We start from the raw sequence: 72,089 nt of genomic DNA, 5'->3' as shown, positions 1-72,089 counted from the left end.
TCTTAATATACACGAGAAGATGAAAGTACAAAATAGAAATTATTACCGTACATGTCCAGCATGCAGGATTAATATTTAATGCAGATTTTTTGTTTCAATATATATTCGAATATAACCAAGCAGGCAATAAATCAATGAGATGTTGCATAAAATGTCCCCCCCTCCCCGTGACGGGTTAGTAGACAGAAGTTAAATTTGCATAAAGTGGAGTCTTGCTTTTGGAGATTTTTTTTTCTCAGATTTCGGGCCCACTTGTCGAATGTGAGTCTTGTGTGTTGCAAGGCTGCGAGGTCAGGCCTGCTTGTTGTTTCATAACAGTGTCATCATTTTGGAGAACAATATTACAAGACAACTGCCTCGACGCCATCCCACACTACTTACAGATTATTTAAAAGCTGTAGCCTCAAAGGAAAAAAAAAGAGAGAAAGTTCATCATCAGCCGATCCTCCTCTTCTTTGAAGAAGAAAAAAAGTCTCTTCACTACAAGCAACTAATCTACAAAGATGCTGCGACTGATCAGACACTCTACATTGCTCTTTGTATCTCAGTTGACACGTGGATGGAGAGATGGTTATATATGAGAATACTATTTGATGGATTATTCTTCTAATATGAATATAATTGTTACCGTTATTAGTATAATCATAAACAGTTATGGGAGGTGTGGATTATTATCGCTTGTTCATCAGCCAGTTCAGTCATTTTGTGGAGAAAGGAAAGGTGGGAGTGGAGGGGGAAAAGTTTGTTGTGAGGGGGGTTTCACAAGAAAAAAAGGCTACGACAACTCACATGAAAAACTCTGGTGATGAAGGGTTGTCACTGGTCGAGCCAGCCTCGCGAAACCCGCTATTGGCCCCTGACCCCGTCAGTTTCTCGCACTTGAGTTTGTAGGCGTCCCTCTCCCTCGCCAGCCGGCTGATCTCCGCCTTCAGCTGCTCCACCTGGTTGATCAGCTGCGTCTTCTCGTTCTCCAGCACGTGCTTCTGCTGCACCCGCTTGAACCTGCAGGACTGAGCGTAGCCCCGGTTCTTCAGGGTCCTCCTCTTCTGCTTGAGGCGGATGACCTCGTCCTTGGTGAAGCCCCGTAGGTGTCTGTTGAGCTCCCTCACCGACATGGACACCAGCTGGTCGTCGGAGAAGCGGTCCTCCACGTTGAGTCCGCCCCCGGAGCCGTGGTGCCCCGCCGATTGGCTGAGGTGGCCGTGCGGATGGTGGTGATGATGGTGGCGGTGGTGATGGAGCGGCTGGTGGGACTCTGGGGAGACCGGGGACGGGCTGTCGGGGTCCTGGCTGTGGTGATGGTGGTGCTGGCTGTGTGGGTGGTTGTGTCCGCCCGGGTGCCCGGACAGTTCCTCGGTGTGGTGCGGGATGCCCCCCGCGTATGGGTGATGGTGCTGCTGGCCGTGGCCGTGGTGGCTGTGGTGGTGATGCGGGCCCCTGTAGCCCTCGAAAGCGCCTTGCTGCTGCAGCTGCTGTTGGACGTGGGGAGGTGGAGGGTGGCCGTGAGCTGTGGCTCCAATCAGGGCCTCCACCGCGTCCTCTGGGGTCAGGCTTAGCGTCTGCGGGTCTATCTGCTGGTGGTACCCGCTGTTCGGCATCCAGTACAGCTCCTCTAGGTGGTTTTTCTGCTCTGTGGGGCTGAAGCTGGGCGAGGAGGGCACCGAGCTGCAGGGTGTGCTGATGGGGGTGGAGGACACAGAGCCTTGGGGTTGGAGACGGTTGCACTGGCGCACCCCGTTGCGCTCCAGCCCGGCCAGGCCTTCCTTCTTCACGTCAAACTTCATCAGGTCAAAATCATTGACATATTCCAGAGCCAGAGGGCTGCTGGGTAGCTCCGGGCCCATGCTCAGCTCTGTGCTCATGTTGGTGTCGCGACTCTTTTGCAGATATGCAAAGGTGCTGGCGAGCGTCGCAAAAACTGACTTCTTAATCAGCGTCTCTTCTCTCCTTTCTTGTTTCATGCAATAGTTCTTTTGGCTCCTCCACCGCTGCGCACTGACTTGCTGTAGCATGAAACACCGTGTGATTGGTGGAAGAAAAAAAGAAAGGAAAATGAAAAAAAAAAAAAAAAAGTAGTGGAGGAAAACTTTCAGACTAATGCTCGGCGGTTTGCGTCATATAGCCTACTTCTGCTGGGATAATCTGGCAGAGAGACCAGGGCAGGAGGTAGAAAGCAGTGCGACTCAGTGCAGAAGTAAAAACCTCAGTCCCTTCAGTAGAAATGTATTCACACACAAAAAAAGAAGAAAAAAATCAGCATAAATAATAACAATAAAGGAAATACCACGTTTGTTCGCTGAGACGGGCACCAGTCCTCGTTGCAACTTCTTGGTTGTAAGTCCCTTTTTCTTTTCTCCAGGAAAATAATAGGAGCAAATAAGCAGAGTAAATAGGGCGTCTGATTTTTCGCTGAGAAGCAGCTTTTCCAGCTCTGCACCGCAGAGATTTAAAGGCTCGCCTCTCTCACTCTCTCCCACTCAGTGGTATCCAGCAGACTGCGCTTGGAGCTTGCCAGCGCTTTATGCTTATAGCGGACCGTGACGTCGAGCTGAAAGGCTGGATCCGTAGCGCTCAGCTCTCCAATGGGAGCGCCGAAACAGAGGAAGAGAAGTAGGAGGAGAACAGGGGAGAGGAGGGCGCACAATGGTCTTGACAGCTATACAGACAGTCAGCTGACCGACTTCCCTAAAAGCGGGTGGAAAGTGGAGGAGAGGGAGAGAGAAAGAGAGAGGGGGGGGGGAATGCCTTCACCTCATGGACGGCTCCGGTGTAACGCACCCGCTCCTTGTCTTCTCTTATGACTGTTTCATTTCTCAATGAGAGTGATGTGAGTGATTTATTGGCTACAGTGGCCAATGGAAATCTTCCAGTAGCACTTTTATGGCACCACACTCCCTTTTAGAAAACTTTAGAATTTAACAAAAACGTTCAATATAGCTCATATTAAAAACCCAGTTTACATAAAAGATGTAATATTAAAAATTTGTTTCTAAATGCACTTTGATTTGTATACCTTATACCACAGACAAACTGTGTAACCCTCCAGAAGAAGACAATGCACATTATCCCCTTCCCTTTCCCGTCATTCACTGATTAAATAACAATTGATTAAATTGGCTTATTTGACTTATATTAAATGACTTCTGACACCTACCAGACCCTGGTGTGTTTTCACAAGCTTGCATAAAATTGGACAAAGTAACCATTCACAGGTATCTGCTGTATCTGCCAGCAGATAAAGGTCGAGGTGATTTTTTAACAATGTTGAAAAGTTGAATCTTGACCTCTTTGGCGCAAACAAGGACACAGCTCTTCACTGTGTTATTGCGCCGTTAATGCTGCAGACATTAAAAACACACTTTGGCTTACAGTCCGGTTTTGAGGTTTAGGCTGTTGTATAGCCCCACAATGGAGAATCATAATACAATCCAATACAATTATCGATATCACTAATATGTCTGTGATGCTCACATGCTGACCTCGCTGCACTGAACTTCAAAGATTGTTTAAGTAATTTTGCTGTGACATGGCCACAGCTCTCTCCTGTGTGTCTTTGTATAAACCCTGTGTTATAATCATTATGGGTTAAGTGTATTTTTCCTGGTGGAAATAAAAGTTGACTTTGTTCAGAGCCTGTTATTACTCCCAGATTCCCACATCAGGCTCCTCTTGGCTCGGACAGTGTGTTTTACACCGGGCAGCAACAGGGGGATATGGCAGAAAACAGGCTCAAGGCTGCCCCTGTGTGGCCAACCCGTGAACCGACCGGAGCTGCTGAGACGCTGCTTGTAAATATTTCCTTTTTTCTTTTTGTGATGGATTTTTTTTTTAATCTCTCCGCGCTAATTTCTCCTTTTGCAGGTCACATCCTGCAATTATGTCCGACAACAATTAACCTCTGTCATGTGAGTCTCATAAACACGCGGTGGCACATGTTTAATCATCCCACTGACTCTCTCTCTAACAGGTAGTTTGACCAAAATAGGATCAGATTCTCCAGGATGTGCAGTTGATTTTCATCTGTGTTTTAATTGCTTTAATTGCCTGACAAAAAAAAAAAGGAAAGAAAAAGTAGTGTGAGCAAATGTCTCGCTTCCCTGCAAAAAGAAACCGCTTGTAAATGAGTCAATTTGAAGGATCGATTGGATTATCATTTCGTTTCCACCTCATATCCACGGTTGAGTACAGACCAGAGCGTATTGATCAGGCTGCATGTAAGTGCAGGCTGCCAAAGATGAGATCCGATAATGAAGGGCTCATTTGTTTGGTTTAAATTCTTAATCAGCTTGAGTTGTGCAGCAGTGATGAACTTTGAATCCAACATGTCATAAATCACCATCGGTTAGATTTTTAAAAAATAAAATAAAATGCATTTCAGGTTATAGTTTGGGCAATTTAAGAATATTATTCGACCTATCTAAAAGTCTGACCTAAAACACTGCTATTAAGGTAAAATAAATAAATAAATAAAAAATGAAAGTATGAAATTACACATTTTAAAGAGAATATTATATTTCCATGAAGTATTTAGCAGAAAGAGGCAGAGACTATTAAGACACGGCATTACTTATGATTATCAAATACCTAAATATTAGCGTTTATTATTATTAAAATAATTATTCTATTTAGTCTATTATTATTATTATTTTAAGATAGCCTATTTTGCGCCCAAATGATTATTTGTATATAATAATATACAATTGGCTATTTTGATTCAAGGTTAATTAAAGTGCACTTTAAAGCGACTCTGAATTGTATTTATTCTTTGTGTCATTTTTTAGCCTTTATCAACATCTACAGCCTATTTACACACCCTACTTTCCCTTCAGCCTCAGACCGCCTGGATATCACTGATTCTCAAATACAAGACACATTTTTATCTAGTGCACCATCAAAAAACGTGCAGGTTGCGTTCAAGTTACTGCCATCCTCTTTTTTTTATTTTATTCCCTGAACCTGGGAAGCAGGCGAGCTTCTCACTCCTCAGCTCCAACTTCAAAAAGCCCCGAGCGACTCGTGCCGTGCCGAGCCGAGCTGCTCTAAAACCTTCTTCCCAGCGAGGCCGACCCGAGGCAGCCCCATTAGGTCGTAATGCTCTCTAATATAGCCCGAGTCCACCGTCTAATAGATCCAGGCAGGCCTGCCGGCGGCTCTCCCCCTTCGGTAATAACGGGCTGTAATGGAGAGACGAGATGTAAAAAAGCGTCCATGTCAGCAGCATATCGGTGGTTAATGATCTATTAAGTGATCCGTGTGCTTATGGACAGCGAAAAAAAGTGTTGATGCTTGCTTATTCGCCCCTAATGAGAGTCCCATCCTACGGATTTTAGGAATGAATAACAGAAATAAAATCACCTTTAAAATGTAACATTTAACAGTTGACGCATGGAGGCTGCAGTGGCTGCAGAGCTTCCCACAGCTCGCATCTCACACCTGCAACAGGCCCGCTGGTTTCTCACAGGAGGCCCATGGTGCGTCTGTAGGAAGAGACATGATTCCCCCCCTCTCAAATGTGGATTTCTATTCTGCTCCAGGACCTATCCATGCATGTACACCTGCTGTCCGGAGGCCGGGTTTGCATTGCCAAGACCGCTTGGATCTGGGTGACCTGAAACTTCGTCTGTATGGGAGAATGCAGTGACTACAAGGAATACTTTTTCCCTCCCTTTTACAGTCAGAATCAGACTCTGTGTCTCACTCTGAGGTAAACAGTTGGTTTTTTATTTGGTCGCCTTTTGGCCGTTTGGCGTGCGTAATGATTAACTGTAATGGTCCCCCCGACCATTCCTGGAAGTGTTGCAGAACAAAACGGAAAGTGGCCGACATGGAAGGCCCCTGACAGGGAGAGTGAGGGATGGGGATGGAGAGACGGTGCTTTCGGAAGTGTTGCTTTGATGAGCTTTGACGCAGGAGGGAGAAAGGAGACGCGCAGAGCTTGTGTAGCTTCGGCTTCAGCGCCCAAAAGTTGTACCCGTAACCGCTTCCATTACACAGGGACTACTGATTTTAAAATGTATTATGAGTTTTGACTTGGTTAACTAATAAATGCAAATGTAAGCTTAAACTTTAAGCGCTTTCATACAGCTGCCATCAGATTTATGTTGTATTTATGTTGCTTTACAGAGTGAAACTGGCGGAATCTGTCGAAAAACGTTACATTGTCAATTTGCCGTAGATTGATGGACAATTATGTACTAAAAATGTTATTGGCACAACTTATTAAGAATGCATTTATACATTTCCCCACCCTGAATCACTGTGTAAACAAGTGTTTCCATTAATGAACTCACTCTACGCTTTGGCTTAATATAATAATAATGAGTCTGAGGTACATTTGTGTCTAAGATGTTGAGCTGGATTACACATAAAGTGCGCACCACTAAATCTAACATCTTCCGTTTACAACGTGAACTTACTCAGGCATTCTTGTTTACTCCAGACTGATCGATTATCTCTGTGAAAACATGTATTATTAAGATGTGTCGTCTGTGTAAACAGGCAGAGGCCATCCTCTGGAGAAAGCTAACATCCCCATCAGGGATAATTGACCGAGAAGGGTTTTTTTTTTTTTTCTCAGGAACAAGAACAAGAGGTGAGATAAGTGCAAAATCTGGCAATCTCATTAATATGAAAAAGTATCGATTTAACAATGAACATGAATTGTTTTTTAAATTATGCCTGGTGTTTTTCCTCGTATACAGGCCTGCCTTTGACAGTCACTATTCTTCAGCAGTGTTATCACAGCAGTTACACTCCCACCATTTAACCGGCAAGGAGGTAGTTGTGTTTGCAGGGAAAATTAGAGCTTATTTCTTGTGACAGGGCGCCTCTGGTGGCGCATTTACTCATTGCTAATAGTTTGATGTGTATCATCAGTGACATGCAGTCTTTTTCTTTTGGCACTTACCCCATGCAGACAGCTCCAACTTCAGAACTTCAGTCATTTAGTCTTTTTTTGAAATGACAGAGAGGCAGAGAGGATATAAAAATATGATGGGGAGGCCAAGGCATAATTGTAGGCCTTTTCTGAGATTAGATGTCTCTGATTGACATGTTGTAAATATAACAACAAGTAAATGTCAGTACGCACTGTACTGGCTTAATCCCAGAAGAAGAAGAACAATAAATCTGCCTTTTGCTGTGGTCATTTCATTAATGTAAATTGCAATGCTATGTACAATAGTTTGGCTTCCTTCCAGTTGGCTCTTTGCTGAGGCTTATGCATAACATTGGTTCTTATCATAAACTGGGGCTGTGTAACCACAGAATGTAGGCGACACCACAAGAACCAAATATCAGAGTGCAGGCATAACATAATTAAAGCCCATATTCTCTGGTCATAACCGCAATTTACATCTGTATTTTCTGAGCCAATAACAGTCTACTGTAATTCCAAAGAAACATACAAGTAACTAAATGATTATGATGCATTGAATACATAATTATGACAATTTCTACTCACAGGGAGCACCTGTTTCCTGTAAAAAAAAAAAAAAAGAATTGGCATACAGTTCATGTATAAAATTGTCTTTTTCTTTAATGTATCATTTTGCTTTGCACATAATCAGTCAGCTCTGTGAACCTCTGTCTGGCATTAACATGTCAGTGTGTCAGTGAGGAGCATCCTTTGTTGTTCATGGCCTTCTATAATTATCTGCACATGGAGCTGTCAGACCATATCTCTGGCTTTTATTAAATTTTCAGTTCAAATAATATTCTGGAAAATAAGCGTCATATACCAGTGTATATGCAGCACCGCTGTGTTATTAAGTTGAGAGTAAAGAAAGGGTTTTAATAGGCCTCAAATGGCTCGGTGTAATATCTTAGAAGACTTTTTTATTTTCCTGTCAAGTGTGTAATGTATAAATGTTTATGATAAGAGTGTTCGAGACATGTTCCCGAACTCTTTAACAGCGAGCAACGACTGACCCCAGGTCAGTTTTATGCCAGTGTATGAGTGCGTGGGCGTGATTGATCTGAAGGTGGGTGGGTGCTGCAGCGAGCGTTTCTTAGGGATAAGAGCCGAACCGGCAGTTTTTTCTTCAGACATTGTCTCTACCTCAGACTCCTCTCCTGTCCTCTTTTATTGTTCACTCCTTACCCCTCCTTTCATCTATTCTCGTTTTTTTTCTCCTTGTGTTTTCCTCCACACAGGAAGATCAGGATGCTCCTAACCAACACTGTCCCTGCATGTCGTAATCTCTGGACCTGCGGTCATTCACCGTGGATCAGAAGACGGTTGCTTTTATGAAACATCTCTACTCTCCACTCTTCCGTATCCCCTTTTATTCTTCTTCTCTCCTCCTCTGTCCACCCTCCCTTGCTGGGTGACCTCCTTGCCTCTTGGCTCTCTCACCCCTCTCCTCTGGCCCTGGCCCTAGCCGGCCCTGCCCACCCTGGGTCATTTATCATGGGCCAGGAGAGGAGCCCCTGGGCCTGCAGGCCCCTGTCAGCCCCTGCAATCGCCTCTTTGTGGCTCCTAGCAAACAAGTGTCGGATCAGCAAAAGTCTATTAAAGCCTGGTGGGCCTTTCTCAGCCAATTGGGTTCGGGTCACTGAGCTGCTCTCCGTGCTGCTCCGAGAGCTCTTTGTGTCGCCGCCGTTCGCTGACACAGATCCCCACAAGATTAATGATTTTTAGCAGCCATTTGGGTCTCATTCGCAGGGTCCTTCTCTCTTTCTCTCTCTTTGCCCCTTTTCCTCTTTTTTACACTTGTTCTGTTCTCTTTTTTTTCTTTAACCTATTTCTTCTAATACTCTGCCTCCTGATTTCTCGCTTTTCGCTCTCTGGTGTACTTCTCTCCTCCTCCCTTGCACTGTTCCCCTAATCAATGTTGACCATTCTGTCTTCACTTTGTTAGGTCATTATCCATACAACTGTGATTGCCACTAATAACAGTCCTTTTATATATAATAATTGACTCTGTATTACAGATTTTATGATACAAAGGATATTGCAGTTGCTAAATGGCTTTTTTCAGTTGTTTGTTTCAGATTGATTCGCTCTGCCTGATAAATCCAGAGGATGTTGAAAATCCAACTTGAGCATCAACATTACAATTCTGGCAGGCTTCCCCGCAGTGTGCCTCAAGAGGCTCAGAGTAATTTGAAATCTTCGAGCCACTTCCACGACTTCCATGTTGCCATGTTCTCAGTGTTGTTTCCAGTAATTACTGCAGGTTAAGTGCACGTCCCGGAGCCCAGTGGAGGCAGCTCTATCCCTCACCTGGGACATGACTCAGCACAGTTCAGGTCATCCGGCCATTTCCCTGACCACTGGACCACACCCCGACCTACTCTAAACCCACAGAACAAGCACTATTTACGCAGGACTCATGTTCACTTACATCACCTAATGTAATGGTTGTTTTATTTACTGGCTGGGTTTTTTTTTTTTCAGAAAGACAGCCTGACACTGACTCATTTATCCATTTGAAGTCTACACACACACATTAAAGGATGTGTTCACTTTTTTCCAAGTCTGTCTCAAGGCAATACTCGCAGGCCTATATGTACAAGAGTTATTGGTTGCTGTAATTGTTTCTCCTGTCCACACTGGCCATGAAAATATCACTTCCTAATACAGTTTAAGTGATGGGGGACAACAATGCATTCCAAAGTTCAGCCTTATATGAGGCTTCGGCAGTCTGAGTTAAACAAAACAATCTCTTTGTTTTACTTTGTCTCTGTTGCAGCTCTGCAAGGAAACACTGTGTGTTTTGGAAAATACCCAGTTGATTTGACTAATCAAGGCCTCATTATAGCTTCAGCTAAACTTTTCAATATATTTTTTCACAAATAGAAGGCTGATGACACTTAAGCTCTAGACTATTAGAGACTGGTCTGGACCTTAAAAATTCTTCAACCTTTAATTTGTATTAAAACCCAAATATGTAGCTTATATATATTCATACTCTTATCTCTCATTCATGTTACTGTTACATGCTTACAGGACCTCACTATGGTGAAGTGTGTGGGGCAGCAGTGAAAGAAACTGTGTGTGTGTGTGTGTGTGTGTGTGTGTGTGTGTGTGTGTGTGCGCGTGTGTGTGCATGTACTGGATGTGTGCATACGTGAAAATATAATATACTTCTATGTGTGTGTGTTAGTGAAGCTGTCAGTGAGGCTGCTGGTCGGTCAATTCTCCCTGTGTGTTTACAGCGTGTCTGTTTTAGGACTGAATGGATGAACCCAGCCTGCCGCCGTGTCCATCCACCTGCCCTGTTTCCTGTCTGATTAATCTTCTCTCTCTGTGTGTGTGTGTGTGTGTGTGTGTGTGTGTGTGTGTGTGTGTGTGTGTGTGTTTGTGTTTGTGTTTGTTTGTATGTGCGCCTGTGTGTAAATGGTTATAGATGGGGCGACACCACCACACTGGCAGTCTGAATCATTACTCACAAAGATAGGGAGAGACCCAGGGCCGAGGAACCCCTAACATCCTCCTCCTTCCTGCACAGGCACACACACACACCCACCCACACACCTATGCACACACACACACACACCCACATATCCCCAGGTTATTCATTTCTAAGCAGAGTGCCTGGCATTTCACCACATCCACCCCCCTTTATTAAGAGACTGAAGCTCCGGGTTCCCTCTTGGAAAGGGGGAGTGAGGGATGGTTTTCGATTGGGTCTTATACTCTTTGTTTGCACCCTTCCTCTTTGCCTCTTCCCTCGTCATTTCTCTTAATCTTTCATTTCCATCTCTTTCTCCCTCTCTCTCTGTCTTGTTCTCTCTCTTTCTCTTTCTTTCTAGGGGAAGTATCCGCCCCCCGCTGACAGCTGCTTGTTTCGCAAGACCAAAAGGTAAAACACCTCTGCTAACTAACAGTCAGTACACATGCTTTAAATCTCTCAACAGTGACAATCGGCAGCTACTAGCATCTAGAATTGTTGTAAAAGTTTGCAACACTGATGTACATTACAGAATTCACACTTATGATGGATATTTAGGGAGTTACTGGAAAAGTCAATGAACCCTGAGTAGACTCTCATACTTCAGTGTGGCTGTACTGGTGGAGATGCCCTCTAATAAGCATAATTAATAATAGGCATAGCAGGCAGGTTCATCATTCTCCCACATCAAAATCAATGCTACCATGCTCACCTTATTCAGTGTGATGAGTTTAGGGAAGGTGAAACATTCAGAGAAACCCTTGCGAAGTAGCTAAGTTCATGAATGTAGAATTTAAGTTTCTGGCACAGTTTCCTTGGCATATTTATAATAATCATTTGGGATTTATAGCAAATCTTTTCCTGTTGCACCCTTATTTGGCTTCTCATTTTATCTCTTTCCAGGCTGAGGAAGAACCCTTGCTTTGTGGAATATATGAGAGCAATTATAACCCCATCATGAAGAGACTGTGGACCTAAACAGAGCGGTAAAATGGCAATATTGTTGAATATCCTCATTGGAAACTCATAGAGAGCACCGCAGCACAGAGATAAAAAATGTGTGTCGTGTGTGTTCACACATTTGATTTCAGAAAAGGTGTGTTCGTGGTCCTCAGTGCTCCAACACGTCTGCTGTTTATAGCGTATATGCATGAGTATACGTGTCTGTAGCAGTATGTATGCATGTGTTGGAAGGGGGTATATATGTACAGGAAGAGAGCCTGTAAATAAATCTGTTTGGGGATTGGGGCTGTGGGGATGAAATATGGTCCCAGGGATGTGGAGCAATGTGAAAAACTCGGCAACGCCAGGGAATAACAAATCTCCTGATGTCGCCTCGCCGCAAAATAAATACACTCCCCCGTACAAGTCATCCATCTGGACTATGAGTCGCAACAAAGACGCCCCCAATACATCCCCAACGCACCCCAACACACACACACACACACACGTCCACACATACACCCAACACCCATCCCACACAGCAGCCATATTTATTTACACATTTATTTATTTGTTTGTTTGTTGAATTAAATGAAAACTGCTAGCGGCGGATTGCAAAGTGTATTTATTGTTTTTTTTGTGAATGAAACATGATTTCCCACCCCCCACCTCTGCTTAAAATGCTGTATGTGTCTTTATGGGTGGATTGAAGGGGGGTGGGGTGGGGGGGTGGGGGTGGGGGGGTTGCAAGGTTTGTGGATTGAGCGTTTTAACTAATGATCGATCACGGGGGATTAAATAATTTAATTTTAGCCTTGACAATTTAAAAGTCTCCCCACACGTAGTGGACTGAATGAGGAAAGAGGGAAAGATGAAAGATTCCGCCTGCAGCAATGTATCAGAAGGATTCAGCATCTAATACATTACACAGAGAAAGCGTGTGTGTGTGTGTGTGTGTGTGTGCGCGTGTGCGTGCGTGTGTGCGTGTGTGTGTGCGTGTGTGCGTGTGTTAGCGTAGACCTGTTTTTAGCTTATGTGCAAGCACACAGACACTCTACTGTCTTTATCTGACATATAGGCTATAGTAAGTGCATTCAACAAACCATGTAGGCCCACCAGATTCCTCTTCACTTTCCTTATCTGGGCCCCGTCTTCCCAGACACTTCCATTACTACAAGCACTAAAAGCTCACACGTGTATCTGTATTTAAAAGAAAAAACCACACAACAACAGAATAAAGGAGTTCACTTTTTACAATAAAGGGATGAGATGTTTGCCATTCTGTGGTTTTCTTTAGAATTCAGTTTTTCTTTTTCCAATTAAGGTCTATTCTCTTGGCTTAATTAGGTCATGGTGAGCTGTGAGTCATGTCTGTGTGTGTGTGTGTGAGTGTGTGTGTGTGTGTGTGAGAGGGTCATTCTGTCCCTCCCAGGGATAAATATTAGCCCTCGTTGTTTGCAAATAGGTGATGTATGGTGGCCATATCTCTCGGTGCTGAATGTTTTTTAGAAATTTCCTCTCTTTTATCAATTGACTAACAAACCCATGTATCACTGCCAGTCTCTCCCACTCCCCACATAAATTAAATAACCATCTCTCTCTCCGTCTCTCTCTCTCTCTCTCCCTCTTCTATTTCTCAAGTTTCTTGCTCCCCGATTCCCTTTTCATTACTCCTTTTAGCTTTATTCGTTTTATTGCGTTTTGTACATTTTATATTGGTCGCCTCGTTCCTCAAACGCACATCAGACCCACAGCAGTCAGCGTTGATGCTGTGGGAGTAATAATAATGCAGTTGTTACATACATCTCAATCACAAATTTCCCTGTAATGTGATGGAGACAATAAAGGCGCTTTCACTCATTTACCACTTTGCCTCCAGCACATTATTTGATGTACTCATCATCAGGCGACATGCGACGTACTTACAGAGGGATCATCATAACTGAAAATATGTTTACTCGTTCCTGTTTATCACTGTGATGCTCTCTAAATCTGCTGCCTTTCAGATGGACGCTGGGTAAAAAGCTACAGGCTGGAGCTGGGCGGGTTCCTCTCTGTCACAAGATGATGACAGGAGGCCGATTATGCCAGAGTGCCATATTGTAAACTACTCATCATTAGCGGGCCCATCCTGGCTAACGACCGCACTGGAGATAAACAGGGGCGATGTGGAGAGCCATCTTAATCAAGAGGGCCGTTTAAGAGTGGGGCTCTGTCATTACGCACAGCTGTATCACACCAGGATATGGGAGATGTTAAGCTGTAAAGCTTCGCTGTGAAGCCGGCTCAGGCCCCAGCCTCGAGCTCCACAGGGGTTCGGTGTTGTTCTGATCGGCCCTTTAAATCCATAATGATCAAGAATAGAAAGATAAGTGCCTGAAACATCCAGCCAAGTTAAATTATGACCCACCATTGAAGGTCTCTAGTCACAGCCTCCAAGGGACACTCACAAACTTCAGTCAATAGCATGAGGGGGGGTTGAGATGAGTTGAATTTGTAGTTTATGTGAATCCCACTCCCTTGCTCCTTCTGTCTCCTCCGTTCTGTTTATACACAACACTCCCTTTTCTACTCACCTCCCTTTCCAGAAATCATCAGTGGAAAACAAATGGAGCTCTAATCATGAGAATGATACTCCTCTGTAACACAAACTAACACATGCATATACACACATACAACACAAATAAATAACAACTTAGAGGAGGATTTGCTTGTCTTTCTAGGTCAATGAACTTACCGTTTAGACAAATATATAGAGAAAGTAATATCTCCATGGTGTAGGAAGGAAGATTTTATTCTTTTTTTTTTTTTCTCTAACTCCCACTCGTTACGGAATATATTCACAGTTTTATAAACCTCAATAAAACTTTCATTAGAAACCATTTTACAAGTCAAATTTTAAAACCTATTTGGGACATATAAAGCTGCATTTAAGGCTCGCTATGATTACCTCCTTTCATTCTCTTTTCCTCAAATTGCTTGTTTTGTAGACCAACAGTCTTCAATCCACAATGAAGTTCAACAGTAGAAAGGAGAAAAATATCACATTTGAGAAGCTGGAACCAGCGAATGTTGGGCGTTCTTTTCTTGACAAATAATACATTTTCAGTTAATCAGTAAATGTATCGCACTACTTCCTTTCTCATTCTCAGTTTAAACTTAACATTTATAGATTCTCACAGATTCAGAGCATTCCCTACATCCTGTTTTTCCTTCATCTCAATCCTTCCTCTCCTGTGCATCCGGCATCTCTCATATCATGTCTCCCAGTAACCCACTCTCTTGTCCCTCAGATGGACAGGCCTGAGTTGTCTGGACAGGCCGTAGCTCTCCCCACAAATGCTTGAACAATTGGAGGTAAATACGTTGGAGACAGCCCATTTGTTTTGTGCTGGCGGTGATGCATGCTTTTGCAGCAAGCAGCACATTTTTACAACGCAGCCCAAAGCAGCTGTGAGTAATGGACTGCTCTGGCCTGTCCACTCATTCTGCTATTTTTATTATTGTCTCCCTTATAGTTTTCATTTTTCATATCGGGGGGAGAGAGAGAGAGAGAGAGAGAGAGAGGGAGAGGGAGAGCGGGTGTGCACAGCATTCCCTTCAAGTATGTTCTTTCCCTAAAAGAGGCGGGAAGCGAGGGGCCCCTCCCTTCCACTCACTTCATCATCTTCCATCACCCATCCCTCGCTTTTTTTTAGTCAGACTGACAGACTTTGTTGGATGCCAGGAAGAGAGAAATAAGGGATTATCAACAGACAGCACAATAATTCAGGTTGGACAGCTTCATAATAATTTTTCATCGATCCATCACTGTGTTTCTCTGGCATTGTTGTCTTGGTTGGTTCAGCCTCTGGGGATCTTGGGGTATTCTTAGATGGGAGACCTGGGAGCCTGTGACGAAAGAAGTAAAGAAAATAAAGCTAACTTGAACTGGAAAAAGCACAAAACGAAGCTGCTGAACAAAACATAAGAATGTGTACTTATACAGTAGAAGCTGTAACCACAGAACTGAAAGAGCTCGGCTCCGGCTTTGAAGATGATTCACTAAGTAGCTAAAATTATCTGCTGCTGCTGGCCCCAGGGAGAAGACTGGTATTTTGCATTGAGGCACTCGTATGGGCACCTATAATGGGTGCCTCTTAATTCCACTGACAGCTTTACAGGACCTGAGTTATGTAGCCACAGCCATGCTGCTCGTTAGGCCCTCGCCAGGCTTCACACTGGGTTACACTAATACACCTCCTTCCTTCCCCCTCCCCTGCCCTTTCCCCCTGCAAACACGGACATAAAATCAGCCATACACACACATTTATGAGCGCTAGCACACCCTCACTCACCCTGAGAGCTACCGGCCCACACAATTCCTCCACACACCTTTCTTGTATAATGGGGGTTATTTGTTCAAGTTGTTCAGCTGATGTTAGTATCAGATTTATTTCCTCGCTTCTGCCCTTCATTTTGTGCTCCTCACTTCCACCTACATTTTCTTCTCCCCTTATCCTCTCTCTCATCGTGCCCACCAGGCCAACACCTTCTCCCTCTCCTCCCCTCTCCCCCTGCCTAGACTTCACCCCCCACCTCCTTGCTTTTGTACCGACAGTAGCAGGGTCCTGCCGGGTGATCCATCTCTGTCAGCCTGCTAAAATGATAATGCCAATTAAAGCAGAGGAGTAATTGCCCTCCGCTGCCTCTGATCCCCTGCAGACCCTCAACAGGAGCCATGGCCCCAAATACGAATGAGACCCGGGGCCCCTAGAGGCCCTCGCCTGGGCAAGAGCGTAAGGACAGGTGGGGGTGGGTTGGAGGGCAGATTGGGGGAGGAGGGGTGATTTGTAACTTTTAACCTCCACTGATCACCGATGGCCTTGACAAGGAAGGAGTGGAGGGAAGAGGAAGAGATATCACACACACACACACACACACACACGTGCAGAGTTGCTGGTCGTTGTTGCACATGGATGAACACACACACATATACATTCAAGGTCGCTGTCAAAAGACTTATGGCCCTTGCCACTGCACGCAGACTCCCAGTGTGAGGAGCCTAATAGGAAGTGAAAGGACTATCCACCAGCGGACTGTAACACCACTGATCAGAGGTGACATAGCTGCACTCTGAGGTCAGCCAGGCGACCATTATTACCACCGTCCCTATCACAAATTCACTTTTAGGGTTATTGTCTTCCTTCTGATAATGTGCACAACACATGGTTTGGTCCTCAATATCTAACCAATGATCTTTATAGTTTGATGTGTCCTCTGTCTTTTGTAGAAGAAGAGAAGGTGACTGAACAAAGCTCCACTGAATGATTTCAACCACAATTGAGTTTTCTTAAGGTATGTTTGTTAATCATGTTTCTTTTATACTATTGTTTATTTATGATTGGGTGCCATGTAGGGTTGCAACTAACATTTTCTTTATTATTGATAAATTAATTGACTATTGATTACTTTTCCATTCATTGTTTAGTCTATAAAATGTGAAAATAATCTTTTTTATATATATTCTTGCTTCTGAGCTGTGGTGGACGGATACTCAGACAGTTGAATATTAACTTCAGATAAACTTTTGACTACATTAGGTTTCAAGGTACGAGTGGATGTTGCCTCCCATCACTTATATTGCAACCACATGAGGAAAAATCATTTAATAGCCAGTATGAAGAGGAGGAATGACGACTGCATATGTTACAATGGTCATATGTGAATCTGACTACTGTGACTTAGAAAATGATGAACCTATCCTTTCACATTGGCGAAGCTGGGACTAGGAAGTCTTTTCTTGATAAATAATTAATTGACTGTGAAAATTGTACTTTTCTGTCAATTGATTAACTGACTAATCATCTCAGTAATAGGCCAAGTCAATTATCAAAGACAGATTCCTGTCAAAGGTGACGCCCTGTCATTATGACATAACAAGCGCAGGCCTTCTGCCTCAACTTCACCACCAACCAGGCAGCCATGACAGCTCATGCATCACAGCATACTTATGGCAGCTCTGCGTTGTATGAGCATGTGTGAGAGTATATTATTACTGCTCAGTTCCAGGAGTGTGTGGGTGGATGGCTGGACGCTGGACGGAGTGTGTAGGTGGCTGTTAACACAGGCTCCGTCACCCATCATGACTGGGTGGTGACCTGTGGGACAGAGCGGCGGGCGAGTGCAACAGCGGGGAACGTGACACACTATGTTATAAACAAATGGGGGCTACCGCTATATTTAAGCTCAATCTGTGGTGCTTCTCTGTGGGCCTCTAAGCACATTTAAGACACATGAGAGACACGTGTGTTGCGTGGTGGGTTGAGACGTCGACGGGAGGGAGATGCTGCTGCCTGAACATCAGGAGAGCAGCTGACGAGCTCCACTACAGAGACCCAATGAGCTCCATCACAAGAGTAATGATCACCAGAGCCTCAATGTGACAATAATCTCCTCTAACTTCATCAACACAATTTATGCCAGCAGGCCACCAAATGCTTTCAGTATGTTCTGCATTATGATTGTCCTCTCAGCTAAAACACACAGTTATAGCAACAATAATAAAACATGGATGCTCACATTGATTCTGCCGGGCTACTCTGCGCTGTGTGTCGTAACGCCTTAGCACCACGTCGTGGGCTCGATGCTAACATTGACTTATTACAAAGGAGCGTGCCGCCAAATCCATAATTAGACTCCTTTTGTTGCCCCCGTTGTTGTTGAAAATGTAATTATGAAAGATGAAACACAGCCTTCAATGAGATGGCTGTAAAATAGCATAATTAATATGGGCTTTTGCAAGAACAATCCCCGCTTTACGGGAGCCCCGCGTTGGCCGTGAAATTAATTAAGTGTGCCAGGATTTATGGCCTGTGCTCGGAAATGAAGAGAATTAATCGCAGGCCGAAGATGGATGGTTGCTGGAAAATGATGATGCCCAGGACCATGTGGGGGGAGGCATCTAACTGCTTTAGGGGGGCACTCTTGGAGGGAAATAGAAGGTTTTGACACAATTACACACCCCCAGACAACAGCTGGGCCAGCGGTGGGATGGAGCACTTTTTGGGCCAGCTTGGAGTTATGAGATTTTTTTACACTTTCAACCCACCTGCACCTTTTCCCTGCACACACACACACACAGAGAGACACACACACACACACACACACACACACACACACACACACATACATGCCCCCAAGGTTGAATTAGCTTTGGCAAAGTGGAGATTTCTTGGAGAGCAGACGAGTCGCGTTTGTGTTTTTGGTGGCTGTTTTATTGCAGATGACTAATGTCTCATTCTCTACATCCTCCCCTATCTGTTCTCCAACAGACGAAAAGTAACCATGTAATGGACACAATTATGACAGTTATAGCATAAACACAATTATTGGTGCAACCAATCTAGAGCTAACAGTGTGTGACAAGCAGGAAATTATTGAGTATGTGCACTACTGGTTTAATGATATAATGAGTTATCCATTTTTTTCTTACTGAATGTGGTACAAAAAACAGATTTAAGCCAGGAGACTCTCTGAGCTTTAGTTCCCTATAGTGTAAGATATTTAAAAGGAAACAAATGAATATTGGTGTCGCTACATTCAATGTAGCGGTCACGACTACTTTTAGACTTTTCTTTAAAGTCAAAATGAGAAATTACAATAAAATAAAGCAATTAAAAAGCACATAAGCAAGTAAGCCCAGTGAAAAGTAATCATTAGCTACTTAAAAGTAACCAGTATTAGTGCTTTGAAGAGAGCTCCAAACTGTTCCAAAAAGCTCTTCATCCCACAGACGGCCTAGCAGTTGACCCAATCACATGCTTTGTTAAACGGCAACCGATATTAAACACTGATTGTTAACTTTGACCTCCTACAGCGTCCTTAGACCCGAAACAAGTCCTGACACACAACCTCCCAACCCTCCTACTGCCCCTTCACTGACTCTTAGGTGTGTGTCAATGTCTGTGTGTGTGTGTGTGTGTGTGTGTGTGTGTGTGTGTGTGTGTGTGTGTGTGTGTGTGTGTGTGTGTTGTAATAATGGAAGGCTAATTACCCACCTCCCATGTCCCTGGACAGCGCCACAATGTCTGGGTTAGGTCTGTGTGTGGGATGGTCCATGGTGGTAATTAGCTTGATACACATACACACACACACACTCGCAGACAAGATAAATGAAGGCTGGGTGGGTGTCTGTTGTTGGACATTTGATTGGGCAGGTACTCGGGGAGTGTCTGGGGTCTCCAGAGCATGTCCGCTCTGATAATAATGTGTGTCCTTGTGTGTGTGTGTGTGTGTGTATTTGTGTGCGCTCTCAGCCCAAATTGCTGTCTCTTGTCTCATTGTCAGAGTGATTATGAAATATTGTTTAATTTACTGGGTAGTGGAGTCTTGTGTGATTTTGATGAATCGGACCTTTTATTTCTTCATTCCCTTTATTGTCTGGTGGTTAGGTGTCATGTGTTGGTGCGCTCGAGTGTGTTGAGTATTGATACCCATGTGAATAGAACAACAACATACAGTGTTACAACCACACAGATAGAAATATTAGCTCAGAGTAGAAGCACTGTAAGAGATGCCTTGCTCAAAGGAACTGGGCTTATGACAAATAGTAAAGTATCATACATGCATTAACTGGAATCTATGACACAAATATTTATACAGTTTCTTGTTATAATGTTATTACAAGATATGTCCCATGTTATTAGGACATATTTTCTTGTTAAGTGATATCACTTAATCAATCAACATGTCACAGAATCAACATGTCTCATTAAAAGAAACATTTCTTCTGACAACATGATAAATTGGTATGTTGTTATAAATGAGAAAAAGGTCTGTCATTGCCTGAAGAGACACTGTAGCCAGTCGTATCACATGATTGACAAACATATAACATGATGACCTAGACATGTGGCAGGGTGTTCAATGTTAAAGTATCTGGCAAGAATGCCCATCACCACCTACCAAAAGTGCGAGCAATGTAAGTGTAGTAACTTATGATACGCCCCCCTCACTCTCTCATCAACACCAATTTGCAGTTTTTTTTATTATATTTTGTTGGGTTTCTATTTCCTTTTATTCATAGAAACATCTAAAGATCGGAGAGAGAGGGAGAGGGGATAACATGTAGCAAAGGGCCAGAGCTCGGAGTCGAACCCATAGCTGCTGCAGCAAGGGCTCAGCCTTGGTACCAGCTCCAGCTCTACCAGGTGAGCTACCAGGCGTCCCCTGCCTGCTTAGACCACATACTGAACCCCATCAGGGGATATGGCTATGTTACAATGTATACAGCAGACTGAATATATGTCAACATCTGCACAGACCAGAGAATGAACGCTGCTTGGGTTGTTCTAGTTGCTACACAGGTTATTTTAAACATACAATATGTAATTTCTGCCGCGAGGGGCTTTATCACATCCAAAAATAACAAAAGACAAAGTCTGAAGTAGCTTTGAATCATGGGAATTGCTGTCTTCACCACCATTGCTGTAATTGCAGTCAGCTTCTCCTGGTTAGAATTCCTTCTGTTTAACCAAGATCTAACAAATATATATTAAAAATGTGGCTTAAAACTGGATAAAAGTCAATTTATGGCAGCTTTTGGCAGACAACCACAACACTGAAAATGTACAAAGGTGATGTCACACCATTGACAGGCGACCTGTGAACACACTTACCTGAAAAATTACAGATTTCTCTGGGTTTGAACATTGTTGGCAACATTTGGGATAAAGTAAGTACACAGCTAAACAAAATATATAAGATAGGTCTAGTGTTTTTAGAAATTTGAACACGGAAAAGTTACATATTATAGCTTTAATCTGAACAAAAACATATTTAAGTAATAAGATAGTGATCGATGGGTGACCTGTCCAGGATGTAGCCACCCATATCACCCTGGGACAGCCTCCATCCCTGCTGCAACCCAGCAAAGAATAAGTGATATAGTTACAGTCATTGATAAATAGTACTTGAATCGGCTTGAATCAAATAAAACTTAAACCATATTTGAGTTTTGTGTTATAACAAGTAATGTTTCTTGTAAAAACAGAATGATTGGTGTCTAGTAATTCATGTTATTCATGAGAAACTATGTCATAATAACAGGAAAAGGATTTTGTTACATAATGAAAAGAATATTATTATAATATTCATTATAACAAGACTCTGAAGAAATTTTGTTGTTGTTGGCAGCAATACGCTGCAGCAGAAATCAACTAATCTTTTGTCAAGTCCTTATTGCAACAGCAGGTTCGATTCAAACCTGTGGCCCTTTGCTGCATGTTGCTCTCCCCCCCCTTTCCTGTCAATTTTCACCGGTCCTACAAAATACAGGCATGAAAAACCCTAAAAATATATCTAAAAACGTTATTGAACTTATCTTAAGTTCATTGAGTTTACCTCAGTTGCTTTTAGATTTTTACAATTCATAAGATGGTTGAAATTTTCAACTTATAATTAAATTTATAAAGGTAATTGATAAGTTGGACCAGCTTTAACGAGTGTTTAACATGTAGACCCAATAATATATCGTTAAAACCTCAAATCCTATTTTCTATCCTACATGAATAGAAATAGGAAACAGAGATGGTGAGGAAGTCATATAAGACATGCAGAACAGAAATAGACAGCTTTCAAGAGTTTTTAGAAACTGAGCCAGTGTAAGAGTTAGTGTGTGTGTGAGTGAGAGGGAGGGAGGTCTAGGCCCACTCTAATTGATTATACCGCTATCGACAGGGACCCAGAAAAACAGGCACTCACTTTCCTCTTGATTGAATTAAACACCTTTTATGGGGCAAATCGATGGGACGGAGATGATAGGGGGGGCGGATGACGGGGATAAAGGGAGAGGAGAGCCGAGTGTTATGATATGTGGAGGTGAGATCTGTCTTTACTCGCTCTCTCTGACACATTCACTAACTCTCTCTCTCTCTCTCTCTCTCTCTCTCTCTCTCTCTCTCACTCACACTCACACACACACACACACACACACACACACACACACACATAGAGGGAGCCGCTCACAGACAGGTGAGAGGTCTGGTGCCATGTTGTAATTCAGGCAAATCAATGCTTTTAAAGCATTTAGCCATGCCTGGTGATGAAGTACAGTCAGAATAGGCCCGCCAAGCAATATATGTCCCAGTCCCAAATCAATCATAATTACAGGACAGCCAGCCAGGGACAGTGCAGCGAGTGGACAGAGGGGTGACTGGACTTCATTCACTCTTTTTATAGTTTGATCAAAGATGAATAGTAAAAAGAGAACTGCATATCAGACACCCACTGAGGAGTAATACAGAAGAGCATTTTGCTCTTACGCATACTCATAATGGTCATATGCCTTTTTCACAGCAGACATTTGACTTGTCATAGTAGGAAAATTACTTTTCAGTCTGCATTTCCAGCTTCAGACTTTCTGTACTGCTGCTTGTTATGGTGTTATTGACCACTTTGATTCATTCTGGAAGAAAGAACATTTACTTAGATGGAATGGCATTCATCAACAGACATGGGGTGAAGCAATGTGTGTCATATGTGAGGATATCTCTGTCTGATTTATGTGACTGACATTTCTCTGCAGACATTTTATCCCAGATAATCCCTATGCTATTCAACAACAACCAGTCCTGCCCAGGACTGAGTTAAATTGTTTGAACATTTGCCGATTATTAGGTCTTTCTCTACATTTTAAGAACTCTGTTTTATTATCTCAGGGAACCTTTTGTATTAAGATTTATACACCTCAGTTCTCAGAACTACAAATCGTAATCCCTGATCCGATTATGATTAGGACCCCACTTTATACTGGAATTATTTTAAACAACACACTCTGTAGTGATATTGGGGTTATTGATCATAATTGTAATTATTTATAATTTGTATATCTTTAACACTACCCTACCCACTATAACAAACCGACTTTAAGGTCAAACGTGTTCTTGCATTTTTAACTCCAATTTTGCCACCAAATTCTGCTGAGAATTTGTTCTTCAGTGGACAGTGCACCAATGATATATTTTTAAACATTTTAGTAGTATCTAACAGCCATTCTAGACAGAGTTGCACCTTTTTAAAATAATGATTATAATTCCAAAAAAACTTTTCAGCCCTGGATAAATGAGGAAATTAATTAATTGAAGAGAATGGAAATGGAAGGCCACAAAATGCAAATGTTCACTTTTGACAGTCTAAAAATCTTAATTAAAAATGTTTAAGCAAACTGTTTCACTAGTATCACTGAGAAACATAACATAACACCAGGGTACTCTCTCTTGTTAGCCGCACAGCAGATGCCCCCCTAAAATGATTGAGCCCTCCACAGAGATATGAGAGAACTTTCTATCTTTCTTTTCCAACACAGTCATTACTAGAAGAAATCAAATCAAAACACTGTCTTTTGTAACAGCCGAACCTCCACGTCATTTGGACCGCTCTCTAAATGTAATTCATTCTGTCTCAATTGATCATTTAGCCAAGATCATCACCAATATGAAGCCTTCATCCTGCTCTCTTGATGTCCTTCCCGTCCCCTTCCTTTAGGAGTTCCTGCAAATAGGTTTTTCTTTTTATTTCAATCCTAATCAATTCCTCTCTCACATCAGGCACCGTCTCCAATCGTTTTAAGTCTGCAATTGTCCAACCACAAAAAAACACTCACCAGCTCCTACTATCCTGAACAACTATTTGTTGAAAAGCTTAAAACAACTTTTTAAATCAATATCTGCAGCAGTACTCCCCATTACCTGTAAACAGACTTTAATGTGTGAGATCACTGGAGTTCCCCTTCAACTTCGGTCTGTAAGCCGCAAGGGAAACAGATTGCACTGATGTCAGAAAGCAGCAATACCACACCTCTCCAATCACCAATATCAGCCATGACAATAGATCCAGACAGAGTGACATCATCCCCACAAAACTGGCATAATCAATACAAAACAGGAGGCCGATCATTTTAAAAACTCTTCTGTCTTCTAATTAGTACACACTGACGCACCCCTCCTAGCCTTGATTTTTATAGACTTCACTAGGTAGGAACAGGACGGTATGACCTCATGGGGGATTAGGCCCATCCTAATCAGCTCCTCAGCCTGGACACGTGCTCCACCGTGACTACATTAGTCACCAACAGCACCATACCACTGACCCCCACAAACCACCACGCTAACTCCATAGTCTGGCTCGGCCAATCAACACTGCTGTCAACATCAGCCAAACCAATTAAATTGTCTAATGAGAGTCTTGTATAACACTAACATGGCCATTAAAGAGCGTTTAAAGAGAGTACAGGGGTATCGGGTGGAGGGCTGCGGGTTATGGTGTCATGGCTTATTAGTATTCAAGCAGCGTTTGGTTTCCATTAAGGCAGCGTTCATGAGCGCCTCAGGTGTCTTGATGTATCCAAACGCCGGTGATGTGATGATTCACACGTCCAGGACTTTATAAACAGCTCTCACACCAATGAGAACAATCTCCCCTCATAAAGAGCTCTTTCGATTTCATTTGCGAATACAGATATATACAAGAAAGATAAATAAATAAAGTGTGTGCATGGAATGTGTTTGAGAAAACAGTGACTTGACAGTATTACACAGGCACTCAGTTTAATATCCAGCCATAATATTGCTGAGGGAACAGACCCAAGGCGCTACTCTCTTTTATTAGTCATTCACTGGGATTATGGACACATTGCTTCCATTACCTAAGAGAGAGGAGCAGAAGCCCTGTCCCCCTGGGGATGGCCAAATAATGCTTTCGCTCTCTCTCTCCCACACACACAAACATTAACATACACTCTGTGGCTTAAATAGATTTGAGCTTCAGTGCACAGGCGTACACACAAACACGCTCCATCATTAAGATGAACACAAGCTTCTATGAACCCTTTTTACCAGCAGGATAATAGAATCAATACTGCATGTAAATAAATGGCAACTAAATAGATCCATAATAAAGTTGCTGAAATACATTATATTGCAAAGACTTGGTGAATAACCTTTCTACCTCTGTCCATGATTTGTCTGTCTGAGGTTATCTGTGTTCATGTTCTGCATTATTTTAAGGTTTGAGTTGATCTGCTGTTCGATATCTGTGCCCTATGCAGCGATAGGTAGAGGTTACATACTTTATGATCAGGTCATTTTTGCACACACGCACTCGCACAAACACGCAAGGTTTTGTCAGCAGTGATGCGATGAGGCTGATGGATGGCAGCAGAGAGAGAAGGGATGGACAGATGAATTTGATTTGTCTTAATGCAGGCGAACTGCGAGGTGGCGGGGCCCGACATCAGTGCATTACTACTACAGCCGTGAATGCATGTATCAAAGTAAATCAATTACCAATCGATAAGATTCTCCAATTTGCATAAATCAGACTGTTTTGAGCAGTAAGCCTCTCCCCCTCCCTCTTGTTTCCTCTGTTTCAAACAGACCATGCATGCTCTTCACCTTCATCTTCACTCCACTCGTTCAGTCCGTCTCCCCACACAAGCTCTCTGACTTTGATGTGACATTGCTTACAAAAGAATACGATGTGCTCTGCAACAACATATCGTTTTATTCTGCATACGTTTTACAGAGCAAAAGTTAAATCACTTTAATTACTATATCAGCAAAAATTACAATAAACAAATAGTTCCCTTGCAGTTTTCCCATGACTGTAAAGCAGTGGTTCCTATCCTGGGGGCTGGGAATTTCCAAAGGGATGTAAAATAAATCTGAGGGGAGATAAGTTGATTAACAAGATATATCTTAAACATATTTTTGCACAAGAGAAATTAGGTTGTTTTTGATTTTCTCATACCTTTGTGTTGTCATTGTGGAATACTGGATAGCTTAACCTCTTCTGGCCTCCATCCAAGGTGGGAACATCACTCTTTGGTTGAACCTGCTTGCAACTCCTAGACATTTGCAAAAAGAAAGAGAATAGCTAAAGAGAGAACAGAGAATAGATGAAGAGAGGTGAGAGAAGGTATTAATATGACATATACCTGTATGGTTTGAAAACAGCCACACACTTCACTAGTACTGTCTTTATGACTAGTAACTGTATGCTATTCCAGAGCTGGTTATCAATCAGCAGTTCATAGGTTCCTAATCTCTCACTCCCTCACATTTTTACACTATAAACTGAAAACTGAGTTAAATCCCCAAAGCCAGAAAGGAAATGCTATGTTTTCTTTCGATAGCCCAATGAGATCATGAGCTGAAATTCATGTTCAAACATTTGTCATTTAATAGAGTCAAGATGCATGAGCAAGAAAACACAAGCGGGGGAAAGTAGCTGCCTGTTGACATCAATTCAGAGAATTAATGTGCCCCAACAAATCTTGTTGTTTTATTTCCGCCAGTGCCTCCATTATGCGCTTTTAGTCATTAGGGCTGATACTTAATGATTGACACCCAGTTAAAGTGCACCTTCAGTGCATCGCTTATCATGACCTGCTCTTGCATACTGCACAGACATGCACACACGACTGTATGCACACACACACATATTAATATTTACTCTCTTAAACACACAAACACGCACAGCCATGCACCCACTCTCCTAAACCCCAACGTGGGCATAAATTTCTCCAGCTGTGACTTAAAAGACAAATAGCCAATAAAAGTGCCAGGGGTGTTCACACATGCGTTTCTGGCACAATCAAATCAATTTCCTCTAAGTAGCCATAAACATGTTCTCTTTTAAAAGGTGTGAGAGGGGTCCCATTATCCCTGGGCCCCCTGGCCTGCTCCTCCACCCCAGAGGTCTCTCCATAGGGGTCAGCATCAAGGCCTAATCTGTCTCAGTCCACTAGATCCATCTGTAGCTCTCAGACACAGAGAGAGCAAGACCTCAGCCACGTCCAAACCTTCTGATCACAAGACTATGTCCATTAATCAGTAGCGGGCAGCACAGTGACAAAGAGATTGCCTGGCAGGGGGTTAGAGTCTAGGGAGCTACCCAGGCCCTGCTGCAGGGTCCAGGCTGGCCTCTAGGCCTGTGGAGATCTGCATGAGGGACTAGACAAGGGGCTCTGTTGTGGTCGATGTTATTAATCAGCAATTGTTGTAAGTGAGTTGGGATTTCAAACATTTGTCAGAGTTTTTAAATCTCTAAGATCTACAGTCCTACTACTTTTGTCCTCATCCTTCTTGCACCAGTGTTTGCTTCATTGTAATGCAGTTACTGTAGTGGCTTCAAGGGGGGTACTGAGACTACAATTACCCTGGTTGTCCTTCCCATGGTGAATGATTGTAATTGTAATTGACTATAACCACTTTTTGCATATAAACCCCATGTAAAACACTCATCCCCCACCTTGCAAATGCTCCTTGTTCCCCCTCTTTCCTCAATCTCCACTGTCTGCTAAACCTTGGACCTCCAGTTTACACTCATGGGAGTTGACACTCAGCTCCTACAAATCCAGTTAATATTCAATGGCTCATTAAAGATTGATTGTGAGCTGTAAATGGGGAAATCACACACATATAAGAGCACAAAACCCTGCCTTTAGCTTGTAATTGTGCTTTATGGAGGAGCTTTGGTCCTGCTGCTCCCCTGGTCCTTGTTAGTGAAGGTTAGGGATGTATAGACCTGCAATGGCGGGGACTATGGCCTGGCCCAGGTCGACCTGGATCTTCCCAGGCTATAAACGCCAGGCCAGGGCAATCAGGCACAGGATTGCCCCCCTGAGAGAGCAGTTCATTTCTACTGCTGAAATATTTAGGAGACTGAGAATGTCCTAAGAGACTAGAAGTAGCAAATCTTTAGACACAGCCCTGTATATATGCTGGAAGGAGTAATCCCTGTACATCCCAGTCCAGGTGAGCTTTGTTGATGTTACAACAAATTACAGCCAGCATTATGGCACATGTGTAGTTTGGAATGATTTATATATGGTCAAATAATGGTTTTATCTAAATAATTAGAGTTATTATTATTTTTAGGTTCATTATATTCCAATTAAGTTCTCTGAAGCTTTAAATTGAGACTTGTTTATTCTTGGTTTCTCCCTTCTCACTGTTTCCTTCTCACTCTTTCCTTCTCGCTCTTTCTCTCTTTCTCCCTGACCCCCAGTGACCCTCTCGGTTTCCCAGGAGTCCCTGGCCTAGGCAACGCCACAAACACAATTTCCGTAATGTCATTTGCAGCATGGATGAAGGAGAGAAAGTCCCGGCTGTCAAAACCACCTCAACGCTGCAGCGAAGAAAACACGACCCGACACATGACAGATTCTTAGGTTTGTACAAATGGACAGCTCCCCAACTCCCCTCCTTCTCACTTCAAACCTCTCACCTTTTCAGTCCACTACCCAGCAGCACCTTATTCCGCTCTGCCCCTACTCTCTCGATCTTTTAAAAAAAAACATTTACCCCCCCCCTCACTCAACCACTCTCCAAATGTCTTGCCCTCACCCTTTCCCCTAAGAGTGTCACTCCCTAACTCTCCCCATGTCAAATGGGCAGAAATTACTGCATTATTAAGTGTGCGTAGAGGGCTGGGCCTCATCAAATCTAATTAAATCAGGCTGTCACATGACTCTCACTCTTGATGCATAAATATGGAGACTTAAATGACTGAGAATCAGGCTAACCTATTTCTGCCTCCTTGTTTTGTTTTATATAATTCTATAATTTAAACAATCAGTCTGTTGGTTAATGTACACTGCAGTAGAGTATATAGAGTTTTTTGTATAAAAATGCACTTAAACAGAGCAAATTATTGCTGAGTATTTTTTTTTCTGTTGGTCATTTTCCTTTATGGTTTATCCCCTTTCTTCAGCCCTCACCTCCTCCCGCTGGCATCGTAAAGAAAGGTAGGACCCCTTCAATCATTGGCTCAATCAATGAAGATGATTGGACCAGTGAACAGGAACACATTGGGTTAACACCTCCAACCTGCTCTGCACCTGATGTGACCCACAGCCACCCAGAGTGTGCTCACATCCCATTTGTCACTGCAGTTTTTCCTGGAACAGGGGGATAAGATTGAATGGGCCGCCATGGAAATATGATTTTCAGTACGCATTGTTAACTCACTGGGGAGAAGCTTTTGCCAAATTCTATCAAAGTGTGCAACTGTGTATTAAATGACTATCAAAAGGCCAGCCATCATTTTTCATGCCATAACCATGGTGTGCCAGAGAACTTACCCCTCTACAATCACAAAGAAGGCTATTGGTATTGATCTGCTGTAAAAATGTGTCGATGCCGGATATGACAGTGCTGCAGAGAAACAGTGGCAGTTTTGGATATGAAGTCATGGTTAGTATATCAGAGGCATGTATGGTGCGTGCAGAGGGCTGGGTTAATATAGCCACTTGCTCTATGTACAGATGGAGAGGAGACCTCAGAGTCACTTTCTTCCCACGCTATGGCCAAAAGTTTGGGGCTATGCAGCAGCGTTCCATATGGAAGCAGGTGGGCGTGGGGCCATGAGTGGGCGAGAGGGGGTCCCAGTGGGCGGTGGGTCATGGATCTTGGGTTGATGAAACATCAAAATGTCCCACAACAGAGAATGGTGGCTGAATGTGGTCTTCAGTGTGTAGGAAGAGAGCTGGTTAAAGTTTAACCAGCCCCATCCGCAACCCTCCATCAGCCAGCTAGAGCTGGGCTCAGCCCCACGGCCTCCCACCCCCACTGACCCCCACCCTGTTAGGGACAGAAGTGATGGATCGCCCCTGTCATTGTGCCCTATGAGGGGACCACTGCAAAGAAGGACCCGGACTCCTTGTTAATCTGACCCTCTAAGCCAGAGTGGACAACGCAACACATTATGACAACCTCCCCCACCTCCAAAAAGCAAAAAAAGAACACATGGCATGTAACTAAACTCACCCGCCTACATATGAGCCATAGCACTCTCCTCTTTTTCTTTTTATTCAGCCTATTTCCAACCCCAGCCCCCATAAACCATGACAGGAATCCCTTAGAAGCCGGGCGCGTTTGGTGAGGAGTATAAAAAGAACAGAGAAAGTTGGGCAGAAAGAGAAAAATGAGAGGTGGAGGAGAGAGACGGCGAGCAGCTGTGTGGAGTGACAGGATGCAGTGCAGATGACTAATGGTGCTGGATGAACCTGTGATATTGACGAGTGATCAGTCATGTACTGATGCCATCTCTGCCCCGAACCATGTGTTCACTTGTAAGGGGTGTAGTAATGTTGCTGCTGTTTTTTTCCTGTCTTGATTATAAGAAAAAGATACATACAACAATTTCTAAATTACAAAGAGCCTTTTGATAAAATCAACCGATAGTTTTTAAGTTTTTAATTATTTCTCTTTATGATGAGAACTTTTTCAAATTCACCAAGTCTAATAAAGCTTTTCATATATATATTATAATTTGTTATGAGTAAGTTCATCGACATCAACAAAAGCTGCTGAAAGTCATTTGAAAACACAACATTTATCTCAACCTAATAAAGAAAGTGAAAAACAGATGATAGCTTTAATATCTGAAGAGTGAAATGTCAAAGACTGCTCAGACAATGACAAAAGAAAGAAAGTCATGCTAATTTGTAATTGTCCTCCCCTTGATTATTACATGTTTCCCTTGGGGTGAGCTGGCAAAGTTAATTTTAATGGTTTGTTAAGGGAACAGGATGTCAAGCCCTTACAAGGGAAATGTAATGGACCCAAACGAGGGACATGGGTCAAGTTTACCATTTGCAGAAAAAAAAAAACTTGAATCTGGTTTTCTTCGTCCTGTGACAGTGGGGTCAGAGCTCCACCCATCTGGGTCTTAACTAGAGACACTGGGTGTCAGTAGGTGACGCAGAGGGGCACCATACTGCCCGAGTCCGGGGACTCGATCACGGATGGACATGTGTTTGTGCATGTGTGTGTGGGTGGAGGGGTTAACACACACACGCGCTGCACCTCTCTCAGCTGACTCTGAGAATATGTTTGCGTGGGACAAGTCCACCAAGACCCATCCATCAACCGGGTCCAAATACGCCCTGCGCCACTGTTGACATGGGGTTAACAACTTGACACTGACAGAGGTGGGTGAGGCCTGCGGCAGAATGGAGACTGAGACAGAGAGAGAGATGGATTGGACTGTGATCGACATTCAATTTGAATTATTGCAAATATTTCCATTTAGCAGAAAATTGAGTACATTATGAAGTGTGCACGCTGCTGGACATCTGAGAGTGATTTTCCAGATTGTTGTACACAGAAAAGGTTTGTTAAAAACTGTATGCAAACAAACTGCATCCACGCAGCAGAAGCGAAAACAGGCAGCGATGTATCTCTTCATGACCTTGTCCTTACTTCACAGTAATGCTTTAGGACTAAATAGACAAGCTTGTCAACTTGGCCGCCAGAGATGAATTATGTAGGAATTGTTCATGAAGACATTAAACTTCCTTCCTCTCAGTAATCACTGTACATTATTACACATTAAACATGCACTAATGTACAAGCCGTCAATTCTGTGGTAAGACAACAACCAGAAAGTGATTAAAAACTTTTAGGCAGCATTGATTTAAAAACTACTTTGCGGGCTACATGGAAAAAAAAACTAAACACGAGCTGTACATAAAGTTGTAAATCAGGGATGGCGAACAGGTCGGGATGCCGGGAAAGTTCCTGTCCAATAGAGGCCCAGATTGCAAAGTAAATCTCTGAGTGGCTGTGGCAGGGATGCAGGTGGAGGAAAGCGCAAGGGAAATGTAGCGTAATCTCAGCCTCAGCCACGTTATCGGCTGGGCTTTTTAACACAGGGGCCAATTTAATTGCACTTAAAGCAGAATGGCAGAACATCAATCTTGATGAGTGGATCTGCATCACAGTTCTCCCAGGCCAATCTATCACTATCTATGCCTCTGGGTAGATCCCCCCCCAACACTAACACACTCATACAGGCCCATACTCCCTCGCTGTCCCATCTGCACGTTCCCATCATGCTCTTTTTATACCACACATTGCTAAATCTGTTGTTTCCATGTTGTAGCATGTAGAAGCAATCCATAATATGTCAAACAGTATTTTCACATCAGAGAAAATTTAGCTTTAAAGGATAAGTCTGGTGATATTCTCTACTTCTGTTAATCCCATGAAAAGACTTAAACAACAATTCTTTAGTCTGTCTCTCAATACTTTCTGACTTCTGTTGCACGTAATTCTTAAAAAGTGGGTCACAAATATATGTTTACTATATACTCATTCTAAATAACTTCCTACAAAAGATGGGCACTGCAGGTTGGAACAAATGTTACTTAAACTGAATTAAAGTAGTGTATTGTAATTATTTTCATTGGCAGATTTTATATGCTAGTGAGTATTTACAGCACCAAGATAGAGTACATTGGATCGAGAGAGGCCCCATGTTCAAAGTAATAAAGGAACAGTTCAACAGTGTGACAATGTCGGTATACGACACAGAGGAATAAGCTTTGCGAATATACTCGTTAGTCGGATCAATTCATTGTTGGTTTTTGCATTTGCTACAGGATTTGTTGACAATTAGAAAATATTTAATATCACCTTCAATTCACTCCATGCCCTGTAGGAAATAACAGATACTAATCAACAGACTGTGCTGTTTCCAGCTGTAGTGATTAACCAACTCATGCCAAATGTTTATTGTAGTTATTTTTAAGTGTTCTGATTGCTTTTTTCTATTAGTACGTTTTGTTAGCATACAGCACTAAGCAATGTCAATTAAAAGCCGGCACATTTTCAGATTTACTGGTGAAGTAAATGTAGAGGGGAAATAGATACACGCATTAGGGCTTAAGCCAATAGTTCTGTGGTTAGAGAACGGTAACTACCTCCTGTGCCATAAGCATCTTGAACTCTTAGTGGCTATGGAACACTTAAATACAGAGAGTACTGGCTTCATCAAGGCCATAAAGCATAAAGAGGACTTATCTAGAGCTGAAAGCTAGGGACAGAGCCTATAGAGGAGTAATGATCCCTTAATGTGGTGGCCTCTCTCTCTCAACCTCTCGCACTCTTTCTGTCTCCTCTCCTCCTCCCACCCCCAACTGCTACATTAGCAGGGATAATAAATGAGACTCCGGCATCACAAGCATAAACTTTTTATGACCCACCTAACCAGCCTTATCAAATGTGGATGTGATTACTCTGCCAGGTGACAGACGGAGAGATGGATGGACAGAAGTGATGGAAGGGTGGGAATGCAGATGCATTTCTGGTGGAAATAAATAATTATTTAATAATTTTGTACATGAAGGAATGATGAGTGCGGAAAAGTAGGAAGAGGAAGTGTTAAAATAAAGGATGAGGAATAAAAAATGAGAGTAGAATGAGGGAGGTGAGGAGTGGGAGGATGGGAGTGTCTTGAGTGCTGCTCTGGGTAGCTGCTCTGAATGGGCTGGTAAGATGGAGTGGACAGGCTGTATGGGCCCAGTGAAAGGCGCCTTTCTCCTCTACATGATAACTTTGATCCCTCCTGTTTCCACACACCAGTCAGCAATATTGTTAAGCAGCAGTTGGTTAATACTTTAACCGAGTCCTGGTATGTAGACGAAGGGAGGAGGTACTCCCAACCCCCCCTCCTCTCTCTCTCTACTCAGACAGTTTATCCAGATATCTCTAGAATTTCCTGTTCCTATTTACTGTATTCAAATCTATTAAAATCATTCAGGTTTAAGAGTCCGTGGAGGCTCTGTTGTCATTGTCTGAGTTATCATCATCTGCAGTTACAAGTTATGAAGAAATGATAAAATATGAGAAAATATCAAACATAATGTAATCAAATATAAAATTGTAACATTCAATAAGAAATGCATTTAATAAAATAAATAAATATCACAAAGACAAATATAAATAAAATTACAGAAATATAGTAATGGAATGTGAAATATAACGCAATTACTTTTATCACATGCACTCTATCATATAACATAATCAGAAATGAGGGATAAATATTTGGCATGCTTTTTGGCTGCCTTTTGCCGTTTACAAGTTTGGATACTAAAGACACATAATTCATTTTAAAGTTTAGTTTTAATGTTATGGTGATGCTTAGAAATTATAATTGCCTTTCTGCTGTAAATTTTGCCTCCAAATAACTGAAAAAAGCTGCTTGTTTAATGTATATTTTATTACACTAGTTGTTCCCCACCAAGTTATTTTATCTTTTACACTTTTTGGCCGAGATGCAGAATTCTTATTGGAGTCGCGGGGTTTTCCTCACAGTAACTACTGTGCCATGTTAGCTGTATGACTGATAGCGTGGATGCATGCTAAACATGTTTGACATGTAGTTTTTGTTCTGCCTCATTAACGAACGGCCCGAGTATGAAGAGATCAGATTAAAGGTAATTAAAATGACAAAAACACACCATCATTCCTAATGCAGCTGTAATGACGGCCTAAGTGTAGCTGAATGCCAACCCCCTCAGCCTCTTTTTCCTCTCTGTTCCTCCCTCCGCTCATCCCTCTCTCCAGCTCAGCTGTGGCTACAGAATCATTAACCTGGCTCTGTGAGTAGGATGTGCTGACAGAACACTCTGCTATTGTGCTTCCTGTCATCTTCAGGAAATCAGGGCTTCCCCCTGCTGTCGAGGTAAAGCACCACTGGGTGATGAGCGATGCCAATCTTTCTCTTCGTTCCTCCTTTTATTTTGTTCTTCGGTTTATCTCGGTTTATCTCATTCCCTTTACCTCTCTTTATGTCCCTCGACCAAAACTGCTTGCACACAAAAAAATGTCGTTTAGTAAAATATCCAATACCTGTCCAAAGTCCCAGAATCAGCAGAACATCTGAGCCACATTTAAATGCCTAAAATAATTATTAAAATTAGACTTTTAACTCCAGGGAAAATTCCTTCGTTTTCAAATAATTTACTTTGTTAATTTATTAAGAACTACTCATTTTCTAAGACAAACACAGGCTAAAATATATTATACATAACTAGAAGGTGGACAAAATAACAGATATTACACACTTACACACACTACAGATATTATACACTTGAATATGTAATAAAATCCAGTGCAATCCCACGAGAGAAATTAATACAATTCATTTCTAACAGTCCCACCAAAAACTGACAATCAAAAGCTTTACAGTAGTATTTATAGCCAAACTATTATTCTGTTATAAGGTGTTTCCTATATTATGACCACCCCCGTGTGTGCGCGTGTGTGTGTGCACCCCCTGATTCAAGTGATGGAGTGGCTATGCTCTGTCATGAGCTGCGCAGAGTTGACGCTTCCTTTACATGGCAGCTGCAAGGCTCCAGTGATGTATCAGAGTCAGCAGAAGCATTGATCAGAACCAGGGTTAATCATTGCTCCGGGAACCCAGAGAGATAGAGGCTGCCTGGGGAGAAGTAAGCCAGGGGAGTGGGCGGCTTCACCACAGGAGGCCTGCAGCTCTACAGTAAAGGAATGCTGGCAGGGAGACATAACCACTCGCCTGTTTGTCTCACTGTCCAACTATCAAATGTTCATAATAACAAACTGCAAAGGTCTGTATGCTTGTGTGTGTGTGTGTGTGTGTGTGTGTGTGTGTGTGTGTGTGTGTGAGTGTATGTGTGAGTATGGGGTGGGGGCTGATGGGACCAGCAATGTAATCCCCTTAAATGGACGGACTTCCGAAATGTGGGCAATGTGAAGCCGGATCTGTGCTGTGTCTACTCAGCAGTACCCATTCACTCCCATGAGCTGGGGAGTTAATAATTCAAAAGAGAGATAGGGGGAAAGAGGCCATAGGCCTGAGTGACAACACGGAGAGCGAGAGGGAGACAGAGACCAGTGAGAGTGGAAAAAGAGACCGCACTGGGAAGGATGAATGTAGAAATAATAAAAGAAATATTCCAGAAGGCAACTTTATCACGTTGGAGAAAACTTACATGACATGAAGTTGTGTATTACTAAACTGACCCACAAACTACACGAGCAGAGGCCTTTCCCTCCGTTCAGCTTCCCCCCTCCTCTCCATCCTCTTCTCCTCTCACTACCAGTCCCTCTGGGATGACTATTCCCTGCGACCTGCCGTCACCACCATAACTGTTGCCAACATCAAAGTCCAGGATGCTCTTTCCAAGAAATGCACGTGAGGATATGAAGGGAACACACACATAGACCTACAAATAAGTGGCTGCACAGATAAACACACAAGCCTGCACACACGCACACACACACACACACACAGATACTTGAAGGAATGTTAGAAATGCCAGTAGGAAGGATGAGGGGCAATGGGAATACAAAGAGGTCGATCTCCTCAGAGGGGAGGAAAAACAGGGCAATAAAACCGTCAAGTCAAGCCAAGAATCTGCTGATGGCACACATACATATACGCAAGTTCAGAGAGACAAAAGAGAATCTGTCAAGCAGATAAAGCCATCACTTCTCCTTTTCATCCCTGGTTTTGTCCAGAGGCGTCCCCCTTTCACCTCTCCTCTGCCACGCCAACACTTGTCAGGCAAGAGAGTCATTAATGTTTAGCTGGGCAGTGATGGCAGCGCTGACAGGACTCATCTGTCTAAGAAGACAAGATGAGAGCGAGGGACAGCCCATCAAAGGATGCCACTTAGAGAGTGAGAAGGAGAAATGAGGGGGGAAAAAAGGAAAACGCAAGGTTGGACGGACAGGGAAAAGACCCATCTTTCTTTGCAGAGTTAAAGGTTACGTCACCAAGGTGGGCTATAAAATGATGCTATTGTCATCTCCATCCTTCCCCTCCCATTCTGTCTCTCTATCCATCCACCCACCTACACAGCCCCCTTCTCCCCACCCCTCCACTCCCCTCCACGTGCTTGTCAGCAGTTTGATTCAGTACCTGCAGGTTAGTTACTCATTGAGCTGAGGAGGGACCGTAGCTGGTGGAGGTGTATGGACGGCTGTCTATGGGCAGCCACTGGTGGTTGGGGGCTGCTGTTTGATTGACACATCTGCCTGCGTCGTCCATTCCCTCCTGTAAAGACACAAGACACAAAGCACAGGAAGTGGAGGGAGGTAAACAGCTTTGAATATGAATGGTACACTGCAGGGGCGGTTAATAATTGGGAAGTGTTGGACTATTAATCTGAGAGACAAGGCGATGTCGGGTTTTGTCACCAAACTGTACAGCCTTCTGTATATACAGTTAAAGTATCTCAGTTTCCGATAAGCCATTCACAGTAATATCACAACCACAATAAGAACAGTAAGTACTTTAATAAAGCCATTATACTGTTATCCACTTTCATGCTCTGCTGGACCTCTAATGAAACACTGAGGCCATAAATCAGAACTTCTCATAACAAGCTTTTTCAACTTTCCACTTCCAGTTTTACATTTTGTGCTGCATTTTTTTTTTCATGTTAACCAGCGCTTCGTCGCGGTTTATACCGTGGATTGTTTTACGAGTGACTTACTGATAACATGATAACATTTGTTTGCTGTCTTCCAAAAATAGATCTGTTTGGATGTTTATGGGTATTTGTGCCTATGTGAACATGTCCAAACATCTATGAGCGCAGTGCAGTAAATTAGTGTTTCCCTCCATCTCTCCAGATGTGTCAGAAGTTAATGGAGAAGGTGCTTTGACTGCCATGACAAGTTAAGTAGAGGGAGCGGGACCATTGTCTTCCAAATCAGCTGTCAGTGTGTTTCTGCTGTCAGCAGTTTGACTCACTACCTGCCTGGTTAATCATCGAGCCGCTCCGAGCTGCGAGCTGTTGGAGGTGTATGGCCCACCGTCACGGACCCCCATCATCGCCACAACAGGACAACATCTGATTGACAGATTAGCAAGCACTGGCGCTTTTTCAAAGAAAGACAGGGGGGGAAAACAGGGCGGAGAGTAGTGATTGGAATTGAAGGAGACTCAAAAAGGAAGTGTGAGGTAGAGGAGGTGTGTGTTTGTGTGGGTAGGTAGGGTGGAGGAATGAAGGTTAACAGGTCTTCTCAGTTGTGTTTGTGTGTGGAGGAATATAATGATGTAAGACGTCCTGTATGTGCTGAAAGTTTCTGCAGTGGAAAGTGGAATGGACGGGTAAAATGAGAACATTTACAGGAGAGTGAGAGACGGATGGGCAGATAAAAACATCAGGGTTTCTGTCCCCGTCTGTTCTCATAACTGTGTAGCTATAAAACAAACAGAAACAATGTCCAGGAAGACTGAGGAAGAGGAATGGAGACAGTCTGACAAATAATCAGGATTCCTGTGAAAGTGAAATTGCCTCCCCTATTGGACATTAACGCTGCTACAACCAACATTAGCCCCCCCCCCCCCTACCGCGATAAGGTTATCCCCACTCTAGTCCTCTCCCCCTCCTCTGATTCCCTCATGCACGCCCGCTGAGGTTTGATTTCAAATGGAAAAATTAATGGGAGAATAATAGCCTTGGGCCTTGCTCTCGTCCACGCACACATCTTAGTTGGTCTACAGGGGTACACAGAGGGGGAGTAAAATTTAGATCCATTCGCCTCCCTTGGCTTGCTGTTCCATTGTGACACACACACACACACACACACACACACACACACACACACACACACACACACACATACACAAGGGACATTGCCACCCCCCCCACACCCTTCTTTTACACCTTAGAGAGCTTAACTTTCAAATATTAGTACAGTGGCTGTGCGGATTTCAAATAAATAAATAAATGAGGAAGCAATGATTAGCAATTCTCCTGATAGTTATATCAGTGTGTTTCATATTCATTTTCACTTCCAGGAGAATATTTCTGCAGAAACAGTGATTCTGAGAACTTTCCAAGCTTTTACAGGGGCTAAAACTGGTGCGAGGAGGGTTTTTTTTTTCACTAGTTTTTTTTGCAGCGATTTAAGGAGTCCTTGCTTGGATTTACACAAAACAGATCAAATAATGACTCTCCTCCTCCAATATATTGTATTTGATTTACAGTAACAAAGTACACATGATGCTTGCAGGGACAAGAGTAAAGATAAACCGTGTTATCCTTGCAGTTCTGAGTACCTCTGGCATAATATTGGCAAGAGTCGGGTTTTAAAGGGCATAAAAATAGATGCACGCACACACAAGATGTGCAAGTTTCACTTCAGCTGATACAGGGCCAAGTTGGTTGCAGGCATAATTAAATCAAAGTTAAGTCTCATTGCTCTTAGGCTTCCAACACAAGGAGAGTGTGTGTGTGTGTGTGTGTGTGTGTGTGTGTGTGTGTGTGTGTGTGTGTGTGTGTGTGTGTGTGTGTGTGTGTGTGTGTGTGTGTCTGGCCGAGGTAGGGGGTCGGTTGTTAAAGAGTTTAAAAGCGGAAGAGGAGTTGGTGTAGAACCAGTATTGATGTCGGGGATGCCCACTGGCACTTTCTGTTCAAACATTTTGAGAGGACCGACCTGCCCGAGCTGCAGCGCCCGGGTGGCAGGATTCCCGCTCTTCCTGTTTCTCCTGACTTTGAGGAATTTTACGGTGAACAAACTCCCAGTGCTCCTCTTACACGCCCCACACCTCATCAGATACCTGCCTCAGCAAAACTAGAGACAGACCAAGAGAGCGAACTTTCCAGGCATTTGAGAGTTCCTATCTCTTGTCACCCTTTCCGTGTATCTACTTTTAATATCACTGATTCAATCTCACTGTTTATATTAGATATTCTTCCACTAAAAGCACCAGGTGATGGATACAAGTTAGACCTTATGATTGCTATCTGACTGACTTTATTATACACCACTTCTTTCTCTTTGACTCAACATATAAGCAGAATGTGCTGTGTGAGGAGTGTAAAATAGCCTAAAACAGGAAGAAACCCTTTTTTTTTGGGACCTGGTCCAAAAGGAAGAATTTTCAGACTGCTGCCAAAAATCAAGCAGACTGACAGAGAGGAGTCTTCTCTTTTCTAAGGGTGTTGGGTCATGCTGAGCCCTGACTCATGACTCAAAAGTGTGCAATTTCAACAATATTACAAACATACTGACTGAAGTATATATGATGTTCACCTGTGACGGTTCAAATGTCTCAGCTCAGACAGCTACCGAGGAGCATAAACCTACAAGTTTGAGAATGTTCAAATTCAAGAGACTTACAGTAGGCGGAAGAGGAGGTTTACAATACATTGAAAGAAAACAAAAGGCTGGTGGAAGGGTGTCTAGGGTAGAGTGATGGTGCGACACACTTCTAAAGAAAGCCACGGTCCCCATCGCATCTCGCAGTGTGCCTGTGGGCACATGTAGCATTAATTGCTGCCTCCACAGAGCCTGCAGACTGCACACACTATCTATTGCTCGCATCAAAGAAACCAAATGCTGAACTTTATGAAATTTTTATTCAATGTGTTCACTTCTCTTCCCTTTTTCCTCTCTTTCTTCCTTTTCCTATTCCCCACCTTGGCCCCCCTCTCCCTTTTTAGCTCAGCCACCAAACAGACAAGAAAGACTTTTCTCTGCCATGTTTTTCGGCTCGACTTCCTTCCTGCCCAGAAGCACTCGAGTATCTCGTTAGTTCTCTCACAGCTAACATCTCTCCTCTATCTGCCAGGAGCAAAAACCTGATTGGGGGGGGGGAATAAAAAGAAAAGAAAAGGGGGGACTACATCAAGAAGTTTGGTGGGTAAGATTCTCTGTAGAGCTAGGTGAGAAATTGTAATATCATTTAGCTACAGTAATTACAGATACAAGAAACACACAGAGGAAAGAATAGAGATGAGAGGGTTTTCTCTCCCTGTGGACAATGTACACCGAAGGGCCCAAGTTTCATCATGAACTTAGCACAGATACAAGTGCATGCAAAAACACATTGCAGGATCATTGTTGGTAATGATACGGCACTGCCCTGACATCTAATATATGAACAAAGGTTTGTCGAAAAGGTTGGCTTATTTAATATATTCCACAATTCCTTCTTTTCACTTACACACCTTTTTTTTGCTGCTCGCCTGATTATGACAACTGAGCAAATCCGGAGTTTCGATTGATGCACCCCGCAGATTACCTTCCTTTAAATGGCTTTCTCTTTCACTCTTTCTCTCTCTCACTCTCTCACTCACTCACTCACACTCTCTCTCACTCTCACACACACACACACACACACACACACACACACACACACACACACACACACACACACACACACACACACACACACACACACACACACACGTCATCCATCAAAACAGCGAGTGTTGTTTCTTCCCCCCCCACACGTCTCATACACACAGGTATAAATCACTGCGTCTGATTTCTGGGGCCAGGGTTTAAATAATTAAAGAGCTTTAATTTATCAGGATTTAGCACCCACTAACAGCAGGGCTGACAAAAGAGAATGAGAGATATATTGAGAAAGAAAAAAAAGGTCATTATACATGAGATACATATACAAAATTATTACACATTTTACTGAGGAGAAAAACGAACATCTAGGGCTAAGTGGCACCAAAGACTACGTGAAAAGGCATTACGGTTCTGCTCTAGAGCTACTTGATCTGGTTTTATTTTACCTGTTGGTAGAAGACAAATGCAATGCAACGGTGTGTGAAGATCTGCACTATGCACTGTATATGGTTGATTTGTGACAATAACAAGTGAGTGGAAAACTACATCGATGTAAAAGAAAAAAAAAAAGAGACAATTCACATTTTAAGAATTAAAATGAAAACATCCAGCAAAAATCAAGCAAAGTCAAACAGAATTTTCTTGTTAACCACATGCTGTCAGTTATTATTTGTATGCTTCCCAAACTATGTGGATTTTTGGCAGTGATGTGAAGAAATGTGAAAACCAGCTAAACAAACTGGAGTGTTTTTTTTGTGATGAAGCATCCAAGACACTGGGCATGAAAAAGAACACACTACAGTAACTTACATTTAAAATCTTAAAGTCATGTCATCCACCGTCTGGAGCGAACTTGTGGTCATTCTGTTAAAACTATAACAAATAACCCCTCTAAAACCTCAGTTTCAAAAGATCAGTGACATTTTTGTATGCTGCATTTGAACAAAACCCAGTTAAAAAGCGAAGCTGGAGAACAACACATTGAGTAAAGTACATTTATAGAATGAAATCTGTGTTGGATTATGTCTTGCAACAGAGCCAGGAGGCTAGTGAGGGCCATGGCTGTCATGAATGGCCAGAGAGCGGTGGAACTCTACTGCCCCCCTATGGCCATAAACATGCAAATAAATTCTCATCAAAATGAAAAATAGAAGAAATCACAGAACTGACTGATTATAACATACGGATGGTCTCCTACTTGCATCTTTTGGTTCACTCGATGAACTATTAGCCCTATGAGTTTTGGAAGTCAGAAACAAGATCTACCAGCAGGCACAAAGACATAAGGGAGAAACATTACAATAAAGCAAACAGCCCTCTCTGGCTTTGTTTGACCCTCATATTATTTATTCTTTCCAGTAGATCTCTGAAAACAGAATGAATACACACCCTCTCACACACAAACACATACTTCACGCAGAAACAGCATTAAAAAAAGACAGAGCTTCCATCTGCTGATAAACTCAAAAATATAAACAAAAAACGCCCTCTCCTCTTTTGAGGAAAAACATGCAGAGTCACTCTTGAGTAGATTATTATATATTATTGTTAACATTACTTGACCACTTCACTGAGTGAAGTTTGTCGTTTGCTGGCAATAGTTAGCCACCTAGTGGTCAAACCCTCTTATAACATCAAGTATTGACGACAGGGAAATTTAATTACAACTTTGGAAGTTTTTGGCTATATGACACCATGTCATCAATGAACAAACTGCTTTAACAAACATAGTTTAATAGATATTCAACAAACTATCAAGTCTACAGACTCAACTGGGGGGGAGGATAAGAGAGTATCACACCAGAAACACAGAATCACTCCTAAATCAGACAGTACAATATGCTTCTTTTTTTTTAAACCATATTGCGTGATTTATTTTCTGAATAATAAACCTATAGAGTCATAGTAACGAGACCAATTTCCCCGTGAAACTGATTACCATAGTAATACAGTACCACCATCCTCATGATAGATGAATGATCATACAGTGTGTTGTTCTGTCTTCTCAAGACTTCACATCACCATCTCCACTTCACTGGATTCCTCCTCAGGTGGATTGTTCACACTTCAGTTGTCCAAAAGGGAGCGCTGTAGAGCCTCCTGGATCATTGTGTGCTCATCTGTAGAGTAATCCTGCAAAGACATGGATGCAAAAAGAGAGGAAAACAGGACCAAGTTAACTGACGGTCATCACACCCAGAACTTTCCATAAGTGCCAGCTGCTGGATAAACAGCCTATTAATCATTTAAGTTTTATTTCTGGAAAAAAATACTGTATTAAGTTACTGCTACTGAAACATTTCCTACTGCTGCAGCTTCACAATAAAAGCATTTGACTTGCAAAACTGTTGACTTTTATTATGAAGTAGGCAAGTTACAGGAAATGCAATGCGTTTGTCAGTGAGCTTGACACTGGCTACTATCGTTAGTCAAAAGTGCCTCTACAAAACAAGACTGGTCAGTTTTGGTATATTTTAACGGCGGATCAGTTTTAAATATTGCAGAGAGAAATAAAACAAGGAGAAGCAGCCACAGTGAGCTGTTAGATGAAGGGCTGCAGCTGCACCAACTTCTCTGTGAGGTAACTACTTTCACTTTCACTGTTCAGACTAGTGCACAGCATAAAATCAAATCACGGTTGCTCACTGAATGATGGACAGGTCAATTATTGCCTGATCTGATTAATACAACAGCAGTTTGTTTGGCTTCCCCCAGAATTCTGTGACCAGGTTTCTCAAAGAAGAAAACTGTCAGTCAATTGATCAAGTACAACAGAATGAATACATTGCTATATGCAATAATTACGACCAGTGTAAAGCTTATAGTTAGGGCTGGATCAGGTGAGTCCTGAACCATCCCTTAGTTATGCTGCTATAGGCCTAGACTATGGGATTTCCCATGGTGCACTGAGCTCCTCTCTTCCTCTCTCTTTCTGCACTCAATCATGTCCCATTAATGCATGTTACTAACTTCACTTCTTCCCCGGAGTTCTTGTGCTTTCTTGTCTTGCAGGTTCTTATCAATCCTGGTGGAGCCTCCTGCCATGGTCCTGCTAGATTGCCATTACCAATACTGTTGTTACTGTGCACCTGTCTCTGTCTTTCCGTCTCTCTCTCTCTCACCCACCCCAACTGGTCGAGACAGACGACCACCCACCTAGAGCCGAAGGATCTGTCCTAGGTTTCTGCCTTTTAACAGGCAGTTTTTCCTTGCCCTTGTCGCCAAGTGCTTGCTCATGGTGGTACTGTTGGGTCTCTGTAAATAATGTTATAAAGAGTTCGGTCTAGACCTGCTCTATTTGAAAAGTGCCCTGAGATAACTTCTGTTATGAATTGGCGCTATACAAATAAAATTGAATTGAATTGAATATGATGGACCACATTTGGGCTTTTGTGGCCAAATTCTTTCTCCCCGCCTCTAACTGGCTAACTTTTCCTACTGGCTGGCTACTCCATATCCTTGTGGAAAGCCCTGCGCATCACAATAAAGAAACTCCAGATAGTGTTTAAAGTCTCAACTTACAACAAAGGTATCATAAGAGAAGGTGTGTCTGATCTTCAGGTGCTGAAAAAAGTCAGCACTCCTGTAGTTAGGGTCCCCCCAAGGCATTGAGGCACAGATGGGGCACACCTGGACAGAAACAAAGTGAGAGTAATAAAGCATCTATGAACCAATTAACCCTTGCAGCATCCAAACAAAGCGTGTAACCTTATTTTTAAAAAGAGCGACTATTGGAGTCACAGTGTAGCGTGGATTTCCTACCACTTGGCGTGCATCTCGAGCATGATGGGAAGTGCAATGTTCAACCAGGCCGTCCTGATCAAGGTTCTGGCAGTTGCAGTATGGGCAGGTGAAGGTGAAGCGATTTGGAACTGGACTGTGGGAAAGAAAAAGAAACAATACAATACTTCACACTACTGAGTTTGTATTTAAACCTTTTTTCTACAAAGAGACAGCTTAGCTATAGGGAGTATTGCACTTTAGATATAAAAGGAAACAGAGTTATTTGATATCAATATAATACTTAGCTACAATAATAGTCTTTTTCTGGTTTTAAAGGCTGCCAATAACATTTTCTGAATTAATCCAACTGAGTAAAATGACTTGCAAAAGGACACTACCTGATAATCCACATGCCAATTGATTGTTTCTCCACAAAGCAGAAATACTTATCACAAAAATATGTTGCAATATAAAAATCCATTCCACTTTTTACAACCTGGGTCTCTTTCCAGTTTTGTCTGTCTGTTATGAGATCTAAATGAAAAGAATAATCCATTTAATGGCTTTATGGGTTTTGATTGCCTTGTTTACAAAAGGTATGTGGAATACGGTAAGACAACCAGGAAGTCAAACCCAGTGACAAGTCATGTAGATGGTGATGTTGGTCTTGAGAACAACATTATTCTAACCTATACATATTCTACTACACACTACACCAGCAGTGACAGTGACAGCACAAAATCTCATTTTACTGCTTAATACTGAGTAAATTACTGAATGTTTATTACGTAGGTAATAGAGAATTAGTAAACAAGGAAGTGATTTTGGACAAAGTCCTGGTTTTTCTTATCACCCTGTATTTAACCTGGTGATGGCAGGCTGGCTTTGGGCAGTGGTCCTCACTCCCTCTTCAATGTACTCCTGGTATTTTGAACAGGCAGCGGTGTGGCTTCTCATCTGAGAAAGGCCAACCTGAATAGAGAGGAAGCACACAACAATAACTGCTAGTGCAAACAGAATTATATAATTGTTCTGTTCAATGTTTGCAATGTGAACTCTGCTACTGTCTGAATATATAAAGACTCAATCCTGAAACAGTATCAGTTTACGTTTGGTCCAAACTAGGGTTGCACGATATGGTTAAAAGATCATATTGGGATTATTTTCACAGTTATTGCGATTTGATTCACGATTAATGTGGGAATTATCATTTTTGCATCACAAATTCAACGTTCACTAAAAAAAAAGTATTAAAATCATGATAATGTGATATTCTTGGGGGTCTGTACCAAAACACATGTTTTCTTAAATCTGGAGAACAAGATTTGTAGACCAGGGCATCTCTGCAGCACTACAGTACTTCATTATAATGCTGTTTTATCACAAATTTTACGTTTATCAAAACATTTCCATATTGCTTCTGCGATTTGCAAATATTGCAAATTGCGAGTAATTGTGCAGCCCTCGTCTAAACCCTTGCGCGTTTGCAAAATCAAATTCACAACAAACCAGCAAAAGTCACTGAAATGTCTTATCTCTGAAGCTTCTGAATAGTCATAAAACATACCTGAATTCCACATCCCTTGCAAGACGCCACAGATGATTGGATGAGGGCCTCAAGCTCAACAGCTTTAGTCCAGTGACCCAGCCCGGCTCGACATACAGCACAAACAGGCTTCTGTGGTCGCAAACACTCCTGCAAACAGCTCTGACAGAACCTGACCAGAGATGGGAGAAGAAATGTGATGAACAATTAAGTTCCTGCTTTATTTTAGCCTCTGGTGACCAGAAGGAAAGTTTTGTCGTTGTTGTTTTGTTTTCTTTTTACAAGCATTCCTACTATTTATAGGCTGACATTAAAATACATTACAAGAAACCAGATGCTGTCATTCGCTAAAAGAGCCCTGTAAACCTACAGCTTCCTGTAAATCAGATGGAAAGTCCCCACCTCAAGAGGGCGCAGGGACTTGTAGTCCTTTCAAGCGGCTTGATGAGTCCAAGTAATAGAAATCTGAACTACAACTCCCAGGTGAGGCCTCCTCTTTGATGTAAACAAAACTGAAACTGATTTAGCAAGCTGGCATCGCTTTTGCAAAATATTCAAGTAAATAAAACAGAATTACAGGGTCGCAACAAACGCAGGCACATGCGTGGTCGATGATGTGCGTCTCCGGTGGCACGACATGTTTAAAAACAACAATTCCCCCCCGGTATTTTTATCTCCTAGCATTGAATCGCTGGTGGTAGACGTGGGTTGAGGGGAGGACAATCGACAAAACAGGCAAAATACTCACGTATGACCGCATTGTGTTATGACGGGACTCTCGAAAATCTCGAGACAGACTGGACAGACGAATTCCGACACGTCGCTGCTCCCGTCGGAGGCGTTTTTCTTGAGCTGTGCAGCGCTAAACCCTCCGAGCATCGCCATTTCTTTTCTTCACTGAGTCAGTCCCCCACCGACCGTCCCTGTGACGACGTCACCGGGTTTTGTTTCTTTTTTTTATGCGCGAGGGCGGAGCCATCTGCGAAAGAACAACAAAGATTGTGTTCATCAAGTTAGTGGCTGAAAACAGCGGACAAACATTATCTGTGAGTCCTGGTGACAGTGCAGCCGGGACAAATGCAACTGACATTATTTGTTTTCTTATTTTCTCGATTAATTGCCTGTAAGTGACCTTTTCTCTGAGGTTGATATCTTGTCTGTTCCGGTACACAGCAGAGAAAGGCAGCACATCCTCACAGTGGAACAGCAGGAACTGGAGGATGTGTGACAAATATTGCTTAAATGTCAATAATGAGCTACACCTGATCATTTCCCAGACTAGTGGCCATTAGTACGATTTATATGAAACGATTGATTATTGAAAATATCGTGTGATCTCGGAGCACGTAGAAGTTAAACATAATTTTAGAATCCGATAAGTGAAGCCTTTACTTATTACAAAAATAGTTTCCTAAAACTGACAAGGTTACTTACTGGACATTAGTGTTTATTAACTAGAGTATATTACCGTATATTCTTTAATTATAATATTTTCCTCGCGCTGAAAGAATAACCACACTTACAAAAAACCCCAGTGTATATTGTTGTAACTCACACATATTGATCAGGAGTGTTTGAGCTCCTCAGCTCTTCATCCTCCGGCTCCTCTCAAACAGCACGTGGGCTCCCGATGCTGATGAGCTGTCAGAACTCGGCGCATGCGCGTTGGGATGATGGGAATTTCCAACAGCTGAGGAGGCGTAGCTAGCCACTGCTAGCACTTGTTTAAAGGTAAGCTGTGCGGTTTGGTGGTGTTTTCTGGTTAGAAAACGATGTGATCTCGTAGCTGCAGCAGGATTACACTTGGTTCTGTTAGGGTCTCGCCACAGTGAGGGTATACGTTTAGATAAGTGACTCTAAAATCGCCAAAGATTTCTATGTAACGATGGACCGCCCTGCTAGCTAAAGCAATTGTTAGCTCGCCAGCTGCGCTGAAATGGGCGTTCACTGCTGAGCTTATACTTTGGGGGGGCATGCCAGGGACAGCATCGGGTTGTGTCGGGGTTGAGATTCATTAGGAATTAACATAGAAGCTGTCCTCACAGCGTCTCTCCTGCTATCAACACTGGTCGTGACCGACTGATGTCGCTGCTGTTGATGCGCAATAGTAATGCATGGTGATGTTGTTAGCTAAGGCACGTTTCTTGCTAGCTCGCTAAAACGGGTGCTCGCTAAGGTTTGATGTGCGAGGTAACTGCCTGAGAAGTAGGAGCAGAAACCCTCTTCTGTTGTGGTTCGAGCCTCGTAGGAGATTCAAGGCTTACGTGTATACATATCCAGATATCTGTATGTCTAATATTGCGTCCTTAATTTGAGCTAACTAAAGCTAAGTGCAAGCTACCATGGTTTACACGCAAGTAGTACCGCCAGCTCACCCATTCACTGGCGCAAACACAAGCGCAAGTCAAAAGGAGTATCTCTGTCAACAGTTAAACCTGGTTATGTACAATGTAATCCCCCCCCGGTCTATTTCTTACGTTCATCATGTTAATAATCTAGCATTATCAGTCCAGCCTATTCGCTGTATGACTAATATAAAATAGGGATGCATCCTCACATCCTCCCACTCAGAACGCAGACATACCTCTCTTTCACACTCTTTACTATCTGAATCGTTTAATGTTAAAAACTGTTCCTGATGATCATTATAAATGTATTTTCTTTTGGGTTGAATTGAGACTGACTCAGCCAGTAAAAGAAATGTGGCCCAAGTTTACTTCTCTATCTGTCTCTGTCATAATGAAGATCATTTCCATTTTATAAACCTCTCTGGTGTCATTACAGCTTGGAGGGAGCTCCGAAGAATCACACGATCATGATGTGTCTGCAAGATGAGTGACCTTGAACTCTGCACATGCTGAAACCAAGGATTCAACTCTGCATCAACAGTGTGAAGAAAAAGCTCCTCCTGACCTCAACTCGCACGACATAGGCCTGTTTGTCTGGAAACAAGAACAGGCTTTGAGCCAGTACCATAGATGCCTGTAAGAAAGCATCCCTACAGACTGCAGCCTAGCTACGCCAACTAAAAGCACCAGACAACTGCATCTCTTGTTTAAAGGATGTGCTGCTGATTGGACACAAAGTCTCATTCCTCTTCCACCTCTCCAAAACGCTATTAATGTTGAGTGTGTGCCAGCGTGTACGGTGAATAATGGTGACCAAAAATGGTGCTTGAATGTGGCATCCTGGTGCAGGGTATGCTAAAAGGGGTGAGGCTCTCTCAGAAAAGTATGTAACAGCTGACTGATAGTCCGCTGTAGATAATGGATGCCAAGTTAAAAGAGGACCTGTTTCGGAGGTATGTGACGGCACTGGAGAGGCGTCTGGAGGAGGAATACACATGGATTGGAACTGCACCAGAGGGGGACAAAGGGAGGCACAAGGACAGCGAGGCTCTACTCTCCACAGCCACAGCTCTGCTAGGGGCCTACCAGCCAGACCCAGGACAACGTTTCCGGATGGTGCGTTTCTATGAGGTGGTGGAGAATTCTCTCCGCTGTCAGAGAGGGGGCAACCTCAAGAGCCTGGAGAGAGCCTTCCACACGCTGGAAACCATCTGCACCAACCTCTTGCTTTTCCCCTGGAAGAAGGAGTTCAGATGTATAAAGGTGAATTTAGTCTCTTTTAAGGGTTGTCAGATTATTCTTACTTAAAGCAGTGTTCAAAGCTGACTTAAAGCAGATATTTAGTTATTAAAATGTTGGTTATAACCATATTAGCCATCAACTTCCAATATTACTTACTCACAGTAAGTGTGTATTCAGCATATACATTTTCCAGTCTCTGTATAAGCAGTTAAGAATGATGTTGTAATCAAAATACAGCAACATGCTAAAAAAATGTTGTTTATCTAATAACATTTTTAGAAGTTTGTGGTGCAACTTTTAGATTTGAATAAAAAGAGGAACATCAGCACAGTCAGAAAGAAATGCACAGGTTATTCCATTGTGAATTCTCACACGGTCCATCAGCTCTTTTCCTTGCTAGTTTTTACAGATAGTATATACATTCATATCTTTTATAACCTTCAGGTGGAAACAAGGTTTTTTTTCACATCTTCACTAAGTGCCGTGGTAACTGTGCCAGTGGTCACAAAGATGGCAGTGATCTGACTGATACAGAGACAGTACAGAATCTCTACAGGTTTAATGATCATGATGTATAGGCTACAAATTACCTTTTTATTTAAATATAATGTCAGGTCTTTGTCTCCATAGTTTATCAGGCACCTAACAAGGTTATCCAACATTAGTAACTGACTTAACAATAACATATACATACTATAATATAGTTAACATAGACTATACAAATACTCCTTATTATTAATGTCTAATTTAGGATTTAGTTTCTTAGTTCCTTGTGTAACTATAACAGCAACAGCAATGTGTTGTATGCGGTTATGCTGCTGTTGTATGTAAACAAAAGGGTAGCCCTACCACCAAAATTGAAACACAGGATTTGAACCTGCCATCCCTGCTACTTGTTTGTCCTGTTTTTAAATACTATCCGTGATGTCAGTAACCACAGGAGCAGAACAAACCTTTATTTGAATGATATAATATAAGAGGAATCTTTTAATCGACTGACACTAATGCTGATTCACCTCTTTCTCTTTCAGACCTTCACTGGCCCATACGTGTACCATCTGCAGTCTGCCATCTCTGATGCTGAACTCCGATCTCTAATGCGCATCATCGGCTACACCTGTGACCATGATTCGCAGTTCCATTTGCAGGAGCACCCAGGAGGCACAAATCATCTCCGCCAGTTGGCGTTTGAGCTCTTCCTGGCCCAGGCTGAGTGTCGTCTTCTGGGAGAGGTAGTGGCTCTGGCCCGTGGTTCAGCCTCAGAGCTGGAGGCCCTGGAACTCCGCAGAGGTTGCAGAGATGATGCAGCTGGCTGTGCCGAGGCGCTGCGCAGACGCGACAGCCTTGGGGCAGATATGGCTCGGCTGTCTGTGCGGCCGTTGGATATAGAGAGGCCTCATGCCCACCACCTGAGGCGAGGTAGCCGACCGTCTAAGTCTGTGGATGTTACAGATGGGGCTGGTCACTGGCACGCAGCAGTTAGCAAGCCTGTCTTGAAGGCCTCATTGAGTCTGAGGAAGGAGCCTCTGTTTGTGGATGCAGAGGAGGATATGAAGGATGAGATCATCAGGCCCAGCACCTCAGCATCTCTCTTCTCTGTGGCAGCTCCACCTTCTTATAGCCCTATTGCGGATTTCTTCCCAATTCAGTCACCTCCCCCGGCTGATGCTTACACATCCTACCATTTGTCCTCTTTGGATGAGATTGACTTGTACACAGAGAGGGGTGGTGCCGGGACAGGAGGAAGGCAGACCCCTTCTCGACCTCCATCCAGAGAGCCTCGGGAGGCAAGGGATGGGTGGCTGCTCAAAGGTCATGGTAGTGTGAAGTGTCAGGGCTGTGGGCTCGGCTGCTCCTCTATGGCCTCCTGCCAGAGGTGTGACATGATCCTCTGTTCTGCCTGTCATGACGTGGACCCCTCCCCTTGCTGCGGCCTCCAGGACTACCACCCCAAATCACCACGACCCCTCGATGGATACATTCCTGTCAAGGAAAAGCTCTCTGTCTACTCTAATACTCACTCCCACTCCCATCTCCATCCGCACCCCCTCACACTGACCCACTCACACTCTCACCCCCACCCTCACCCCCAGATGGTGGAGAAACCCCTCATGTCCACTAAGCTGTTTCCAAGCAAGTCTGTTGCCTTGACAACACCAAAGGGAGGCAGCAGCGAGCGTTTAAGCATGGGGGGATCGCGATGCGGGTTTTGCAACAAGCCAGGTGCATCTCACACCTGTGTGAACTGCTCTAAGGTGTCATGTGACTCGTGCATGGGCTTGTATGCAAAGGATATATGCACACGAAAGAATCCCCAGCACAGCTTTGTGCCCAACCATCAGCTCAACTTCAAATCCGGCACCATATCTCACCTGGTGTACCGATGAATCAGGCAGACAGAATATTTGTTTCTCCTTCTAGTTCCCTCCCTTAACCCGCTGCGTAGTCTTGCACTATTGCTTTAGCTCTGTTCCCGTTTAAACAACTCACTCACTATCTTCCCCTTTATCTGATGGTCTTATTGCTCTCTCTAACCCTCTCTTGAACTTTGTACATTTTCTCTTACTGTCAGTAGGGCCCTGGAATGCACATTGCCACAGAGAGCCATATCGTCTGCCCATCTCTCTGCCTTGTACAAGTTCAGGCCTTTTATCTATTTCTTCTTCCTTTTACCTTGCTACCTGCTCTTGAATAGTCATGTGATGTTGTAGCGCTTCCCAAATTCCTCAAATGTTGTCCTCTTCAAAAGGGAAACTGGAGAAAAGAGTTTAATTCCTTCTCATTTTGAATGAATTCTGTCCAAATGAACATATATACTTTGCCTAACTTCTCAGCTAAAAATTCCTATAATATATAAAATATATATATACAGTATATATGTACGTGTGAGTGTGTGTGTGTGTGTGTGTGTGTGCGTGTGTGTGGAAAAGACCTCTGAGCTTGCATTGTGACAAAGGAGATCTTTTTAAACTTGAAAAATAGTAGGGAAAAACAGAGAAAACATACACTGGAAGTCAATAAGTCAATAGTATATATTTTTAATCTCTATTCTCTAGAACAATGTGAGACTGTTAAATGGGCATGAGGTCTGTCATTGGGACTTTTGGGGTATAAATTTGGGTCTGTGGGTGCGGGGCGGGAGATATCTCAAAGGGAAATATTGAGACAATGGTCAGATGCCATATATTCTATTTAAAGATTATGCCTTGTAAATTAACCGTCAATTGTTTCTGGTTATATGACTGAGGTTTAAATGCTGCTGTTGACTTGAGACGTTGAAGATGTGTGGCGTTGACTTTTTTCTGGTAAATAGCCTGTTGAGTTGTGTCAGTTCCAAGCCCCCTCCCCCCTTCCCCTCCTCTTTCATTACACTCCTTAAGCCACCATGGTCCATGATGTTGTAGTGCACCCTTACCAGATCAGTGGTTTCCCGTCAGTCTCAGGTGGAGTTGCAGGAAGTCTCATGCTGGGCCACAAATCTATTATGATTATGGTTCTTTGACAGTGTGTGAGGTTATTGGTTGGTTTTAGACAGTATGAAAGTGTATACTCTGACACGGTTTCTGTCTACCTCAAATGGCTTCAGCTTATAACACCCAGTTCGACATTGTGGTTTCAAACTAGCCCTAAAAACCTAAGGAACATTCTTTTTTTTTTTTATTGCATTATTCTTCTCTAATTTGCAACTTGTGTTTTTGCTGAATAGAGGACATCTCATCTTACAATCAGCTGATTTAATCACCTTTAGAGGTTAGCCGAAGTTATTTATTTTGTGACATAATCCTGGGCTTTGTCGTCTCAACTATTTAGCTTTCTGTTTACAGTTTCTTTATTTACTGGGGGGACACAGAAACATGACCACCTGGAAATTATGATACGATTCAATAAGTAGCCCCGTGATAAAAATATTTAGTGAAGCTTAAGCTGTAAAAAAGAAAGAAAAACTTTAGTTTTATGGTCGATTTTGAGCATGTTGCTGTGTTGTCTGAACCACAGTGGTTTGGACCAGTCAGTGTCCTTTGAAGAACTACTAGCAGTGTGACGCAGTGAGAAGCGACTTGTTTGTGGCTCCTAAAGGGGTTATCTTAGATGTCGCTATAGCATCGGTTATGTCAGAACTAGAGAGTTTATTCATTGAAAGAAGAGCAAATAACAACAGTGAAGGCTTTTCTTGATTTAAAAATAAGCTTTCTCTCTTCTCCTTACTGGTTCGTTGATCTGCGATAGTGATAGATGGTTCATCCAGTCAGCTGCCAAGTCTTTTTTTGAAAGTGCCTGCCCTTTTCCAGACGACTTCCTAGGTTATGTGTAACAAACCTCTCTCACAGAGTTAAAAATTTAGCTTCACACAGTTAGTGTTTTATCACATGGCTATATTTTACTGGGATTCATGTTATTGTGTCCACCTGCCTGTACAGCATGGTGATTGCCAATGTGTAGTCATTTAAGTTTGGGGCGACTTTCCCAGTTATGTGTTATGGCACCCTGAGTTATTTTGCATATGTTGAGACCATGGATGTGCTCTTTAAGGCCCGTGATTTTGAAGTGATTGGAAAATGTATTGTTTTACTTCAAAGGGCCGGGCTGTCATGTGTAAAGAAACTCCGCTAACATGTTAACTGAGTGTTGTAACTTTTGAGAATACCTTTAGTGATTATCCATGCAAGAAGATAATTATAAGTCACAGAGGGCTAATTTAAAATCACATTTAATAATAAAAAAATAAAAAAAAGTCTGGGTTATTTTGACAGGACGTTTAGGCAACCTTAGCCTTTATGTTCTGTCAGGAATAACCTCTAAATGCCTTAAGCTCGTTCAGCTGAGTATTTTACGTTTTCAGTGTCGTCATGTACATTGCTTTGTGTTTTTACCAGCCTGTAGGTTAAACATTAACACTGGTTTGCCAGGCTGCATGAACTAAATACAGAACTTGTTCACTGACAGCTAAGAGTAGAATTCAAAGGAATTGAAAAATACAAGTATGGATTAACCTCACAGAGCGTATTGAATCGCGCATACTGACAGAATTATGCAGCAATTCACTCTTTGCAGACCTATATATATATATATATATATATATATATATATATATATATATATATATATATATATATATATACATACACCATGTGCTTACAGGGGTTAATGTCTATAACCATGTTCTGCCTGGAAGTCAAGTTTCATATTACCTAAACACACAAGTTTGGTGTGAGTGATTTCTGATCTCTCACTTCTGCTCATTCCTTCCCTTTAAAACTGAGTTTTGTGTTTTGTGTCTTTATCATGATAAACAACATAAAGAAGGGATGTTTTGATACTGTTTGGATGTAGCTTAAGAGAGATCTTGGGTCAACATTAGCTAACGTGGGTATCACAAAAGTCTTGAGTGACCTTAGGGGAGGTGTGCAATTGTTTATTTTTCATCTAATGAAGCCTTTCTAAATAGTTTTAATATTTATCATAGATATATTTCCGTCTGTTCATCGCACATCATACCAGCAACAAAGATGACTTTCAGAAGTATTGAGCCATGTTGCAAGAGCGATCATATTGCCAAATGAAGAACAAATATCTTATTGGAGTTGAAAACAAAATCTTGTTGCTTTCCCAGATGTACAGTTGATGTAACATAAATCTGTGGTTTTGCTAAAGTTTAGCCTTGTGTCTGTAGATGTTGGCCTTTTCAAGAAGCCTAGAAAGAGAATCATCAACATAGATACCTACTCGCACACCATGGGACGTGGATTTGAACTGGATCAGTGGACTGATCATTTGTGTAGGTCACTACAAAGGGCTAAACAGTCTTCAGGGCTGCTGCTAAGTATGGACACTGTTTTAATCTTTTGGTGAACAACAGACTCGTCATAGGTAAATACCTGATGTGGAGCTTACTTTACATTCGTCAGTGGATATGAGTACCTGATGTTGGAAATACAAAAGAGCTATTTTTATTTTGTGTCATGGAATACATTGAGCCATTTGAACATAATTGGTTTAACCCACACCAGACACACTCAAGTCATTGTGGAAGTCAATACTCCCTTTACCTCTTTGTGTGGTTATCTTACTGATGTTAACAGTGGTGGTGTAGTTAGGCAGCCCCTTTACCATTCCTATTTCCCTAACCCTTTCTTGGCATGCTCTGTACATGGCCCAAACCCATACCTCTTCTCCCTCAAACCTACATGTACCCCCCTCCCCCCTTCCACCTTGGCACTGAGGATCATTGCACAATGTCTATGTGAAGGGGTATGGACCTTATGATCAATATGTGGGCATACATGGGGGTGGAAAGGGAAAATAGCCAAAATTGTTAATCGGTGAAAATATATATATATATATATGTGCGTGTATATATATATGTATGTATGTGTGTGTATATGTATGTATATATATACACATATATATATATAGAAACGTAAATGAGATTTTATAAAATAATTTAAAGAATAAAATTCTGAAAAAAAGGTTTCTGCCTTGTGTTTTTGGGTGATTGAAACTTGGTATGTAGTACGATCAAACGGTTGCAATGCATTGTGTTCACAGAGTTCAGTCTGTTTGAATTACTATGAATTTTTAGTTTTTAGAATTGCGTTAGCCATTCAGATCCTGTAAGTTTTGTAACTTAAGCCCATTTCTCCTATCTTCCAGGCTGCCAGTTTGATTTTGAGTTTGCCGGCTGCTCATTTCTGCATTGGTTGTTTTTCTCCTGTATGACCAGCAGATGGCGACAAATACGCACGAATAGACAGACTGAGGCTGCATTAAATACTCCACCCTATCTAACTTAACATATATGTCTCAAAGTAGGACTTTCCTGGATTTTATTTCTTAGCTGGATCTACATTAGTGTTATATTTATATGAAATACTTTAATGATCAGCTATACAGGATTTGCAGTGTTTCCCTCATCTCAGACTGACATGAACAAAGTCAACCACAGAGTAAAAAGACAAACCCCTTTCCTCTGGATGTTGTTCCCCTCTGTCTTTGACATTGGCTGTTGCATGATACAGTGTACTATAAACGTCAATAACAAAGTAATAAAAGTGCAAATGCAATAAGTTAAATTATCCTTTATTAATCCCTGTAGGGAAATAAATACTCTGCATCTTACCCATCCTAAGTACTAGTAGCAGTGCAATACTGCTTTTCTGTACAGTTGAAGAAAGGTTTAGCCAAGTCAGTCTTTATGTGTGTAATGTTTTCCACTACTTTGAGGAGAAGACAAGATGTCTCGAGAGCATATTTTACTGCAACAAAACAATGTGACCGTTGCAGCTAGAGAGAGGAAATAGACTGGTTCCATTATTAAATTAGTATCTTTGGTTCAAATGGAGTATCACAAACTACTTAAACAACAATTGTATGAACCAGTGGTAGGAAACCTGCAGCCATTCTCCAGTAGTTCTCTGTGGCTTTGACAAAACATAACAACGGTAATTTATTATTTCATTTTCAGTTTCATTTATCGATGTTGTAGGCCTAATGTGACTCTTACATTCAGCTGTATAAATGTGTAGCCAGACCAAATAAACTGTTTCAACATTTGGTCAACTAAAATGTGCGTCATGACATCCTGACCTGGTGCCTTTGCCCTAGAATTGGCCGAACTTAAAAAGCCTAGCTAGCTATGGATTCCAAATCACCCCCAAAATGTAATAGTGCGTGGACAAATTTGTTTGCTTTCACTACCAACACCGCGAGAAATTAGCAGTATAAGTACGTTTAGGTTGCTGACCCCTGACCTTGGCAACGGAAAACAAAAAGAGAACAGGATAACCTGACACTCTGATCTTGAGCAACAGAACAATATCTGTAAGGTAATTTAATACAGGACAGAAAAAATCTGAGTTTCCACATGAGCAAGATTTTAAAAAGGTCCTGGTAACTTTCCCGAGATGATACAAAGTGAGAGTTTTGATTATGTATGCTCTTTGGTTACTGCCTGTTCTTAAATGTGTTGTCTTGATATGGGTGACAGGCAGTAAAGTTTTTGAATTTTTAATAGGAGTCCTCATTTGCACCCATAGAAGCTCAGGTGGATTTTCTTTTATATTAACAGCCATACGTCAGACACCTCATTCAGCTGTTACCTCAGATCCTCACGGTACGCTTCATCAACTACAAGAGGATCACTTTGGAATGGACACCTGCTTAGGATAAACTAGCAGATGCTTGTCTTGGCTCCCGGTTCTTTAACAATTTAGAACTGGAGTCTGGAGCCCTTCACTAGTCTAAATAAGCTTTAATATTGGGTATAACAATTGGATCAGTTTCTGGATCAGTGCCTGCTGCCTCCAAAAGACTGATGTTATACATGTGATACAGGATAGCGGTAGCTGAGTTTATCCACGAAAGGGGAAAAGCAGAGATGGACAACAGTCGGACCTCTGCAGAGACGGAGTGAGTGACAGTCCCTGCACCCTGCATAATCTTTTCCTCTGGCCTATGTCAGAACTGTGCTGAGCTGAACCGCCTTTACCAGCCTTGAGGGAGCCTAAGACATATTAAGTGAAGAACACTGTCCAGCAAGAGAGGAAGATAATGACGGATGGCACACTGCTTAGCCTTTGAATAAATCCACCTTCAAGCAGTAGCATTTTCGCCATCTTAGTTAATGGTCTCATTAAAAAGAGAGTGCCAGAGAAATAATTACAGCATAATAATTAGAGGTGGCAAAAGTACACACATTCCTCACTCAAGTAGAAGTACAGATACATGTGTAGAAAAAGAATAAGGAAATAGAGAAGTACTGAATAAACTTCAACTCAAGTGAAAAGAAATCAGAAATGTACTACAAGTATAAAAGTAAAAAGTGTTCTCTTGATTTCTCTGAAGGACATTTCTACATGCTGTTTCTGTGCAAAATGAAACCTCAAATATGGTTGAGTCACCTTCCCTGTCTGTTCTGTCTTGTTTCATCTGTCTGTATGATACGTACCAGTACAGATGCTGGGAAGGCATGCAATGATGCTAAAAATGCAAATAAAACTAAAGTAGGGAGCCTGGTTTTGAAAATGTAAGGAGCAGAAAGTACAGACATTGGTGTAAAAATGTAGCAGGTAAACGTTGTAGTAGTTGTAGTAACAAAGTATTTGTACTTTCCTACTTCCACCACCAGTGCACAGGCATTCAGACAACCGTTATGAAATATTTGCCTGTATTTTCAGAGTACATGCAATAAGAAATGTTTAACATTCACTGCATTAGGTCAAACTATCCGTATCTGCCTCCGTTTTATTTGCATTTTCTCAATTTATTCGACTATTTCCATTCCTGTAAACCATAATTGCTGAAAAAATGTGCCTATGCTGAGAAATGTGCATCTTGAGATTCCAGCAGCAGAAACTCACAGTTTGCCTCCCACAGCAGCTGACCATTAGCCGAGGAAGTTGAGCACAACATTTAATGGACAACATTTGGAATCTAACAATAATAATGAGTTTTTTAAAGACACAAGAGAAAGGTACATAGCAATGAAAACAGAAAATATGTACAAAAATACAATAAAAAAACACAATGAATACATAGTAATACTTGTATTCATATTCATTCACCAACATTTTGAAAGTGTGTCACTTATAATCAGGGCAATAGCAGAGATTGTGTTCCACCCACATGCAATGACACACCAGCAAACACTGCACCTACACACCGGTGTAATTCATATACTGATGCATTAACATCTGTACATACTAGATACATGCACATTTGTGACACAAATCCTATGTGACTGAGGCAAGCGGTACTTGAAGAACCAATTATCATAGAAGGAAGACCTGTGTGTGTGTTAGAGATGAGATTTAGACGTGCATAAGGCTATATGTCAGAGGAGAATCATGATGGCTTCTCTCCATCTGTGTCATTTGCTTTTTTCTCCCTCTCTGCGTTTCTCCTTCTCTTGCCCTCTTTGCTCGGCACGTGATTTCTCATCGTGGCGATTGATACATTAATTAAATCCATACTCAACATTTCACTCTCAGTAATTAATTGTATTAGGTGACACTAATGAAAACAAGCATTTTATCTAATGCCCTCAATTAGAGTCGGAGAGTGTTAACAGAGACTCAAAAAATAAATTTTTGTACAAACAGATAGTGTAAAAATGCAGAGGCGAGCACTTAACACTATCCACCTTTTATCTGTGCTTATTGTAGCTCTCAGTTTCTCAAGAAAAACTACTAGTAAAGGTCTTTACCCAGTGTTATAAATACTCTACTACACACTACACAATCGACTGAAACTAATGTGTGTGGTTTTTTAATTTATAATTAAAGGTGTCATTACCCTCCCTTTAACATTGAAACTCCATCCTGTTGATGTCCTTGCCATTACAAAGCCTTAATTCATCATCAGTAAGTGAGGATTTTTATATTGAACCCCGATAGGACTGATAATGATAAATGTTGCTGCTTGTCCAATTTCCACTACAGGTTGTGTTTCTAACCAGCACGCACAGGTGTTGAAACAACCTCAGGAGAAAGATGATTTGTAACAGTGAGATTATCTGATATTTCATTGTGCTTCATGTCCTCACGCCACCCACACACAACTTTGACAGCCCTTGACAGGTCATTACTTAAATATTACCTTCACAGTATCTCATTGTCTTGGTTAACCAGAGAGAACAAAAGGATTATAACACTTGAATATGTGGTCATACATTTAACATCTTGCACATTTAACACAAAAGGGAAAAAGAGAGAAAAACATGCATGTCACAACTAAAGGAGTAGGGAGAGGCATTCATATCAAATCAAGCAGAAACACTCTATTATTAACTAATAACTATTCAGTTATAAGGTACATTATTTAAAAGCAAGATAAGATATTCAGGCTGCTTTTTCAGCAACTAGTAGCACCAGGCAAAGTTCACCAGACTTTGTATTGACCCTCAGTACAACAGATACCAGTGCCAGATGATCTGGCAGGTCTGGGTAACTCATAGCTTTTAAGCATCTCTAGCATTAATTGTTGAGGCCATTCAGTGCTTTATAGACAAGCAAGAGAAGTCACATCTACTGGAAGCAGTGATTTGAGGGCAAGTAAAGTGGACTTTCTTATCTTAGTCCCTGTAAAAACTGGACTGGCGCTAAGCCTACAGGACAGAGTCTATCCTGTTTGTCTACTGCAGGTTATAAAAGCATGTGCAAGTGTCTTCAGGTCTGGAGTTGAAGTGTCTGTGGAAACCTAAGTTCAGCATCAAAAGCGACACAGAGATTCTTCACTTCTTCTGTAGTTCTGTAGAGTAAGAGATCAAAATCAAGCTTTATTTTCAGTGTTTGACACAGGACACTAAAACGTGCTGTGAAATCAAATGGCATATAACTATTACGAACAGTACTTTCCTGTATTACTTAATGAAATATGCTCCTGGGCTCTATATTAATTGTGGAAGAAGTGTCCTGTTTTACGCAGTGGACACTCAAGCTGTTTCTAAAGATAAAAAGCACCTGGGTTTTAAAATTATATTTGTCCTCGGAGCTTTTCTCTCCTGAAAGCGTTTTAGCTTAACAGGTTCAAAATCATCCTATTATAAGTATAAATATTCTGCCTCACCTGTAGCTGCAGTGAAAGTTATTTTTTTTTCAAATTGTGCTTGTCAAAGGTCACCAGATAGAGAAGTGAGGACAAGTTCTGAGAAAGACGATTCTTGACGTCAGTTCCTTTATTCAATAAATCCTTATTAAGGATATCGAGTTACTTTGAACCATGACAAACACTGTAATCCACAACTTACCTTTTGTTAATTACTTCCAGTAACTTAAGTGTGCATATCAGTGTTCTTAGTATTTTCTGTCCCCACACTGCTTTTTCTTCCCAGTACACTTTTTTTTCAGAAAGACTGTGTGTCTGTGTCAGCCACTCAGCCTTGACAGCTTATCGACATCTTCCACCACTTCAATCTCTACTTCCTTTCACTCATACCACAATAGCTATAAAATAACCTTGGGCCATTGTTACTGCAAAAAAAGGGTCTACCGCGTCACTTGTTCCATATGGCAGGAACAAATTTTCAACAGAAATGTAGTTCTGTCACAATGTAGTCATTGGCAATGAGTTGTGATGAGACGTATACAATGGTGTACACAGAGGTAACATCAATGAAACACTTTTTACTCATAGCCAATAACTGGACATGTTTATATAAAAGATGAAAAAGCAATGTCCTACCTATGACAGTGACAGGTGTCTCTGCAACACAGATCAAAACACTTAATTACATGACGTTTTTATTGAAACCATTTATTTGCACAGTAAGGGCAACACCACTTAGAAAACCACAAATGGAAATACACCGCAAGAACCAGTAGTAATGATAATGGCAATTTGTTTTTAACTTTCTTTTCAAAACAACATACAGAACAAAGACATCATCAACAGAAAAGACAACAAAATATAACTACTAATAATTACAAAACTGATAATACAAGAAAACAACAGATAAAAAACATATACATACACATATGCATACGCAATGTCTTATTACTGATATTGATTTGGGTACAATGACGTGGCTGGACAGCTAGCTTGTCTTGTTGTTAAACATACTGTCAAATGATATTTACCGTCTGTCGGCCGTACGAAGTGTAATTGACTTTGAATCTTGCGAGCATAATGTTCATCCCATTTACTGAATTAATGTTTCCATTGCATTAGATCCTTATGGGATGGTAATGATTCCACAACGTATTAGGAAGGAACAGGGTCACGGCTTGCAAAAAATAAATTTATTTGGCAAGTGATCATGGTATACACGGGATAATGCCCTTCAAGGTGTCTATAATCAGGAATTAATGGATTTGACAGAGACTCTGCTGCGCGTCAGACGGTTCTTCACATTCTCCATTAATTCTTGATAATGGACACCTCATCGGGCATTATCCCTTACATATATACATACAGTATATGAGACTGTGTCGTACCCATGTGTAGAACTTTGTCAAGTAGTGGGCCATAATAGGCATCTCCAATTCATTACATTTACATAAGCACCTGCACGAACCCCTTTATATCTCTCCCTTCGCCACCTTCCACCACTCCCACTATACAGACGTTATTATGACAGGCAACAGCCTCAAGATGAGGTTATTTTCAAATGGAGCTGCAAGATGGTTTTCACCGCAGTATCCACCGTTGCTCCCCTTGTTTGGTCTTGATCTTCCAGCGCCAATATTCAGGCTTCAGCGTCAGTCATTTGGGTCACTAAATCTTTTTTTTTTTTTTTTTTTTCATTTGGACTGCATACATGCCCGATTTCAGTCCAATCATTTTAGATGCAATACTTTGTAGCAGCGTTATGATGCTAGCTAACTCTGCAAGTGTATCTGTCTGCAACACTGATGTTCAAGCAGTCACCATGTTTTCCTTGTGTCTTCTGTAGTCTGTCAAGTACTTTGACTTCTCAGGCCGTTCTGTGGAAAGGATTTCTGAGCTGTCTGCATTCTTATTTGTTTTCTCACTCTGTGACACACCTATTTACTGTAATTAGAATATTTAAATCACTATTTTAGTAGGAGGGAAGGTGAAAAGTTTATCAGAGGGTGCCCCTACTCCACCTGTTGTTAAGATTATTTGTTAAGATACATTTGCGTATATAGTACATTATCGACTTTTCTGTGATTTTATATCACATCCCTCACTTTTATGAAGATAAACTGTGCAAAAACCACATCATATACTCAAATCTATTAAAGTTTTCACTTAACATTTCTCAGATAAACTGTCTTCCTATCAGGAACTATTCTTATTCACAATTTATTAATCTCTAGTCTGCTGGAATACAGCACCCCTCTTGGCTCAGGTCCCAAGCCCTTCCTCCAGACACTGTGACAGCATGCTTTATGATTTAATGTGGCTGTACACCTTGTGCTCAATCTATTCAATTTTCCCATGTCCCCATTATCCCCTTTTCCCATGGGACCTGCCCGTAAGCTGCCTGTGGCAACTTGGATTGAATTCAAAACTCTGCTAGTGTAAATGGCTGCAGTTTCTCACCTGACTCTAGCTTTCCAAGGACAACTGAGTCATCACTTCAAACAGCATTGATCCGACCCTCTCTCTTTGCTCCCCGATAGTCAAATGACCCTCTCGCTCACCGTTGTGGTAATGGTTTCCCTCCATCTAAACTAGAAGTTTAATTATATTCATTAACCACACTTGCATTTGCATAGTGACTCAACTAATTCAATTAATTTTTCTAAAGGCAAATCAGAGAAAAAATCTCATTCTGATCTAAATTGTTTTCTCTCCTGTTTATAACCTAAGAACAGCTGATTTTTTTTTCTTTCCAGAATGATCTTTCTTTGTTACTTTCTAATGCTTTTGTGAAACACACAAATTATACTATGTTTGGTCAATTTTCAAAATAAAATACCGCAGGCAGGAGGATCGAATTTCATGCTAGATCAACACTGTGGCACCAGGCCAGAAGTCAATTAGTCAGAGGCAGGTTAGAGTAGATGTGAAGTGGAGAAACAGACCGTTTTGTACACAATTAAACATCGTTGGGAAGGCAACACGCTCTGAAGACGCTTCTAAGATGTGCAGATCACAGAGCCAAACTGAGTTGCAGACACAACACCACAAAGCCATGCCTGGTGGAATTTTGGGTTTACAGAGACATGTAAAACTACTCTTGCATATTTACCAAAATTGACCACTAGTATTTGCACATTGTCACATAATTTGTAACACTTGACTTCTGGAAGTAAGGATATTTAAAGAATTAGCGACACAAGAGCTGCAGATTTTGCTATCAATACTGGCTCACAGATGGATGAGACAACTACATAATTATGCATTTTGAGTGAAGTATTCCTTACTCCATCCACTTGGACAACTATGTTGTGCCTTCACCATAAGGAAACAAATTTGCTTTAATATTGGCCTATTTCAGGAACTTAAAAACAAAGGGAAATATATTTTCCCTCTTCTCTTGACTGGTTTTGCTAAAAATTTGACCATGTTATACACCGATCAGCCATAACATTGTGACCACCTGGGCAAGCCATATGCAACAAAATGCGATGCACTGTGTGTTCTGACATCTTTCTGTCAGAACCAGCATTAACTTTTTCATTAGTTTGAGCTACAGTAGCTCATCTGTGCATCAATGAACATGTAAAGGTTGTCTCAAATCCTCATTGCTTGCCCATTTTTCCTGTTTCTAACACATTAACTTGAGGACAATTGTTCACTTGCTGCCTAATAAAGCCCACCCACTGACAGGTGTCACGATAACAAGATAATCAGTGTTATTCACTTCACCTGTCAGTGGTCAAAATGTGTATAATTGTCTGACTGCAGTCAAGTTACTCATCAGGAGAACTATAGATCTACACTGGGGACTAGTTGGTCCTTTTCTTATTTCAGAGTAAGAATAAAAACACTTTTCACATCTGCATCACTTGACAGAAGGTAGAATAGAACAGAATAGAATATAACTTTATTGTCCAGTCGTGGCTGGAAAATCACCTTTGGTCACACCAGATACGATAAAAACATTACATTACATCAGCGCAGCAGGTCAAAGAATCTTAACACTTTTAAGTACAAGTTTCTACTTCATTTTAAGTTATTATTATTATTATTACTATTATTATTCTTATTTCTTATTCATCTGCATATACATTTATTTTACACTTGTGTTGGCAAAAAATAAAATTGAAAATTAAACTGCACTGAGGCAGAGCAGGTGTTTTGTCAGTAGTAATTGTTACTGACAAAACACCTGCTCTGCCTCTCCTCCTGTGTGTGCAATAAAAATGCCCTGCAATACACTGTCATAAAATTAAAGCATGTCACTGTCACTCTGCTATTTGCCATTTGGAGTCATACAGACTTATTCCAATACACTGTCAGACTCACACTTCTTTTCCAATGCACACTAACCCACGAACAAAAGGAAAATGAGAAAATAATCCTCTTGGGACTTGGTTGGTCTAATTTATAATTTAATTGCCCTCTGCTTACCCCACTCTCGGGACTGGAATAAAAATGAAGTGATATTGTTAGAAGAACATTTTTTAAATAATTTAGAGAGAGATTACCTATTGTATCCCTGTTTGGGTGATCTATCTACCAATATGTCTACCCACAAGAAAAACAGCACTTTTAACAAAATTCTGAGAGAATGAATTGAAAACTCTTTTATCTCTTTTACCCTCTTCAGAATTTGTTTTTTCACTTGACTTTAGTGTCCTTGTGTTTTAAAAAGACAGTTTTTTAACTTATTAATAAACCCTCAACTCAGAGGTGTATCAAAGCAAAATGTAATCATTACATAATATACATTCAAATTTGCAGTGACTTTGACTGTGTTAGTGAAAGAAAGTATAAATAAATCTAATATACAAATTAATATAGTATAAAACTCATGAATAAAAATAAACATAATAATTAAATAACTAATTATGTTTACAAAAGGTAATTTGAAAGTTAGTCAGATTAAATGAATGTATATCTGATGTTTCACAAACTGACAAAAAGTATAAAAATGGAAAACACGCACAAATGTTGAAATCATACTATGTGAACCACTTTATATTCATATATTCTCTTATTCTTATTCTGTCTATTCATTGGTGAATACATTAAACATGCTTTATTTACAACATGTTTATTTGCTTAATTTATCATTTACATAGCTGAGAAAACCAGTTCAAAGTTCTGATGTGGGGCTTTCAAACTGTATATCATTTATGTCCATAGACTATAAACATAAAAACATTACAATGAAAAAACACAAAATTGAGTTAGAATAAAATCCCTTTACACATAAATGTATTATAATTTTATTTCTTACAGTTTTCAATTGTATTTGTGTGTATAAATAGGGAAACAATATTAAACTAACTAGCAACTGTAGAATTGTAATATTTTGAATGATTATAACAATCGATTTGTACTTAGGTGTTTGTGTAATTTCTCATGTACTATAATCGGTTTCTGGAAGCTTTATACTGTATACTACTTGTGGGATAAATGCAGTTTAAAACTAAACTAAAGACAAAAATAAATATACAGAAAATTGGCAAAAACACAGACTCCAGAGGATTAACATATATTTCTTTATGTCAATGACAATGTCAACAGGACTTGAGAGCAGGGAGATGACTACATCCAGTTATGTATTTGTGTTACAAATAACTGGCTTATCATTTTTAGCAACATTTAAATTATTTATTAATCTTTATTTCTGACATAAAACACAAGTTGCATTAAAAAATACTCATAAAAGAAAAAAATTTAAAAATACCACACTGCATTGCAGTTTACATTGCAACAATTCTGTAGTTTAATCAATTGACTTACTGTGGTGTATAGTCAGCAGGCTATTATTTCCATTTGCCTTCACTTTCTATTATCAGGAGGCTTCTTTGATTACTATTTAACTGCAGTGATCAGTCCTCTTGCAGCAGGAAATACAACCCCATGGGTGACATAAAACCCAGGTAAGAACTGGTGCTTTAAACCTGCTTTAAACTGACTAAGCGTTTTGGTCAAAGTCCTGTTAAAAGCAAAAACGATGACCCTGAAAAATAAGAACAGCAGAACAGAAGAAGAACAACTTTTGTGCTGTAAAGACAGAAAAAACATACACACATGCAAACACACTCAGAAGCTCAGAGGCAGCCTCATCTGGCTATTTTCATCACTCTTGCTGAAATATTGATCTCCTTGTCTGTTTCATAGCCTGTGTGATCAGCCCATCACTGTTCATTTACTCCAGCCCCACACATCTCTCTGCCAACCTCTAAGGCACCAATCTGCTAGAAAAGAAAAGGCAACATATTTTCTGAGCTAAACTGTGGTGGATGGTTTGGTTAAAGGAATTGAAGCAAATTTTTATTTTTTGATGTAGGGAAGAAAAAGACACGTAGTGCTGGTATAATTAAACCTCTATCTGGTTTTGGTAAATCGTTTGCCCATATGTGAGAATATACAGTTATTTACAGGGTTGGGAGGGTTACTTTAAAACTGTAATCCGATACAGCTACTAAGTATCTGTTCAAACAATGTAGTCAGTAACCTAATCCAAGTATCACAACATTAAAGTAAGACAACAGAACAATGTAACCTTAGAAAAGAAAATGGAAAAAAATTTGTCCTCTGCTCAGTGTACTTTTAAAGAAAAAACAGCAAATTCAGGCAGTAGCCCAAGGACCATTTCACATCTCGAAGGCAGAACTTGCACTGTACTGAGATGCTGTTCTATAAAGACAAAATAATGGTGAAATTTTCTCCCAATTAAAAGTATTTATTTTCACTAGAGGCCATGATAATGCATTGGCCACTGCACATGTGCGTCGTTTATTGTTCTTTATTTTAAAATGTATTTTAAAATTGTTTTACAGTTACCTTTTTGGTATCCCAATGACGTAATTCTGTTACATGTAATCTGTTACTTCCCAAGCCTCCGTATAGTGGTGGTTGACAGGAAGATTTAGATCTCTATAAATCTTGTTCCCTTGACCCTTGTCCTGAGCCTGGTGAACGAAATTTGCATCCATGTATCATACATAATGAAGAAGTCATGGAGCACCTTGACATGTGGGCTGCCATTAAGTTCTAGCAGGAAAATGAATGAGCATATACAATCACTGTGGCATTCACACAAATAAACCAATTCAACTGGGCTTTCACACAGTGGAACAGACAAGAAAAGCGGTTTTGATCTTATGAACACAACACTGATTATGATAATGGGTTTTTAAAAAAAAGGAAAGAAGAGAAATGTCTTGTAATTGTTATATAAGATCTGTGTTATGTAAGTGCTAACTGAGAGCATACATGCTATATGTTAGTGCTCCCCTCCAAGGAAACACCAGAGTGGAAAGCCTTGCAGTGTTAAGATCATAGAGTGTGAACGCTAGAGCGAGTGTGTGTTTATGTGTGCCTGTGTGTATATATTTATGAGGGAGGAAGAAAGACAGAAAGATGGGTTTTTGGGTTGCTAGATGGTTGAGGAGCCTTGCTGATAAAATGAAGTGATAAGTAATGATGAGACAGATAAAGTGCAGTGATGCAAAAGAGGAGAAATGGAAGTTTGAGGAATATGTTGGAAAATGAGAAAGAACTGAGAGACGGGGAACACTGAGGAGATGTAGATCAATGGAAGCAGTCAGCAGAAGAGCTAAAAGGGCTGAGTGATTCAGAGAAATTGAGTGAGCGGCGGACAGATGTGTCGACAGAGAGTGAGGCGAGGAGTGACAGTGGAAGAGATTGAGAGTAAGCAGAAAATAGTGTGGCTGGGTGAGAAAAGCAGAAAGGGAGGATGAGAGAAACCTTGTGGCTCCAGCTGAATTTGAGCTGAGTCATGGAGCACAAACCAATTTTCCCTTCCCTTCTTAGACAATATTTTTTTTATCTTATATAGTTTTAGGGCAAAAATATAGTTAAACTAAAACAATTAACATTATTAGCAGTCAGTAATTGTATTTGTAAGTAAACTCCTGCAGCTGTCTTGAGAATCAATGTCTCTAATCCATTCAACATGATTAAAAACTGACTTGAATGCAGGTCACTTGCTTACTAGTAACTTTAATTGCGTATAATTTTATTGCAAATGTTTGATATTGCTTACAGTAGTTAGAAGACTAGGATACAAAAGCAGCAGCATAGTCCCATTATAATTGGCACAATTGCTGAGTTTGTCCACATTCCTCATATTTATGTTGATCTGTTAAACAAGATAAATACATAATACTATAAAAGTATGAAAATGAATTAAATAACACAGCTACGACCTCCGCAGTCACCAGACTTCAACCAATGTGTTAGAGCGCTCTCCATCTCTTGTTCCTTGAAGAATTTATGCCATGTTTTTCTGGAGGCTTGTGGTGGTCCAACACCTTACTAAGATACTTAATGTTCCTTTTTTCTTTGATTTGTCAACCGTCTGTAAGTTAGATCTTCAAAATTCCTGCTTTTACGAAGCAGTGATGAAACAGTTGTTGTAATGAAAACAAACTGTTAAAATAATTAACATCCTGTGATACAGCTGATGCATCTTTTACAGGTCATCTATACTTTTAAAAAAACTCTTTCATCAATGCAGATGGGACTGAGCAGCCGTACAGTTTTAAGTTGTTTGTACTTTGCAGCTGTCTTTGGGAAAATGTGAGATAACAGATGGTCTCACATCCTGCTTTGTCTGTTGTTATCTCTTTGCATTACCGCTCCCCTGTTGGTTTTGACAGTTTTAAATTCATTACCAGGTTATTGTTTCATTCAACAACTTGCTCTGTTCGTTGAAGTGTTTGTGGTCTTGTGTAAATGAAACTGCATGAAGAAGTGTACAGCCAGACACATACACTGTAATGCTGTTGCTTTTGAAATACTTACAGGAAAACAACATCATCAATAAATCACATAGGTCTGTTTCGGTTTTGACACAGGCAGGAAAACCAATGATAAACAGTCTGGACACAAACACACAATCAGTCAAGGGTATTGTATGACCACGCTGGTCTGACTCTGGCTCTGACAGCCATAGCTGTAGGGGCACTTTTAAATGTATGTCCTCATCAATAAGTAATTTATTATTATGCTAATATTATAATTTTTGTTGTTATTGCTGTATATAAATTAATAGGCCTGTCTATAGTATGCAATTTGTTTGAAGTATAACTCTCCATTCGGATCCTTTGAAAAAACGTGATCTGTAATTGCAAAACAAATATGGTAAATTGAATCTGCAAGTCTCAGTATTTTTATTTACAGATCGCTTTCGTCTAATCTCTTCTTCAGTCCCAGCTTGCCTTGTTCTGTCCCCTTTTGTAAAAGATTTAGTGGAGTAAAAGGATGAAGTTAAGTGGAACAGTCTTAGTGGAGCAGCATTTATTGATGACAGTGGCAGTGATGCCTTGTGGCTGTCAATGAGCAGCCATGGGGCTTTGGTACTTGGTGGGACAGACCTGCATTATTTCACTGAAAAAGTTAGAGAGACTCACCTTAGCATCATTAATGGGCTGTCAGGGTAAAAGCAGTCTTGTGTGACTGGGTCACGCTCAGCAAGAACACTGCAGGTGAATCTGGTTTAATGAAGTGCAGGAATCATTCTGGACAGCCAGCTTACAGGTGATTAGGAGGCAGCAGGCAGAGTACTGGAGCATAGCAGTTTATATAGAGAGCTTTTCACGGCATACATTTTTAACCTTTCATAAGAAAAGCACAAGTATTACAGACAAAGCAAAACCTAAAACTACAATGCACCTTTAACTAGAGTTTGTTTTTCCTTTACTTATATTTCTTCATTTTCATTGGAGTGTGGCAACTGTCAGTCAGAGAATAGCATGAAACTTGTGGCAAGAAATGTACATTATGTGCAAGTCCTAGAGCACATGCAATACAAACAAAATGGGGACCCACTTAAAGAGATTGCTCCATAGCAAAATGTGGACTTGGACAGTACTTTTTCAATGATTAATGACATCTTACAAGTCCTCCAAAACACGTAAAGTAAAGACTTGATTGAGAAAAACCGATACAGAAAACAGTCCACTTGCTACTTTGTGCATGTAATACAGCTGCTCTGTGTCCCGTATGAGCCAAGTGTTAGTAGGATTACATCAACATGCAAATTTTCTACTGACACAAAAGCTTAACTGATCATCAGTCATTAAAAATCATGAAAAAAACGTGATTCTATTACATTCTTTTACCCAATAAATTGTCTCTTGTATCTCTTATCCATGCCCTTCCTTCTTCATCACGTTTCATGTTTCCAGTGTGATTGAGGAGATGAACGTGAGGATGGATGTATCCAGTGAAACGAAAAGAAATGCCAAGATAAGCTATAGTTTGATTAGTGAGTATAGTGAGATTAGGACCATGAGTTGCTCCATCATGAGGCTGAATGTATAGCAGCCTGGGGTAGAAACTATACAAGAGAGAAGCTGCATGCTGTATGGCAGCTGGGAGCCTTATCAGTTCACTATTGCATAATAATGAGAGAATAGTTTCTACAGAC

General features: G+C 41.4%; 3 protein-coding genes and 1 long non-coding RNA gene across 7 annotated transcripts in view; 1 reads left to right on the top strand and 3 right to left on the bottom strand.

Moving 5' to 3' along the window:
* The window catches only part of mafba (v-maf avian musculoaponeurotic fibrosarcoma oncogene homolog Ba), a 3,887-nt gene extending 1,376 nt beyond the window's left edge, over positions 1–2,511 (bottom strand). The window contains exons 1-2 of the mRNA XM_051424939.1: positions 2,285–2,511; positions 1–2,003 (exon numbers count right to left, since the gene is read on the bottom strand). The exon at positions 1–2,003 is cut by the window's left edge and continues 1,376 nt beyond it. Of these exons, the coding sequence (XP_051280899.1) occupies positions 786–1,961 (1,176 nt within the window). The 5' untranslated portion in view covers positions 1,962–2,003; positions 2,285–2,511 and the 3' untranslated portion in view covers positions 1–785. The remainder of the gene's footprint in view (positions 2,004–2,284) is intronic.
* A 23,390-nt stretch (positions 2,512–25,901) lies between these two features.
* LOC127377227 (uncharacterized) lies at positions 25,902–38,457 on the bottom strand. 2 transcript variants are annotated; one of them, XR_007887654.1, is made up of 3 exons: positions 37,074–38,457; positions 26,127–26,252; positions 25,902–26,040 (listed from the first exon to the last, which is right to left on the bottom strand). It is a non-coding gene; the product is annotated as an uncharacterized LOC127377227 (long non-coding RNA). The 2 variants fall into 2 exon arrangements; XR_007887655.1 differs by having other exon boundaries at positions 26,127–26,223.
* Positions 38,458–41,453: 2,996 nt separating this feature from the next.
* On the bottom strand, positions 41,454–48,226 carry rnf114 (ring finger protein 114). Of its 3 annotated transcripts, none has more exons than XM_051424944.1 (8): positions 48,076–48,150; positions 47,653–47,733; positions 47,269–47,499; positions 46,542–46,692; positions 45,828–45,946; positions 45,014–45,128; positions 44,774–44,881; positions 41,454–43,384 (listed from the first exon to the last, which is right to left on the bottom strand). In XM_051424944.1, the coding sequence occupies exons 3-8, from the start codon at positions 47,403–47,405 to the stop codon at positions 43,319–43,321; spliced, it is 696 nt and encodes a 231-aa protein (XP_051280904.1). In that variant the 5' UTR covers positions 47,406–47,499; positions 47,653–47,733; positions 48,076–48,150; the 3' UTR covers positions 41,454–43,318. The 3 variants fall into 3 exon arrangements, with proteins under 3 accessions (XP_051280904.1, XP_051280906.1, XP_051280905.1); XM_051424946.1 differs by having other exon boundaries at positions 45,840–45,946; positions 48,076–48,148; XM_051424945.1 differs by lacking the exon at positions 47,653–47,733 and having other exon boundaries at positions 48,076–48,226.
* Positions 48,174–57,673, top strand: spata2 (spermatogenesis associated 2). Its single transcript, XM_051424938.1, has 3 exons — positions 48,174–48,251; positions 49,305–50,131; positions 51,142–57,673. The coding sequence occupies exons 2-3, from the start codon at positions 49,787–49,789 to the stop codon at positions 52,495–52,497; spliced, it is 1,701 nt and encodes a 566-aa protein (XP_051280898.1). The 5' UTR covers positions 48,174–48,251; positions 49,305–49,786; the 3' UTR covers positions 52,498–57,673.
* The last annotated feature ends 14,416 nt before the right edge of the window (positions 57,674–72,089 follow it).

This window comes from Dicentrarchus labrax, unplaced genomic scaffold, assembly GCF_905237075.1.
Source record: "Dicentrarchus labrax unplaced genomic scaffold, dlabrax2021, whole genome shotgun sequence".
Classification (NCBI taxonomy): Eukaryota; Metazoa; Chordata; class Actinopteri; family Moronidae; genus Dicentrarchus; species Dicentrarchus labrax.
Note: the sequence above shows the minus strand (reverse complement) of the source record. Positions and strands in the feature narration are given on the sequence as shown.

Excerpts from the sequence above, each read along its gene's own strand:
- rnf114 (XM_051424945.1), bottom strand. The coding sequence starts at position 47,405 with ATGGCGATGCTCGGAGGGTTTAGCGCTGCACAGCTCAAGAAAAACGCC. Across the intron at positions 45,129-45,827 it reads ATCACCAGGTTAAATACAGG|TCCAGTTCCAAATCGCTTCA; the intron begins GTGATAAGAAAA and ends TCTTTCCCACAG. Across the intron at positions 44,882-45,013 it reads CTCGAGATGCACGCCAAGTG|GTGTGCCCCATCTGTGCCTC; the intron begins GTAGGAAATCCA and ends GTTTCTGTCCAG.
- spata2 (XM_051424938.1), top strand. The coding sequence starts at position 49,787 with ATGGATGCCAAGTTAAAAGAGGACCTGTTTCGGAGGTATGTGACGGCA. Across the intron at positions 50,132-51,141 it reads AGGAGTTCAGATGTATAAAG|ACCTTCACTGGCCCATACGT; the intron begins GTGAATTTAGTC and ends TTTCTCTTTCAG.